The sequence below is a fragment of the Diuraphis noxia genome, unplaced genomic scaffold (genome assembly GCF_037042655.1).
Source record: "Diuraphis noxia isolate RWA-SAM2 unplaced genomic scaffold, SU_Dnox_SAM2 contig0003, whole genome shotgun sequence".
NCBI lineage: Eukaryota > Metazoa > Arthropoda > Insecta > Hemiptera > Aphididae > Diuraphis > Diuraphis noxia.
The window spans coordinates 15,895,005-15,967,093 of NW_028301713.1; the positions used below are offsets into that span (position 1 = coordinate 15,895,005).

The following is a 72,089-nucleotide window of genomic DNA, read 5'->3' on the forward strand; positions in this document are numbered from 1 at the left end:
AGTACTGAGTATTGTATGTTTACATTTAATTAAATTTCACTTATAACATATTAGACTAAAAATAACATTTTTAAATACAATTTCAAAATATGCGCTTATTGTTACTATTATATGTAATCATACAAATATTTAACAATTAGAAAAATACCATAGGTAATAGGTATCTGTATTCTGTAAGAGTGCAATTAAGTTTTGACTTCCTAGTTCAACTAATATCTAATAATTATTAATTATTATTTACCTCTACAACACCTATGCCAATTCTTGTGCCTAAATTGTTTTGTCTCCATGTATCGTGCCAATGCTGGACAGTTCTATACTTAGGGTTTAATGATGCGTTAGCTATTGCAATTTCATTACCCTCAAGTTCCAATTTGCTTTCATGGTACATAATAGCTTCTGTAATACCTATAAAAACATATAAATATTCAAATTTATAATATGTTTGTAATAATAGGTAGATATTCAATCCAAATAAATAAACAAATAATAAAATGAAAAATTACCATATCCATCACTGAAATAACATTCAAATAATTGTCTTGTGTCTTCAGAACTTCTGAGATTGCCTAACGCTTCTGCTGTATTTATGGTGTGGGAATGTTGGAAAAATATATGAATTTCTGCCACTAATCCTTCCTAAACAAATGAATAATGCATAACATAATACACTGTGCTAATATTTAAAGTTGGCATTATAGAGTATACAATATATAATAATGAAATGTTTTAAAAAAAAATAGAAATAAGTATACCTTATTTAGGTACCTACTCAAAAGTAAAGTAATATAATAAAAGAAACATTTGGTTGAAATTATTTTTACAAACATTTCATTTTTAGATATTTTAATGAAAAAATTTAGACACTTTAGGTACACCAGTTTAAAATTGATAGTAAGGTTATATAATAAATATCCAATGATGTAAGTATGTATTACATAATATACAATGTATTTGAGAGTAGAACAAATAATTAATCAACAGGCACGTAATGCACTAAGTAACTTTAATATGCTATTGTACATATTTTTAAACTGTGTAATAATATCACAATCTATATTCTTACCTTAACATATTTATCCTTCTTGATAGTATCAGTAGTTGTTTTTTTAACTTTAATACTTACTTTAGCAGGACAACTCATATTTTTAGATTTTTTTAGATTTTTGTCTTTATCAACTTTTTTGAAACTGCTGTGATGGCATACATAATCCTTTCTGAAATACAAATTTACAATACTTTTAAGTATTATATTATATACATATATGTATATTATATATTTATTATTTATATATACATTGCACATTTACACCCTCCATTATTAATTCTTTAAAATGTACTTACCTGCATACAAAACGTTCACTAATTTTATTGGAATTTCTTACGATCCAATTTGTACAAGTCAGCGGATGAAAATTCATTTAGCCATTTGTCACATTGTTCAAAATTTAGTATATTTGAACGAAGTGTATAGTTATTTCCACTAGAAATATCCAAAATTTTGTTAACAAACGACGTTGGTAAATTTGACAAATTTAAACAGGAAGACGTTTCCATAATAAAAATTCTAATAATTTAATCTTATATAATAATTGTATCATAATATTATAATATCTAAAATCCAAATCTATATTATAGGTAGTATAGTAGTATAATATAATATATCATAAATTATGGAAAGATAATGTTTCCATTATCTATGTAACATATTCTTTTCTATTTTTAGATTTGATGTTTTAGTAGTTGATACTGGAATTAAATAATTAATACTTGATACTTAATCACAGAATATATGAAATCATAATTGACAATCATAACTGATAATAATTTTGTTATAATTTTGTAATCATATATTCACAATAAGAAGCAAACATTGTTCTTAACCGATCATAAATCACTAGACATTCTTTTAAGTTTAAATAATTTAATTATTAATCATTTAGGTAGGTAGGTAGGTAGGTAGGTTAGGTGTTTTACAAAGTCAAGATCTGTTCTTTCGTTAGGGTTAGGTTAGGTTAGGTTTCGTTACATTATTATATTAATTTAATAATTTATATATTATTACTTATACTTGATAAATGATAATATTAATTATGGATAACATTTTGACTATCAATTCATTATTAATTCATAATAAGAAGCAAACAGTGAACATTTAAAGTTCATAGTACACAAACATTTAAAAAATACTTTTTATTACTTTATACAGATGGTCAGTGTTTTTATTTATGTTTAAATATTAAGGTTATATTATTTAATGTATATAATTTTAACAATTCATAATAATATTGTGAACAATGGATTAAAGTAAAAGGTTACCTATCAAATTTTATAATATAATACATGAAACAAGGTACTAAAACCTTTTTCTTAACCCTCAATAACTAAACACTCTTTTAAGTTTAAATAATTTAATTATTATAATCATTTAGGTAGGTAGGTAGGTGGGTTAGGTGTCTTACAAAACCAAGATCTGTTCTTTAGCTTACATTATTATATTATTACTATTACATATTATGTATTAAATTAAATAGTAAATTACATTATAATTCATACATGGATAACTTGTTGGATATCACTGTGTATCATGGGACTAAATAAAGGTGTTATTAGTAAGTATGTACTATGCATGAATCCAAGATGAATTAAATATTAATTGTTGTATAATATTAATACTTTTTTGTGTACCACATACTGAGAGTTGGTAGGTACTCTATAGGATCTAGAATTTCAAAATAAGAGGTTAATAATAATATTTGCTTCCTAAAACACTAAGTACCTAGTATAATTTTACTACTCAGTACTATAGATATTATTACACAAATATAAATTATTATTATTGTGTAAAATGACCAAGTGCAGCTAAAAAAGTAAAATGTATCATATTATATATTATATTATTATATATTATTGATAATAGTTTTGTTATCAAAATATCAGAGGCGAAAGGCGCGGTAAAAAAAAATATTTTGAACTGGCCAATGAAATTGTTTTATTTTATACCTAGTGCCGAGACCATGTACACTTTGGTAATATGCTGCCGGGATGGGCCATACCTTGCAATTATTGAAATAAAAGTGTAATGTTTTAACATAAAAGAAAAAAATTGAGAAAAATCTTCTCAGTTTTTACAGCTCAATTAAATGTATTAAATTTAACATGTTACCCAGTGGGATATAATATACTGATTACCAAATCCAAAGTGTTATATGATATGCATAATATATTTTTTTCTTTTTTCAATTGTTTTTTCATAAAATAAATCTGTCTTGATAAAATGTGTTGACAGGATTTAACAAAATCAGGTCATAAAATATATTTTATAATTATTAATAATTACATTTTTTTAGATAATGCTGGTACGTATTATTTATTTATTTTATTTTGTGAAATGTATGTTGTTTGTTTTATGATTTTTATTCTTAAAAAATGTTACATTATAAGAAGTGTATAAGTAGGTATCCATTACAAGATCCAAGGAACTAACATTATTAACATCTAAGTGAGCATCGGGCTTCCATCAAACGCAACTAAAAACAAATTTTGCTGGAGTGGGTTGGACTAATAGTATAATTTGAAAAATATTTTAGTGTAATATACTATTAGATATTTCTTATATAGTTATATGGTTTAATAATTAATATTAAATATTAAACGTGTAGATGTAAGTGATCTGAATCATAAATACATTATTCCAAAGAATATAACAGAATAATAAAATAATTTTGAAAAATTCCAAAACCCTATTTAATCTGTGTCTTATTTTTTTAAATTTAATTCGAGTGCTTAAATGTCAGCGTAAATATTTGATTTTAAATAATTTATCTAATAATTAAACGACTATAAATGACTAACCTATAGGTTAGTTTTCTTTTTAATCGTATCGAATGATTCACATTTTTTTTTTAAAAGAATTTTCAAATTTTCCTAAGTCGATCTCTGACGGCTGTAGTATTAAGTGAACATCAGTTTGTTATTTTTCTTCTCAGCTTAACGGTACATTAAGGACCATTGATGCCTTCAATAGGTCTCTCCATCTCTCTATATTGTAAGTCGACTCATATGTCACATTCTGACTTTCAAATCCTTGGCAACTACATCGATCCACCGGGTCCTGGATCTTCTTAAGGATCTTTTTTTGTCCATTTTCTCCACGAGTACTTATTTTATTAGTTGACCATCCGCTCTCCAAGTGTGTCCAAACAATTCTAGTCTTTTATTTCTGATGAAGCAATCGAATTTTGAGAGACGTCAGTCACCGTGTCGGATTCTCGATCAACGTAACCCACCTCAGTCGCTTTTGAGAGCCGACCGTTCCCGGTTCCGACTCACGGCAGCAGTCCCTATTGACAGCTAGACTCTGCCTGTGATCGACCCCGTTCCCTCAACTGTTAATCTCTCGAACTATATTTTAACTTACTTTGTAAATAGGACGGTGCCTTTGGCCCGTTGTGGAATTACGCCGAACGCTACAGTTCACCTTCCGGCCTGCCTATCGGTCCTAGTGTACTCACCACACATTGTACTTAAATGAAAACGTCTACAGAGATAAACAAATGAAATGATTACCAGAAAGTCAATATTATCGTTTCAAAATACGATACAGGCTTAAGAGCAACTGTTTCAAAGTATAAACGAAAATGTATTACATTTTTAGAGGAGTTTACAATTTGAGCGAAGGGCATAATGTGTATATTTATACCTACAAAGTTTTCCGTTATGAAAATAATAGGTGGTGATACATACAATCTTAAGAAACCTAACATAGTTAACATTAATGTGTCAGAGTGAATATTCTCGAGTCCAGAAATGTGTAGTTATACCTAAATATTGCAAGTGGCAGGAGTACACAAGGATTAAATGATAGGTACTTCTTTACAGTGGGTACGATTAAAAAACCACCAAGATTGGCATCATGGTCAGCCATGGGGGTGTTCATGTTTTATATAAATTATGAAAATATTTCCAATGAACGTATTATGACTATTTTCAAAATATATTATGAGAATTAATTACTAAACCTGTTATAATACCTAAATATAAAATTCCGTCAAAATAAATAAAAATAAAAATACATTATATTGACAATCATTTTAATGATTTCATTTATCGTGCCCACGGCCCTTACAATAAGTAATTAAGTTACATTTTAAATTACTGTTCAGTAATAGTATTTAATTTCTATAATAGAATATGAATACAATTTAAGTTATATTATTTAATGTCAGTCGTCAGTGTAAAATTAAATTTTTAATAATTTCTTTATCCTTTAAACTGCCTAACATGTCTTATATCAATTTTCGTCATACTCATACCACACCTCACGGTCCTCGGGCCAAATTTTCCATCTATTCCCAGGGGCGCCGGAACAATGGGGGCAGTGGGGGCAATTGCCCCCACAAGATAAATACTGTGGGGGCAAGGCCCCCACGACTTCATGGCCTAATTATATTTACATTTAGCCTACAGTAGTACAATACCTAAATATTATTCTATAATTTTGTTCAGCAAGTAATATATTATATCTATTAGTAATTTAAAATACTAAGAATACACATTGCACCGAGCACAGATAGGAAAAAAAAATCCAAGAAATGCTGCTATGGCATGCGCGTCGCACTTCTATAATTATATTGTAAAACTAATGTAAACATGTTCAATCACATGCAATTCTTATCGCCGCAGTCTCAGCGACAATAATCGCGTTGCGTGTGTGAGAGAAGTTCTATAACATTGGAAAAACAGACGTGATAAAAATCGCCAGTTTTGACTCTGTTGCGTCGCGCCGTATTATTATAAATTTTTATTTGTGTAATTTTGTTCATTACTTCTGCAAGAGACTAGAATAATTGTGAAAAAAAAGTAAGATTTATTTTCAAATTTCAAATATACGTGTCATAATAATTATTAGGTAAATAACTACATTTTATTTGCTATTACATTTTTAGACTCATTTGATTAGGATGAAGCGTCATCGAGTCTCTACAAGTACAATAACACATTTTTTTTAAAAATGTTCAAAAACAGTTGAAGAAAATGGTATGCAATTATTATTTATTTTTATTTAACACATTCGAGACGGACCGTCAAAATCTAAAAGTTACGTTTGAGACGAGTCACGCGTCTCGCGCGTTATGTCTACTATTGAATTCTAAAAATCGATATAAAATTGCTCCACGTGGAGCATTACTGGAAATTGATTCGTAGCGCCTATTGGCTGTTAATAATACATGAATTTATTTGAATTTGAATTAATAATTTGTTATTTTCTTGGACATTCTCGTATCGGCTTGATGGAGTTTGCTTCTATAGACGACAGTAATAATAATTTTATTTATATGATAGTATGTACATTGTACATTATGTTTTTATTATTATCTAGTGTATACATACACTACATTAATTTTACCATTACGATATTATACAGAGCGTGCCAAGTAAACGATTTACGCATTATATTTTAGTAAGGATTATGATTTTTTTTATAAATTTGTTTTTATATTTAAGTTTTTTAGTAATAACTAAATTAAATCGTCTCGAATGTGTTAATGTGTTATATGTGTTAATATAATGTTAATGTAAATGTTTATATGTGTTAATGTGTTATATTGTATTAATATTTAGTATATAACAACTTTAGATTGTGATGAAGAAATTAACGTAGACGACCCTGGTATAAACAAACAATCACAAGCATTAGAAATCATCCCCATTAATGCATCTACACTACCCGTAACAGAAATAAAAACCTCTAAAGATAATATTTATTTAACAATTTATTCCCAAAAACGATTTTGTATTCCCTAAAACAAATGGAAGATCATGTCAGTTGAAATGGTTTAATTCGTTTAGTTGGCTACATTATGTGAAAGAAAAAAAAATGTTGTTTTATGTTATCCGTGTACTTTGGCCAGTCAAACTAAAATAACAAAAATAAAAATTCATGGGCAAGAATTGTTGATACTGGGTTTCAAAATTGGAAGAAGGGCACTGAGCGGTTTTCTATACACGAAAAAAGTGAAAACCATAGAGCATCAATAGAATATTTAAATTTTCGTAACAACTCTCGTCCTGTTATATCTTTAATTACTGAACAGTCTTTAAATGAACAAAAAGAAGCTCGTACAGTATTTAAAATTGTTATTAGCTCTATTCGTTACTTAGCTCGTAGTGGTCAAGCTATTCGTGGTGGTACATGGGACTCTGGAAACTTAATTTATTTATTACAAGAGCGTTCACTTGAAAATCCTGCACTAAAAATTTGGCTTGAAAAACGAAACAATTGGTTAAGTGGGGATATTCAAAACGAGTTACTTGAAACTATGGCGCATTTTGTTTTACGGAAGATTAAAAATTCAGTTCTAAAAAGTCCATTTATGGCCATAATGGCTGATGGCACTACAGATATTTCTGGTCAAGAACAGTTTAGCATTTGTTTTCGTTTCTTAAATACAATTTCTTTAAATATAAACGAAATTTTTGTGGGTATGTATAATCCTCCAAGTGGAAATGCTGAAACATTATTTTCTTGCATCACTGATTTATTGACACGTATATGTCTTAGTTTTGAAAATGTTAGAGGACTTTGTTTTGACGGAGCGGCAACTATGTCTGGTCATAGAAGTGGAGTACAAAAGCGAATTTCTGATGTACAACCTAAATCTATATTTATTCATTGTTCAAATCATTCATTGGACTTAGCATTGAGTGATACTATTAAAACTGTAGATTTTGCTAATGATGCTCTAAATTTAATCAGATTTGTAAGCAATACAATCTTAGATTCATCAAAACGCAAAAACATATTTTCTGGTATTGTTCTTTCGACTTACTTAGATGAAGAAAATGACTATAAAACTGAAAATATACCAGGCATTATTCCTTTTTGTCCTACAAGATGGACAGTCCGAGTAAAAGCAGTTAATAGATTTATAGAAAATTATGAAAGAGTTCTTTTAACAGTACAAGAAATTTTAAAAGATTCAAATTCAATTAGTAAAGATAGACGTGCAGCTCTCCGCGGATATGAGACGAAACTTTGGAAGTTTGAAACTGTTTTTGCTCTGGAATCTTTGTCTTTAATTTTAGGTCCATGTGAGCAGTTGGCTAAAGCTCTGCAAAATATATCATACACTGCTATTGGAGCCAAACATTCATCAGAATTGTTAATAAAAACTCTTACATCGTTACGTAATGATGATGTTTTCAATGATACTTGGAATAAAACCAAACAATTAGCCGTACATCTTAACCTTACAATGCCGAAAAATCCTAGAGTTTGTAAGCCCCCTGCCAAGCTTGAATATTCAACTACACGCACACCTCCAGCCAACATCGACAAAAAAGTTGCTTTTAAAAAAAAAAAAAAAATTTTTTGCTTTAATTGATTGTTTGTTGAACGAATTAAATGAAAGATTCACTCAGTCTGGGTTAGACAAAGTAGTATCAATGGAAACTATTTTGATGCGTTCAATCAATAGAGATAAAATTGAAATAAGTGAAATAAAAAAACTTCTCGGTATTCACGTAACTGATTTTAATGTAGATCAATTAGCTGCTCAATTAATAATGCTTCCTAATATTTTAAATTCTGATAATCCCTCAGCAACAATAAAAGATATTGTTGAAATATTTAAAATGTTGCCAGAAACTTCTCGTCAATTGATGAACCAAGTTGAACGGCTTATTATACTGTTATACACAATACCTGCAGCATTAGCCACACCAGAAAGGTAATTTAGTGGGCTCAGGCGTTTAAAAACCTATACACGTTCAACTATGAGTCAAAAGCGGTTGACTCATTTGTTACTACTACACTTAAACCAAACTATTTTGTATGAGATTTCCTTGGATGATATCCTAAAAGAGTTCATTAGCCGTACAGCAGAGAGAAAAAGTGTATCTGGTAAAATGTAAATTATTCATTAAAATTTGAACTGTATATTATATTTATTAATATTGTATAATAAAATATAGTTATGGGATTTTTGATTAAAGATTGTACAACAAAAAAACTGTGTATGTGAAAAAGTTAATTATAACTGTAATTTGTATTGTTAATAAATTTTTATACCTACATGATTTGAATTTGTTTAATAAATATTTGTAAGAAAAAAATTTAATTATACCTTTTTTCCCAGCATAGGTGCTGTAAAAATTGGGGAGGGGTGGAGAGTAAGCACCAAAAATTAAACACCACTATTTTTGCTCCTATGCCCTCTAGAATAAAGCTTGAAATATTTTGCCCCCACAGCAAAAAAATCGTTCCAAAGCCCCTGTCTATTCCTATTAGGCTATGTTTTATAATAAACCAGCCTAATGTCCCGTGTAAAGAATAATAAACAAGTATTTTTGGTGTTACCGTATGGCTACGGTTGCGTTGACCAGGCTTAGGCAAGCGAGCCAGCGCAGTGATTACTGCAAATGTTGACTAGTAGGAAAATTTAGTCCTAGACAGAGTTGCCAACCAGTGGCTTAGCCAGGGGGTTTTGGGTGTTATAACCCTCCCCTTCATCCGTATTTATATAAAAAATATAATGTTTATAATATAGGAATAGGTACAATCATTTGGTCGTGGTAAAATGTATTCTGTTATGCCGTATTCACACACCACTACGGTTTAAAATAAACTTTATCTTAAATAGTGCATACAGTGTCGTATTACTGCACTCGTGCAGATAATATTTACACTACGCCATCATATTGTTTAATTTACGTTATCGACTGCACTGATGATAATAATCATTATCATATTTAAAAACTAAACGTATATTTTAATTTATTTAAACAATTTATGAGTACATTTCAGGAAGTGTGAAAACATCCACAAGTTAAATTTTATTACAAACCCCCCCCCCCCCCCCCCAAAAAAAATCTTGGCTACGCAACTGTTGCCAACTATCCAGTTAAAAAAAATCGGGACTGTTTTCCAACATAAGAACATTTTTTTCAGGTTTTAATATATTATAAAGGCAATCATTTCTGGCATAACATATTATAATATAAGATATAAGTGCATAATAATATAATATTTTAGACGGAATTTTTAATAATAAAAAAAGTATTATAAATTTTAAATTATTCATTTTTCTATTGTATTTTTTCTGGATCTCCATGGCATTCAAAAAAGCTGCATCATCATACACTAAGTTCACAAAATCAGTACAGGAACTATTTGTGGAAGGCAATAAATTTAGTATTATCATTAATTCGTTTTTTATTAAGCCCATTAAACAACGATTTCTAACATTTGTCTATTTTAGTTTCATCATCGAAAAAACCCTCTCTACATGAGAATTAGATGATAGAATACTTATTCCTAGTCTGATCAATTTCCCGGAAATTTGATTTTCCCCCGGGTGTGGCTGGGGTAACGTTACAAGAGGGCATTATATAAAATAATATAAGTAATAAAATACATACCTACCTAAAAGCCTTTCTAATATTTTAATATTTTTAGAGTGGGCAACGATTGGGTTTAAGGAAGGCAATGCTCCCTCTGCCGGCTGTTGGTGACACTAAAAGTAACCCCTCTTTACCACGACCCACTACTGCTACCCTACCAGTCTGCAATTTTTTTCCGTTTATTCGGACTTTTTTTTGGACATTTTTTTCCTCGGACTTTTTTAATATCTAGATATTAGGAAAAAAAGTCCCAAAAAAAATTATTTAAAAATAATATTATTTATTAAATTAGTATACATAATTATTAATAATTATACATTAACTATCATCATAATTTTAAAAATACTTATATATTAAATTGACATAATTATATAAATTTAATTACATTGCTTGTGTTCGCGCCGGGAACGTATCAATAATAGTCCGTGCGCCCGGTCACTATGTTACTTCGTACGCTACACACCGACCGACCTATGTATATTAATATTATGTGTATGTATAACACTCAACAGAAGGTGGACAGGGTCACCGAGCAAATCCTGTGAGTGCTAGTGTGAAGGTGGTGTGTGTAGGTGTGTATGTATGTGTGTGGATACTTAGACTAATAATAAAATGGTAACACGATTGTTGGTAAAAATCAGTTGCTGTATTGTACACAAATTTCATAATTCATAAATAATATAAAAAATCACAGCAACCAAAGGTTATAAAATTATAGTAATATGGCCCTCTTGGCCCAACAGAATAATATGAAATCTACGGCCCTACTGGCCCAACATATAAAAATATAATAAATATAAAGGTTGCGGGCCTTCTGGCCCGGCCGAATATAATATATATAAAAATAATATAGTTAGCTATCTGAGCAGTAATTCGTGTAATACGACCTACTGGCTCAATAGTATAAATTTATAATGCGATAATAACTTATAAGTGGCCCTCCTGGTCCAACAAAGTATAATAAGTGCTGCTACATGAGCTGGTACAATTTATAAATATAATAATTATATGGCCTTTATGGCACGATAGTAATTTAGGTATAAAACAAAAAATATAATACCAATAATAATAAAATACTCACAGATCTGACGGTACTCGGCTGGCCAGCTGCTACCTATCCTAGTTGGAGCAATGATAATAACACACACTATATCGATAGTAATAATAATAATAATAATAATAATAATAATAATAAAATAATATGCATTGGCGATATGCGCCTTACAACAAATAAATAAGTAAAACAAAAAAAAGAGGGTGGTGATTAGCGCCGCACAAAATAATATAAATTTGACGATTTGCACCCGTACTCAAATACAACAAATAAGTGGCGATTCGCGCCCACAATAAATATTAATAATTGTGGCAATATGTGCCTACAAAATCTTAAAATTATTATAATATTAATTATACGACACCGCTATGCATCGGTTGTGCGAGAGATACGACTCGTTTGGTTGGGCGGCCGTGCTAACTAATACCGTTCCAGCGAGACGGCGGCAATCGATATCGGTTCGCGGATAATCTGCATAATATTATATAAGTATTTAATTCACAATACACAGCTGATACAATTAAACAAAAATAAAACAATAAAACAAAGATATTAAAATGTGTGTGTGTGAGTGTGCGACGGTGTGGACGGACTTTATGACGCTACCGCCATCGCGAATAGCTTGAGAAAAATTATCAAAAAAATATTTATTATTATTACTAGCTGAACTCTTGCACTTCGTAGTCGTTAAAAATCCTATCTTATATTTCTCAAACTGTGTGTTAAATTCCTTACCTGTTATTATGCAAGCAATACATTTTTATACATATAGATACATAACAGTTAAATGTTAAAATATACTAAGTAATAATTTTACAACGATATTCAATTTAGTTTACCATTATGTAATTTTATTCGATTTATCGAGAAAAGTCTGGCAATTCGATTATTCAATTGAATGGAATTTATTAAGGTGCATTTGGAAACACAATATTTTTTGTTCTACATGGTGTGTACACGTATACATTTTTCTGACACGTAAGTTAATAAATAAAATTTAAAAAAAAATTTCATCGTAAATCTTAAAATTTCAGTTTGAGCACTTAGAGCACCTTCCGTATTTGGCATTTGTAGTAACGATCCAGCATGGTGATGAATTTTAACTTGCACTTTGAATGTTAACATGTAATTGTCGCACACTATATTCGTAGCCCCGAATGATGTCATTTGGAAACATGAATTGTATTTGTGGATGTTTGCTAAGAAATGTTTCGATTTGCTCGTGCCGCCTGATAGCAACGTTGATAATGGCTCGGGTGGTTGATGTAATTCTGGTAATTTTACATTTCCACCAGCACAGCATATACCTGGTACCTCATTCTTAAATTTGAATGATCTACAATATATGCATAATTGATCCATTTTCCAATAATTACATTTGGATTAATGCTGTAATTATAAATAACATTGTAATGGAATGCATTGAGATTCAAATCTGTGTGAGTGATTCGTCCGTATTGAGCATGAAGTTGTCTGTCGGTTTCCAATTTTACATCTCGTTGATAAGTTGTTTCAGATGAACGGAATCGAGCTTGAAGTTCTCTGGCGGATTCCAATATTACATGTCTTTGCCCGATTGCTTCTGAAGCTCGTGTTGCCATTTTCTTTCGTGCTTGAGGCGTACAACTACTGATCGATCTTTTTTGGGAGGCGTAATTTAAGAGGCAAAATATTATACAGACTATGAAGTGCACAGTTAGCAATAATAAATTCAGGGATATATGCTATAATCGCAACTATTTATAAATAAACAAAAATTTCCATCCTAAATCTCAAAATGTCTGTTTGAGCCTATCACTTTTTAACTTATTCTACCTTCTGCTTACAGGTCTAATATATCTCTGTACCAAATTTCATCGCGATCGGTTCAGTCGTTTTGGAATTCATAAAGGAGTAACAAACAGACAGAAATCCGTTTATATAATAGTATTCGATTTCTAAAAATCAGTAACCAATAGTAACTATATGTCATACAATAAGTTTACCATATGTTTCCATTTTATATAAGAACAACTCATCCTCTTTGGATCTGCAACCTATAGAACCATAACAACTAAAAATATTTAGTATATTTTTTGGCCAAAAGATGGCGGCACTACTGTGATTGATTTTTTATGAAATTTATACTTTTTTTTTATTGACAAAAGTGGTACTAAAATCATTAGCAGAGTGTCGGGTTTCAGCTAAATTGGTTCAGTAGTTTCTCGGTTAGCGCGGTCTAAGACCTTACAATTTTATATAATAGTATAGATATAGATAACCAGACCATTATTGATACTACTCCCAACTTCTTTTTCGTAAACAGTGTGATATATTTTGTAATATCAGTTCTACTGGTTCGTTATCTGCAGATCATTGACATAATATTTGAAGACGGTATTCCAAAGTATATTCATTCCTTTTAGATGTTAGCCCGATATTATTAAATTCAATTTTTGCGATATCGACACATATTTCCTATCGCATTTTATCAATTAGCTTCCATATCGTAGGATGGTTATGCCCCACCAAATGTTTGAATCTATTATTCCAGCTCTCGCAAATATCTTTGTTCGATGTTTCCCATTTAATGTCGATTCGTGCACGTTCCATATCTCTGGAGAATATAACGCTTTAATTCGACGTAGTTTTTTAAGTTCTCCCGAACCAACTTTTTTGTACGTACACGTGACGTATGAACAATCAAAGTACTCCAGTAACTCATTAGCTTCTGGCGGAACAACAGTTTTTTAATAGTTCATACCTTCATAAATTAAATAAATATGTAATACTTTTGGATCAGGAAAAAAATTAAGTTCAGCACATTTCTAGTATAAAATACTAAACATTTTTATGTAAGTACTTTTTGTTTTTCTTTACAATAAACAGCGGTCACAAATACGTCTCTTTTTTTTACTCTTATAACATATAGTTTTAAAAAATGTTCAGGACTTAAAGAAAAGTTTCCATCACAAAACCAATTATTTTCATCAGTGATATATCGTAAACCATCATCCAAAGAAAAAATAATTACTCGTTCATCAGAATCAGGTCCACTATCGTACAATAAAAAGCGTTCATTTTTATATAATGTCCGATCTCCAGTTATACTTAGCTCTGATAGAGTTTAAAGTTTTTTTGGATACATTCGAACTTTACAATTACGCAACGTTCTTTTTACGGTGTTTGCTTTTGGCATGATTTTCAGAGCTTCTTTTGGCAAATTATTGACTACTTCCGCAAAAACTTGATAAGGTGTATTTGTTGACATTATAAATAAGTTTTTCATATTTTCTTCTTTTGCAATGTATAGGTAACATTACTAACCCCCGCAGAGAACTGGCGCTAGATTCGGCCAGTGGACCCTTTTCGTGTCGCCGACTTTAATCAGTAATCTTGTTTAAAACGGCCTTAAGGTCTTTGTCAGTGCGTATCTTAAGTGGATAGTAAGGAGATTATGTGATCTATTTATATATGTATATATCACTATATAAATGATACTACCCCCTAACTCCAAGAAATGATATATGCGGTCTTTACTCCTAGTGGAGTGGGACCTAGTTGGAAACTGGATGACGCAAACGGACGGCATCGTGGGAAATTTGTGATCGCTTAAACCACGCAATTTTTTTAAACTTTATTATGAATCGAATCGATGACTGTGTGAGTCACAATCAACTGCGTGAGTAGGTAACTACTACGTCACTCCGGTCTCACTTATAATTTAAGTATTTAACCCTAATAAGTTCAAAAAAAAAAAATAATAAGATTTTCAAACATATATTGGGGGGGGGGGGGGGGGTTATCACCCTCTGGTAGAGTCCGGGGTATCATGATATTGTATTGAGCATCGTGTGTTTTCGTAAAATTTATCAAAATCGAGAAATTTAGTAGTATCCATACCTATAAATTGTATTTTATTCTATAATCTAAAAGTACCAAATACATTTTTAAATATCATTTGTTGGTTTATGATTGTTAAAAATGTCAATATTGTAATTTCTAAAATAATAACAATCAGTGTGTTGAACCTAATACACTCAATCACAAAATGTAATATAAATTTATGTTTCAGCATCCCGTCAAGTTAAACCAGTTACATACTTCTGTGAACAGATGGTTACCAGTGAAGATTTCAAATCTTTTTTTAGAAAAATATTAAATCCTTAAAACTTATTTAACGATTAACTTAATATATTATTATAAATATAAATTAAAACAATTAAGAAATATTTAAACTTGATTCTTGTTATATTGTTAAGTTTTTGTAAACTCCCAATGGATGTATTTTAAGTTATGTCTAAAATTAATTTACACGTTTAGGTATAGCATTAATATTTTGAATTTTAATAATTACAATACAATGGATTTTTTTTGATCCACAATGTTTTACAACAAAATATATACATTTTAACGAGGGAGAAAAACTGTTTTATTTTTTCCTAATAATTATCATTTATGTCCAGGTCTTAACCTATATCTATATTAATCTTTAAAATATTTCTTAAATTAAATAATTTAAAATAAAATTTATAAAATTCAATCTATCAATTTATATAATAAAAACAAATTTTACATTTAAAATGTTTAATAAAGTACAACTATTTTATAATTTTCAAATTCTATAACGATTAATGAATATATTGGGTTTTAAAATAATGTATATTATTTATTTAAATTTTTAAGTTATACTTCTAATGTCAATTATATCTTGAAAAGTGAATTTATTTTAAAGTCCATCATAATTGTTTTTGTCCCAATTTAAGTATAACACAATGCGTACTTCCAATTTTTGTACTACAAATTTCTAAAAGCTACAACTATATATACATATATATATATTATATTATATTTATAAATAAAAAATGTCGCTGGGACTTAACCCGAAAAATATGTTCTGCACTCAACTGTGTATATTTATATATAATATACAGTTTTTATTGGTTATTAGTCTCTATTTCTTCAAACTTTCTAGTTTCTAATCTACATGATTATATCTATACTCAATATACAGTATTGCACATCCAACCTAACCAACTTTAATTTTGGTTGAGGCATGGACCAAAAAATAGAGCATGATGAACTGATGTATATATGTCAATGAGTTCCACTCGTGTTTCACCAAAGAGCTGTTGGAACTAGGATGCACGCCGATGATAAATGATTATTGTATTATTATATTATTATAATAATAATATTATATGATAGTATAATATTATACACCCATTTTCAGTCGATATTTTAGCTTCTATGACATCATTTAAAAATTTCACATATAACAGTGTTCCATTACATAATGCTATGGTGGAATAGTATTTCTTTAAATCATAATAGGTGCTGTATTATGTGAGATAAACTGATACTGTCAATTAATTAATAATTCTATGGGGTAGTGTATTGCATCGTCGAGATAACATACAGTTTCAATCGATTTATATGTTTCCTCTTCCTCAAAAATGAGTGTAATATATTTTGATTAACTTCATCTGCTCTATTATTTTGAGTGGAAAATATGGCTCTTTCACATAACCATTTGTAATAGTTTATATCATTTGTCTATACATCAGAAAATACTTGCATTTAAAGATGCAATTTGAGCGATCTAGAACAAATGGACGTGTTGACAATATTGGACTAAAAAAAGAAAAATTTTAAATTAGTTTATAAAATTAATAAGTTATTTATATCTATTAAAATACGTCAACCTCGAATATAAAATACTTAAATGTAATTATATTATATTTTATATATATAAAAATAGAAAATGTAAATATATTATATTTTATATATATAAAAATAGAAAATGTAAAAATTAAAAATATATCTAAAACAAATTATATTAGTTAGTTATACTAATGAGTTATAATAAATTATTCCGTACCTTTTCATACCTTAAACATTGTTCTTGTCGTTTAGCTTTTCACTCATCATCACACACACTTTAACTCTCAAATGCTTGAATCTATACTCTTAAATATTCAGTCCACTCTCCTCCTCCTACAGGGTTATTGACAGGTCATCCGTGGCGTGAATAATCACACACGACGCGCTATGTGTAGGCCACCGACAGCGCACGCACACGCGTACACGCATCACCTACCTAATCAATAAAAATAAATGTAAAAGGAAGTTTTAAATAGCAATAAATGTTTCGAATAAAGTTCAAATTCAAATAACGTTTAAACGCATAAGTTGAATAAAGTTTAAATTCTTTATAACGTTAAACAGTCACTCGATCATAACGTTTAATATCCATATAACGGTAAACGGTATTATTTTTTTTGATTTAAGCCCTGGTTTAAACACATTAATTTAAAAGTTTAATAAATATAAACTTCGAAGTGGCATGTTCTACTGGCGTGGCATTGTGGGGTTGTAAATATAATCTCGAGTGAAGTATTAGATAAATCGGTAAAAAAAAGTTGATTTACTAATTTTGGTATAATTGTGTTGTGATCTAACAACAAATTTTTGGTCAGTGGTCAATCCATGGTCTTAAAATGTGTGAATGATAATAAATGTAATATACGATCAAAGGGCATACTTATTAAAAAATCAGTCTCATCTCTCCTCATGACAATATTATTTGCCCATCACTGCCACAGTGTTACTGTGAAAGGCTAATGTGAAGGCTGACGGTCACCGGTGAATACGATGTGAGAATCCGGAGCTTTTTAGGGCTCCGTAAAACACCAACGACAAAAGCGGAACACTCTTGCCGTGACCTATGAGCCGCACCGCGTGATGACTCGAGGGCCAAGTCGGTGGAGCTCATAGGCTTTGTACACGCAACGGCAAATGAATGCCGAGGATTTATTTATTTAAGGGGAGAAAAAGATAATATTAAAGAATAATAAGAATAATGATTTTGGTTATTAAGACAATATAATAGGTTGGCATAACATGTGGTTAATACTTGACATTATTATAATATAACAAAATGTTCATCATAATAAAATAATAAGCAAATACAGAATATAATAATTTAAGGTGGCACATGGCAATTACAGAATATAATAATTTGTTTGTCGCATGCTTTCCCGGCCCACGGGAGGCAACACACCATATCACTCATGGCGTGTCCTCGCAGGGTTACCGGGAAAACGTGCCGGGCTTGTTAAATCCGAAAGTAGGGGGAATTAGATTTTGTTAGGGACCCGCGTCTTGCGACGCATCCCTGGCGCACAGGTTATACGAACATGAATTTCGCATAACCTGTGACCTACGTGCTGGTAAAGGGGGGGACAGGGGGAATAAAAACATATTACGACTTTTGACGTGGCTGCATGGTTGTTGTGGCTGGAGCAGTTGTGGCCGCCGCCCGGGCCCTCGTGGGTGGTTTTAGCCCATCATCGTGGTATGTTGCAGGTGTGGAAAATGATGATAGCAATCTGCATATGTTTCACCGAGTTGATTGGTGTGCCAAAAATTGTTGACCGCGTAGTTTGTGTGTCGTCGTCGTTGGAACGGGTGTAGAGACGTCGGTCGAAAAAGAATACCGGTCAGGTACAGCGTAGTTGAAGAAGAAAAAAAAGAAAAATGATTTTGTTTTGTCGGAGACCCGGCGACGGCGGTGGCCTGGTGCCGGCGGCGGAGCTTTTCGATGTTGGTGGGGCAGGTCAGTGTCGTCATATTGTGGGAATACATCATATTCGGGGAGATTTCAGAATCGTTCCGCCGGTGCGGTGCCGCCGGACGCGACGAAAGCGCCGACAGCAACGACGGCCGTGTGTGGCGACGTGTGGACACCGTACACTGCGGGTTTGTGGGGGGGGGGGGCAGGGGACAATTATTACATAATACTGCGGTCATTTCTGCATTAGGGCGCGATAGTCATAATAATATATAAATAAGGTATGCTCATTAGTGAAACTATGGGTACAAGTATGTTTGTTGTAATAATCATATCAGTGCAAAAAAAATGCTGTGACGTTACAACGAGTATAAACATAAATAGCGTAAATTTGCGAATTTTTGACAAATTGAAAAAATGCGGACATCGCCTATTTATATTGAGTAATGAAATTTACAGATTGGTTTTGGAAAATTATGAGATCTGTGATACGAATTTGATGTTAATTTGGTTGACATATACTGTCCTATAAAGCATATAATTATATTTAAAAAATAAAGATAAAGTGATTATTATAGGCATGAATATGTATAATGATATATCACGCGTTATCAGTAATCTGGTATATATGGAACAAACATCACTGTAAACTGCAGATATGCTAAATTATAAACATTCTTTATACCTAGTACATACCTATTAATTTTATTTATTCGCAAGCAAATCAATAACTAATCAACTAAATATTTTGTCTACGTTTTATTATGTATTACCTATTATATCAGTGTTAATACAAGACGTCATGACGTACCTATACTTTGATTTTATGAAAACAAGTAAGTATACATATTATTTTTAATATTTATTTGTTAAATACTAATTTGTTGTATTAAAAAAACAATTTTAAAAGGGGATTTTTTATGCAAAACGAGTTTTTATAAATATTTATTCATGAAGTGACGCGTGGGTCACTGTAATGGGTGTGTTAAATTAATAACAATAGTTAAAATAATCTCTTAGTGTCAGTAGTGATAATATCCCCACACAAGCATTTGGTTTCCAGTTACTAATATCTGTGTGCCTGTGTTATTTATTATATTTTACTAAAAAATACTAAAATTCTGCTTATATATATTTTTATATTAATTATCTATTATATTATTTTTAGTAATAAAGAACATACAAATTGAATTATTATAACAAAATAAGTTCTCTATTAATATAGGATTTTCAGTATGATATGATGAAGATAAAAATATCAATGCAAAATTAATTATGTGGATTGCTTTGGTACAGGCCATATTCTTATTACTCGTATGTTGTTTGATCCACCTATTAATAAATCAAAGAAGGGAGGAAGAGAAACTGAAAGAGCTGATGAACTTAAACAAAGCAACATACATTCATGGTACCGAGACAATTTGAGATAGAAATTCATGATTTAAATATTTTCAAGTTGTGAAATTTGAATATTATTAATTTTCTGCATTTTTTTTTTTATCTTTAGAAACTAAAAGTAACTATTAATTTTGAAAATAATTGTATGAATAATTGTTTATATTTATTATTATAATTGGGTATTTATTTTTTTTATTTTTTTTTTTAAGAAAATATTATAGTATATATATATATATATATGGAACTTTTATGTATACACATATACAGGGTGATTCACCAAGCCTGCTCACTCTTTTTTTTCTTTAATAATGAAGTTATTCAAAAGCTGATGTTATCTGATATTTGGAATCTTTAAATATACTCAATGATCATATTTTAAAATTTTTATTTTTATACCACTTAAGTAGTATCCTGTGGTGATACAAAATTTTGTTTTTCAAATGAGAGCCCCACTTTTTTACTGTAAATTATTCAGCAGATATTTTTTTAAGGAATATTTATGTCTCGAAATCAAAATTTAAACGAGTAGTTTACACTTATCATAACGGATAGTCCTATTAATCTTTCTTGTCTGGTTTTGTTTCTTAAAAAAAGTTTTAGATTGTTTTACTCTCTTACTACTTTTACCTTTACGTTAAATAAGTCATTTCCAAGTGACAATATCGAAACATGGACAGTAATAGCGTGAGCATTACTTCTCTGATTTTTAGTGATACCACTTGGGTGACGTCGGTACTTAAATTTATAAATTGCATTATAATATATTTTATTTTTTACAAATCATTCATTAAAAGCCAAAGGATACAATGGCTAGGACACATAATGAGAAGGCGAGAGAATGAAATAGTTAGAGTGACATTGGAATGGAAGCCAATAGGTAAAAGACCAAGAGGTAGACCGAGAAAAAGATGGATAGACGTGGTAGAAGATGATTTAAAAATCCTTGGAGTCGAGAATTGGAGGGAGACAGTTCAAGATAGAGACAGGTGGCGAAGTGTAGTAATGGCGGCAAAAACTCTTAGAGAGTAGAAATGCCTTTAGAAGAAGAAGAAGAAGACAAATCATTCATAAATTTACACGAATATAATATATATGTGTAAATAGGACCTATATTATAGGTACACAATACACATAAACAAATATAAATACTATAATATTATTATATTATATTGTGTTTGTAACAAACACGTACTAGATATTAAAATAAATACCTATTATATTATAATATAATATAATACATTAATTAATTAATAGCAATATAAAACAACTTTGCTGATAATATGATAAAAAAAAACGAAAACAATAATATAAACTTTTAAGGAGAATAAATTTCCTAGGATGAATTTTTCTCACTATGTTTTTATTACAATAAATTATTATACACAGATATACAAAAATATTTAAAATCAAAAAAAAAAAAATAGATTTTAAGTATTATAAGTAAATGGACATTTTTTATTACGTTAACTTTTGTAGTTTGTATACCAATACGAAAAAAGATGCCTACTAAACATCTTTACTTTACCAAATTTGTGAGAATTATAAATTTATATTAATATTTTGATTTTCTATTTTTAGAATTGCAGGACCTAGTATTAAGTTTTCAAGATTTTTGATCAAGCAAAACATTATAGCTAGATGGATAAATATGTTATTATAGTTTCAAGAAGGTCTCATAACATAAAATTGTTATAGGTTAGAATATTTTTAAATGTTTTAAATATGAAACTCAACGACTGAAAAACAATATAGTATTACAATATCAACTGTTTAAATAATAGGTATTGCAAATTAAATATGCCACTCTGTGTCCGTTGTTACATTAAGTACAGATGTACAATCGACATTGTAGACGTGGCCTAGGAGAAGGAATTGAAAAAAATTGATTTTTATCAAAACGTTGAATATCCACTAAATAATTAAAAGTTTCATACATATGTTTATGTTAGTATTTCTATACAATACATTGAATACATGGTCTCGATAATAATATTACTCTTTAGATACTAAATTCAAAGTTCCTCTTAAATAGTATGAAATCCAATGATCAATTTTTGAATCGCGCTATCCACTTAGTAATTCTAACATTTCAAAGTTAGAATATTGACGGTTTGATATCAAAAATAAGATGAAATAAAAATAGTATAACATTGTAAATTAAAATATAATATAATACCGATATGTTTCACATTAGTTTTCTGAATTGTTACTGGCGTATGTTATTAAGCCGTGGTCGCTGCGTGACGATAAGTTAGCCCTCAAACGAAGTGTATATTCCGCTATCTTGTGTGGTTTTCACTTTAACTCTTTACGCATCGTTGAGTGCGGTTTCGCCGTCCTGAATCCGACCATTAAGTTCGTGCGTTTTATGCCGTCTTAAATAACACACCCTCGTCATCAACATTATTCTCATCACGCGGGTCATCGTCCATAATCAACAACTCAATTCTCCAGGCCCCGGTCATACCATTTGCATTGTCACGGTGTCGCGAGTCATTTGTATTATTATTTGTGTGAAATATTAAGCTCGTGATAGTGACATATTGGTTGATTATTTTTACCTTGCCTGATCCTCTTATTCACTACGGAACCCGCACAGCGTGTCCAATCTCCCGATTATTATTAAAGAGACTGGTACGTGTTACAATTTTATTTCTTCTTATTTTCATCAGCGCAGGCTATACTTTTATATATTGACTATTAATAATATGGTAAAGTTTAAAAGTTTTATTATACGTTTCTTGTAACTGTTTAAGAACTAACTATCTTTTGCAATAATATTAATTATTCTGGATAATTATTTTTGCTACACACCATCCCCAGCACTTTCAATATTATAGATGGTTCAAATGCACATCTAATTTTATGAAATTCTTTTGTTGAGTAAGTGGTGTCACTATGTCGTTTGTATGCCATTGACGTGCCTGTGGGTTGTGTTGCACGAAGAGGGTTCAGTGAAGACGTTGTTTAGGAGTTTGTACAATTTATTAATGAACCTAGTGTAAATATAACAATAGCTATGTGAATTTTCAACTTGCTATGAAGCACGTTTGAATAAATACGAAAAATATATTCGAGATACTAAATATATGGTACCTCGAATAATATTTTTGAATTACAACTATAACTAAAATTGTTATTCTTGATTGTCTAATATGTAATTTCATCCGTATTTGAACTTAAAATAACTACAAAATGAAACGGTGTTTTTACGGTTCTTAGATTTCTTTTGCAGCATAATTAATTACTTACATCGAAACTTGTTTTGAATTTCCAATTCTTAGCTATACAATTTAATCGTTTTATACATTTTTAATAAATAAAGAATTTGTAAATTTTCAATTAAATATATTCTGTCAAAATTTGAACTTTAAATATGGTTATAAATAAAAAATAAAAAACGTTCATATGTATTTTTAATAGTTTTCCAACTACTATTATGGAGAATTTCTCATTAAATGTTCATGTTTCTTGACCCATTAAATAATATATTATTGACATTAATAGAATAAAATACTAAATAAACAAAAAACTTCAAATGTCTATAAATAACTTAAAAATTGTTGAAATATTTTAATAATTTTACCAAGTATAGGAATTAATAACATAAACATATGGTGTAAATTTCAGGTTTCTAAAGTTGTTCGTTTTTGAATAACATTAAAATAAGAATATCGGTTCACGAGAAGTTGAGTGAATATCCAATGTTGTAATTCTAATGGTCATAAATTGATAAACATTTAATTTGACTTTTCGGTAGATATTTTTTATTTGATAAAGTAGGTACACAAACTCATGAAGAATCTTGTAATTAATTTTCAAATCTTAGATTTAAAAAGATAAATTTCTAATTCAAAATAAATTGCGAATGTTAGTGATTTTTACCTATTTTGTCAAAATTCGAAATTTAAATACTTATTGAAAAAAAAAATTACTATGCATTTTTAATATTTTTGAACTGTCATAAATAAAAAAAAAACTCGAAATTACAACTTAATTTTAGATTCTGAGCGGAACGATGAATGTATTGATTTTACCATGATGTGTGTTTTTTTTTTTTGTCTGTCATCACGTTTTGGGGCAGTGAAAATGCTTAGATTTTTTACTTCAGTACCTCGTTCGATCAGAAAGTGAATCTAGTTGGTACTTTGGAGGGTCAAAATGAAACGATTCTTAATACTTTTTTAAATAATCGATAAATAAAAACTAAAAATTAAGGGAAAAACGGGAAATTTTACGCACACTCATTTTTCGACAAAATCGATTTCGGTTTTTGATGTAATTTTGAAACAAATGGCCATAAATACATGACATTTTCACCGAATGTTTATATAAGTATATTCTATCCACCATGCAATTTTCAAAAATTTTCGACTTATGTTGAACTATTCATAGGCATTTGAAATTTTCGATCATTATTAGTTTTTTTAAAATTAATATTGATAAAAAATTATTTGTTTGGTAGAAAAGCTTGAAAATTTAATACAAGGCTCTTAACATATTGTTACAATAGCAGTTGAAAAATAAAAGAAATTTATAGTCACAATTTTTTTTTATAAGCATTCAATGTTTGAATTTTGACAAAATACGTAAAAATCATGAAAATTCACAAATTATTTTAAGCTAGAAATTCATAAAAATTTTTTTTTTAAATCTAAGATTTCAAACTTTAATACAAAATTCCTTACAAGTTTTTCAATCTTTATCACTAATAAAAATTCCACCGGAAATTCAAATTAAATTTTTATGAGCATTTGAAATTTAAATTTTTACAACATTGGATTTTCACTTTTAGTGATTTCCTTATTTTGGTGTAACTCTAAAACAAATGATCGCAGATACATGAAATTTTCACTGAATGTGAAATTCAAAAATTTTCAACTTTTTTAGTTTTTTTTTCTATAAATATCGATAAAAATTTATTTGTTCGTTAGAAAGGCTTGAAAAATTAATACAAGGCTTCTAACATATTGTAACAATAGCAGTTAAAAAATATTAAAAATTCGTAGGCACGATTTTTTTTTTATAAGCATTTAAAGTTGAAATTTTGACTAAATGCGTAAAAATTACGGCAATGTTCAAATTATCTTAGATAGAAATTCATAAAAGTTTTTCTTTTTAATTCTAAGATTTGAAAAGTTGTTTAGCATATTGTGGTTGGTAACGATTTGTTACCAAACATATATTTAATTCAGAACGAAAAAGTATAAACACAGGTACCTGAACAAAAATATTAACAACCGAAAAAAAAATTAGATTAAAGGTACTATAAGTAAAAGAACATTTTTGTTTTACGTTAAGTTTTGTAGTTTGTATAGCAATACAAAAAAAGATACCTACTGCAAATCATTACTTCGCCAAATTTGTGAGAATTATAAATTTATTTTTAATATTTTGATTTTATATTATAAGAATTGCAAGATCTTGATATAGATATAGAAAAAAATTGTTTTCGAAAAAACTGATTTTTATCAAAACGTTGAATATCCACTAAATACTTTAAATTTTCATAAATATGTTTATGTTAGTAATTCTAACATTTAAAAGTTAGAATATTGACGGTTTGATATCAAAAAGAAATATAAAAATAGTATAACATCGTAGATTAACATATCATATAATACCGATATGTTTCATTAGTTTTTTGATTTTATTATAAGAATTGCGGAAACTTGTGTTGTGTTTTTCAGTTTTTGACCCAACAAAAAAATTCGAAAATATTATGTTATTATAATTTCAAGTATTAATCATAGGGGAAGTGTTGGTATTTATTCTATTATTTTTCATCGAAAACTATTATAAGCGATAAAATAGTTTTAATTTTTTTTATTTTGAAGTAAATCGTATTACCTATATTAGTTTTTACTAGCTTCAAACAAAAGTTACTACAGCTCTAAAAATAATCGAATAAAATGCATATTAAGATTGAATGTAGATTTGAGTAAGTACCTATAATACTATGAAACGTGTAAATTAATATTTTTATTTTTAAGATTTTGAATACACTGTACTACAATAAATAACATACGGATTATGGGAACACTTTGCAAAAAAAAACTTTGATTTTCAATTTCAAATACAAAATTGCAGATTTTTGTGGTATTAACGAATTTTGTAAAATATTTCAAATTCAATATCATAAATAAATATTAAAAATAAAATCGTCACATTTTCTTAATTTTCTGATTTTCTATTGGAAGAACCGAGGAACCTCGTATTAAGTTTTCAAGGTTTACGATAAAGCAAAAAATTATAGATGGACAATTATGTTATTCTAATTTCAAGAAGTACACATAATAAAAAAAGGAGGGTAAGTCGTGGATGTCGCTCTGCTGAACAGTAGGTTACAAGTGGGTTAGTAATGGATGGAATTAAATTTGAATCCAATGATATTATATCACTGTATACGAAAAACGATTATGAGCGAAGACGGTTTATCTGACTAGAATATATTATAGATTAATAAAAATTTTCAAATCTTAGATTTAAAAAGGAAATTTTTTATGAATTTCTAGTTTAAAATAATTTGCGAATTTTCGTGATTTTCGTGATTTTGTTGTCAAAATTCCAACTTTGAATACTTGTAAAAAAAAAAATCTGTGCTAATATATTTCTTTTGTTTTTCAACTGCTATTGTAAAAAAAAATAGGAGCCATGTATTAAATTTTCAAATGTTAGATATAAAAGGAAAATTTTTTATGAATTTCTAACTTAAAATAATTTGTGAATTTTCATGATATTTACGTATTTTGTCAAAATTCAAACATTGAATGCTTATAAAAAAAAATTGTGACTATATATTTCTTTTATTTTGCAACTGCTATTGTAAAAATATGTTAGAAGCCTTGTATTAAATTTTCAAATCTTAGATATAAAAGTAAAATAATTTATGAATTTCTAGTTTAAACTAATTTACGAATTTTCATGATTTTTACGTATGTTGTCAAGTAAGTAGAACGAAAAAGTATAAACACAGGTACCTGAACAAAAATATTAACAACCGAAAAAAAAATTAGATTAAAGGTACTATAAGTAAAAGAACATTTTTGTTTTACGTTAAGTTTTGTAGTTTGTATAGCAATACAAAAAAAGATACCTACTGCAAATCATTACTTCGCCAAATTTGTGAAAATTATAAATTTATTTTTAATATTTTGATTTTATATTATAAGAATTGCAAGATCTTGTATTATGTTTTCACAACTTTTGATCAAGTAATACGCAATATAGATGGATAATTATGTCATTACAATTATTTCAAGAAGATCTCATAATAAAAATTTAGTATAGGTTTGAATATTTTAAAATGTTTTAAAGAATAAAATCAACAATTGAAAACAATATAGTAATACAATATCAACTGTTTAAACAATAGGTATTGCAAATTAAATATGCCACTATGTGTCCGTTGTTACCTTTAACAGAATATGTACAATCGACATTGTAGACGTGGCCTAGGAGAACATAAGGCATAGAAAAAAATTGTTTTCGAAAAAACTGATTTTTATCAAAACGTTGAATATCCACTAAATACTTTAAATTTTCATAAATATGTTTATGTTAGTATTTCTATACAATACATTGAATACACGGTCTCGATAATATTACTCTATTGAGACTTAATTCAAATTTCCTCTTAAATTTTATGAATTCCAATAATCAATTTTTGAATCACGCTGTGACTTCAAATTTCTTAGTTTTTTAAAAATTAATATTGATAAAAAATTATTTGTTTGGTAGAAAAGCTTGAAAATTTAATACAAGGCTTCTAACACATTTTAACAATAGCAGCTGAAAAATAAAATAAATTCATTGTCTCAATTTTTTTTTTACAAGGATTCAAAGTTTGAATTTTGACAACATACGTAAAAATCATGAAAATTCGTAAATTAGTTTAAACTAGAAATTCATAAATTATTTTACTTTTATATCTAAGATTTGAAAATTTAATACAAGGCTTCTAACATATTTTTACAATAGCAGTTGCAAAATAAAAGAAATATATAGTCACAATTTTTTTTTATAAGCATTCAATGTTTGAATTTTGACAAAATACGTAAATATCATGAAAATTCACAAATTATTTTAAGTTAGAAATTCATAAAAAATTTTCCTTTTATATCTAACATTTGAAAATTTAATACATGGCTCCTATTTTTTTTTACAATAGCAGTTGAAAAACAAAAGAAATATATTAGCACAGATTTTTTTTTTTACAAGTATTCAAAGTTGGAATTTTGACAACAAAATCACGAAAATCACGAAAATTCGCAAATTATTTTAAACTAGAAATTCATAAAAAATTTCCTTTTTAAATCTAAGATTTGAAAATTTTTATTAATCTATAATATATTCTAGTCAGATAAACCGTCTTCGCTCAGAATCGTTTTTCGTATACAGTGATATAATATCATTGGATTCAAATTTAATTCCATCCATTACTAACCCACTTGTAACCTACTGTTCAGCAGAGCGACATCCACGACTTACCCTCCTTTTTTTATTATGTGTACTTCTTGAAATTAGAATAACATAATTGTCCATCTATAATTTTTTGCTTTATCGTAAACCTTGAAAACTTAATACGAGGTTCCTCGGTTCTTCCAATAGAAAATCAGAAAATTAAGAAAATGTGACGATTTTATTTTTAATATTTATTTATGATATTGAATTTGAAATATTTTACAAAATTCGTTAATACCACAAAAATCTGCAATTTTGTATTTGAAATTGAAAATCAAAGTTTTTTTTTGCAAAGTGTTCCCATAATCCGTATGTTATTTATTGTAGTACAGTGTATTCAAAATCTTAAAAATAAAAATATTAATTTACACGTTTCATAGTATTATAGGTACTTACTCAAATCTACATTCAATCTTAATATGCATTTTATTCGATTATTTTTAGAGCTGTAGTAACTTTTGTTTGAAGCTAGTAAAAACTAATATAGGTAATACGATTTACTTCAAAATAAAAAAAAATTAAAACTATTTTATCGCTTATAATAGTTTTCGATGAAAAATAATAGAATAAATACCAACACTTCCCCTATGATTAATACTTGAAATTATAATAACATAATATTTTCGAATTTTTTTGTTGGGTCAAAAACTGAAAAACACAACACAAGTTTCCGCAATTCTTATAATAAAATCAAAAAACTAATGAAACATATCGGTATTATATGATATGTTAATCTACGATGTTATACTATTTTTATATTTCTTTTTGATATCAAACCGTCAATATTCTAACTTTTAAATGTTAGAATTACTAATTGGACAGCGTGATTCAAAAATTGATTATTGGAATTCATACAATTTAAGAGGAAATTTGAATTTAATCTCAAAAGAGTTATATTATCGAGACCGTGTATTCAATGTATTGTATAGAAATACTAACATAAACATATTTATGAAAATTTAAAGTATTTAGTGGATATTCAACGTTTTGATAAAAATCAGTTTTTTCGAAAACAATTTTTTTCTATATCTATATCAAGATCTTGCAATTCTTATAATATAAAATCAAAATATTAAAAATAAATTTATAATTCTCACAAATTTGGCGAAGTAATGATTTGCAGTAGGTATCTTTTTTTGTATTGCTATACAAACTACAAAACTTAACGTAAAACAAAAATGTTCTTTTACTTATAGTACCTTTAATCTAATTTTTTTTTCGGTTGTTAATATTTTTGTTCAGGTACCTGTGTTTATACTTTTTCGTTCTGAATTAAATATATGTTTGGTAACAAATCGTTACCAACCACAATATGCTAAACAACTTTTCAAATCTTAGAATTAAAAAGAAAAACTTTTATGAATTTCTATCTAAGATAATTTGAACATTGCCGTAATTTTTACGCATTTAGTCAAAATTTCAACTTTAAATGCTTATAAAAAAAAAATCGTGCCTACGAATTTTTAATATTTTTTAACTGCTATTGTTACAATATGTTAGAAGCCTTGTATTAATTTTTCAAGCCTTTCTAACGAACAAATAAATTTTTATCGATATTTATAGAAAAAAAAACTAAAAAAGTTGAAAATTTTTGAATTTCACATTCAGTGAAAATTTCATGTATCTGCGATCATTTGTTTTAGAGTTACACCAAAATAAGGAAATCACTAAAAGTGAAAATCCAATGTTGTAAAAATTTAAATTTCAAATGCTCATAAAAATTTAATTTGAATTTCCGGTGGAATTTTTATTAGTGATAAAGATTGAAAAACTTGTAAGGAATTTTGTATTAAAGTTTGAAATCTTAGATTTAAAAAAAAAATTTTTATGAATTTCTAGCTTAAAATAATTTGTGAATTTTCATGATTTTTACGTATTTTGTCAAAATTCAAACATTGAATGCTTATAAAAAAAAATTGTGACTATAAATTTCTTTTATTTTTCAACTGCTATTGTAACAATATGTTAAGAGCCTTGTATTAAATTTTCAAGCTTTTCTACCAAACAAATAATTTTTTATCAATATTAATTTTAAAAAAACTAATAATGATCGAAAATTTCAAATGCCTATGAATAGTTCAACATAAGTCGAAAATTTTTGAAAATTGCATGGTGGATAGAATATACTTATATAAACATTCGGTGAAAATGTCATGTATTTATGGCCATTTGTTTCAAAATTACATCAAAAACCGAAATCGATTTTGTCGAAAAATGAGTGTGCGTAAAATTTCCCGTTTTTCCCTTAATTTTTAGTTTTTATTTATCGATTATTTAAAAAAGTATTAAGAATCGTTTCATTTTGACCCTCCAAAGTACCAACTAGATTCACTTTCTGATCGAACGAGGTACTGAAGTAAAAAATCTAAGCATTTTCACTGCCCCAAAACGTGATGACAGACAAAAAAAAAAAACACACATCATGGTAAAATCAATACATTCATCGTTCCGCTCAGAATCTAAAATTAAGTTGTAATTTCGAGTTTTTTTTTTATTTATGACAGTTCAAAAATATTAAAAATGCATAGTAATTTTTTTTTTCAATAAGTATTTAAATTTCGAATTTTGACAAAATAGGTAAAAATCACTAACATTCGCAATTTATTTTGAATTAGAAATTTATCTTTTTAAATCTAAGATTTGAAAATTAATTACAAGATTCTTCATGAGTTTGTGTACCTACATAAATCAATACATTCATCGCTCTGCTCAGTATCTAAAATATGTCACTCTGCTATAAAGTAGATTACAAGTGGATTACTGTAATGGATGGTATTAAAATGGAATTCAATGATATAATATCATAGTATACGAAAAACGATTCTGAGTGGAAACAGTCAGTCATCTAGGATATGTTATACCATGTTGATTATATTGTTGTTATTTCCAAGATAAAATAAATGAAGATACTTATAAAATAAATTCCAAATCAATGAAATCAGATTCATTATGTACCTAACAACCCACCTCAGGCAGTCATTCGAAGTAGGTATATACATTTTATTATAAGGCGTGAACATTATTATAAGTCAGTAACGACATTAACCATTAATATTACTAGCAATATTATATGATAACCAACAATAGTTAGATAGTTTTTACCCACAAAAATAATTATTTAACCATGAGAGAGGATGCCACAAAGAACTAAATGAACGATTGCGATGTCGGAATGTCCCAACCATTCAATAAGGAGAATAATTTTAGTCCAAAATTATGTAATTTTAAGTACAAGATATTATACATTACCAGTCTTGTTAAGTATTCGAATACAAGTATTAAAATAATTTTTGAAGAATTTTTTGGTATTCTAAATACAATATTTATTAAGCATTCAGAATACTTTTTAAAGTATTTTAACATAATATAAATACTTGTATTTAAATACCACATGGTTCGTTTTATGAATTATTTTTGACAACAATTTGACATTAATAAAAATAATATTAAATCGGCTTAATCTGTAAGTGTTAACAAAAATATAATTTCATATTTAACAATATCACGAGCATGGACACTCAATTTTGGTTTATGTATTGGATTTTTTTTTAATAATTCATATTAGTGGTTAATACCACTTTTTATTTATTTATTTTTTTGTAATTTAATTGTATCAATAAGAATAAGATACCTGAACATGCTTTTGCGTCTAATTTTTTTTTTTCAAATTGTTAAAATCTATGGTAAGTAGTAACATAATATAAGTACCAATACATAAAAGATGCATGTTATACAGTATGTAGTTTAAATAAAAATACTTGTATTTGTTGTGAGTATTCGTAAAATACAATTTTATAATAGTATTTTCAATACTATTTTATTTGATTACTATTATTAGTATTTTAATACTTTTTCAAAAGTATTTTTTGCAAGACTGTATATTACGATATAAAATTAAAGGCAGCCGTGTAAAACCGATAAAAGGTGTATCTCAATAGTCTCAACTCTCAAACTGCACGCCACTGTTAGTCGTTGTGAGAAGTTGTAACATGTATTGTATTCTAGGAAAAATACACCTCATTTACACAGATGTTAAAAAATAAATATAGTATTAACCAACGAATAAAGAAAAATATGATTACTTTTTATGACAAACAAAAAATGAATTATTTATTGTGAACATTATTTCGTTTATCATGGGGGGGGGGGGGAGTATGGACTAGGTGAAAGTCGCTTATAAAAGACATCGAGCAACATTTTTTTTTATTTTAATCATTGTTAAACGTTCACAATTATTTTATTATATTAAATCAAAATGCACAGTTTAATAACGATCACAGTTATAGTTATTGCAATTTCAGTTACTATACCACCTACTTCAGGCGATGTGGCGAGCGGACGAAGTATGGATTATTTTTTGATACAATATAATGATTTTATTTTGATTATTTTGTATTGTTTTTATGTTTATCCGCATTGAATTGCAAATTTTCTAGAAATAATTTATAAACTGAAGTCAAACATAACTATATTATAATAACCTTAAATAAAAATAAAATGTATGCCATAATTATATTTTATTTGTATAGAATATAATTAAATTGTAAAAATTGTATATTTACCGATTTTTTTTAAAAACAGACATTTCATTGATTTTAGAGGAAACATAAAAATCTTCTGTTCATCACATTCATATTATAAACTAATTCCGGTACATTATGCAGATGAATATTGTTATACTATAGTTGTCTAAAGGTAGAATAACGTATATAAAATTATCTAACTGATATGGTTGAAATTTATAGTTTTTTATTATGTAATAATTATTAAATAGTAGTAATTTGTAGTTAGTAAATAATATAATATTGGCTAATACAAATGTATTATATTACTTTTAGTTTTTTGTTTACGTAAGTTTTGTAATTATTAATTCATTTGTATGATATTCTACATGATTAAAACAATCAAAAGGTTGATATATTATGTGCTTTTTGTATTCTTAAATTATAGTTTAATATCGGATTCTTAACGTAATAATATAAACAACCAGTACCGGATCTATCGGCGCTTATCATAGAGGGGCGCAAATTTCAAATTTTAAACTCATCATTTTTATGATTTGGTGACTTTTAGGGGCGTTAATATTATGTTGTACCCCGGGTTGCATAATTTGTAGATCCGGTACAGTAAACAACCACTTTTAATATTTAACAAGTCTTTTGTTCTTCAAACTAGATTTAGTTGCCCTATGCAATTGATTCATTATAAAGATTGATGACTCATTAAATAAACTGAATGTTTATGTTACTCGAGCATATTGTTATTTGGAAAATTTTAAAATTTTATAGGTTTTTTAAAGAATTTTTGCGAATTTAAGGGTAAGATTATTTAATTAACAAACTAATAAGTGATTTATTTATATTACGTTATTTTTAAAAATATATATAACACATATTAATAATCATTGTCTATTGTTTAATTGATTTTAAAGATAAATTATTTTGGTCATTAAATTTACTAACTATCTGGAAATATATTTATCGTTAGAAATATATATATACATTTTACTAACTACATTTAGAATTGAATTTCTTTTGTTGCGAGTTCTTTCGTGGCCAAAACATGTCTATGTTATAATAGTTATCTTGATATGTATTTACGAAATATTGAATATGTATACTAATAAAACCTAACCTTATGTTATGAATCTGCTTAACCAAATAATATTATACCTATCCAAACGAAATTCCTACCGCGTCACTGTAACAACTTATAAAAAAAAGCAATATTGTACGTATCTTTTACTATTATAGTATATTAATATAGTTTATAGTTTATTATAAAAATATTACAATATAATAAATATTATAATTTATAGTTTATTGAAAAAAATAATGCTATAAATATAGCAGAATATATTACATTTGCACAGTGTTTAATATGTATTATATATTAGTATAATACTAAAATAATAAAATTTCAGATAATAAAACAGATTACAATATACTTGAATTCAAAAGTATGTACCTATTTGAAACTGACTAATAAATATAATATATCTGTGATATCTTTTATAATAAAATATATTTATCTAGTCAATATACTCAAATTAAATATCACTATCTGAATGTATTAAACTTTTCTGATGGAAAAGTTATTATAAATGTTCAAAGACTCTAGAAGTTAATTAAAAAATGTTAATTGAGCACTTAAATATGTGGGTGATGAAATGAGAAAACTCCAATTGCTTTGGTATCATAAGCTTGTATTTGCTGGTTTTTTTTTCCAATGAGTATCCTCCCTAACCTCAAGAACCACTGCTAACTTAAATTATATGTCAATTGTCAAATCTACTTATTGTGCATACTTGTGTAGGTTGTAGATTATTTTGAGTAGTCGGGGAATACCGAATTCTATATACAATGTTATATTATAGTTGGTCTACAGTTTGTACAAATAACGGGTAGGGGGCCGGTCGTCGTCGGTACGATATAGTGTCGCCACTTTCAAATTTTAATATCAAACATCGACAGTATTATGTACTTTTTTTGTACAATTTATTAAATGATTATACATTGATACAAATATAAAATACATAAAACGTAGGTAGGACTAGGTACTAGGTAGTATACTATTTTATTCCTCTTTTACGTAATACTTAATACACCTTCCATTCTAATTTATTATTTATACACATTTTATCATACCTTTTGTTATCCAATAGATAATGATGAATACTTATACTTGCTTACAGTCTCTTCCGTATTTGAAATTATATCACTGATATTTGATATACCATTTAATTTATTGACGTGAATTATGTGATTATATTTTTAATGCCAAAAGTCCGAAATGTAAATTTATCATTTTCTTTATAAATCTATATCAAATATTTTGGTAAGAATAAAAGTATTTTTATAATATTTATATATTTTTGTATACAGTATTATACACCACGGCGTGGTTTAATTAATAAATTGGTAATAATATGGATGAAAAGGATATTTGATGTAAAATAAAATTATTTTATCCTTTTTGTACTATACTGTTAGCATTTTTTGTTAGTAATGTTGTTTTTATTATTTTACATAAGACTATAGAAATATAGAATCATTATTTACTGAATGTTTTACTTAGTATTTAATAGTAATTCAACATTTACATTTTTTGTTTTTGCTGGTTTTACATTTTCTTTTAGATCATTGTATAATTCCCAATTTATGTGTGTATCCCATTTTAGGTGTTGATCAAATGTAATTTAATAGTTTCCGATTTATTTATTGCATTTATCGAACAGTTATTAGATTTACAATCTATATCATGGATTTTAATTGTATTTGAATTGGGTTGGGTTCTTTTGTCTAGAGTGAAATTAATATAGTTTGATTTAGTGTAATTTATTCTTAAATTATGTTTAAGAAACCATGCATTTATCAAGTGCAGGTCTGTTTCTGCTTTTAGATGAGCTTCGTCCCAATTGTCTCCTGATATAAGAATGGCTGTATTGTCTGCATAAGAGAATAGTTTACCGTGAATATTTAAATGTCCTAGCGAAGAGACATATAATATAATATAAAGAATAGGTGATAATACTGTCCCTTGAGGAACTCCCGTTGTGATTGTAATTTAATCACTAAGTGTGTTATTAATTCTTACTTGTTGTTTTTTGTTGTCTAAATAAGATTCTAATAATTTCAGTGGCTTATTAACTATACCTAGGTATAGATTGAAGTAGGTTCAACAATTATCATAGTTCTATAAATAATAGTAAAATAAATTTAAAAGAATATTACAAACATTATTAAAGACCAGATAGACTTAAACTATATTGGTGGCGTTTCAATGAGGAATTGGATAAACAACTACTACATTTTTTCATTACAGTATATTTTTATTATTTTATTATATTTTATAATAAAATATAATTATTAATTATACATTAAACAACTTCCAGCCCTGTGGTTTCCTCATATGATGTTCATTAATACACAAACAAAAATAATAAATAATAATATATTATGTATTTAAATTTTATTTATATTATAAATGCATTTAGCCATAGTATTTACATTAGTAGTATAGGGGGCACTTGAGCACACTTTTCCTAAAAATATCAGTAAAAGATCACAAGATTGATTTTAATCAGAAAATCATCACAAACAGTAAACTTTATCAGAAACGCTCGCTTAATCAGAAATAGAACACAAAATGAAATAAAACATAAAAAGATTAGTAAACTGTAATTAAACATAAAAAGATCAGTAAACTGTAATTAATCATAAAAAGATCAGTAAACTGTAATTAAACATAAAAAGATCAATAAACTGTAATTAAACATAAAAATATCGGTAAACTGTAATTAATCATAAAAAGATCAGTAAACTGCAATTATACATAAATGATCAGTAAACTGTAATTAAACATAAAAAGATCAGTAAACTGCAATTATACATAAATGATCAGTAAACTGTAATTAAACATAAAAAGATCAGTAAACTGTAATTAAACATAAAAAGATCAGTAAAATAACTTTATTCATAAAAAGATCAGTAAACTGTAATTAAACATAAAAAGATCAGTAAAATAACTTTATTCATAAAAAGATCAGTAAACTGTAATTAAACATAAAAAGATCAGTAAAATTGATTAAATCACAAATAGATCACAAAAATGAAATAAAATCCTCAAATGAAAAATCTTTAAAAAGAAATTGAATATGTTATTTAAAAAAAAATAAAAATTATAATAAACAATGGAATCTATAAAACATCTTAATAAATTACAAGAAAATGAAATGCAAAATGAAATAGAAAAATCAATTTTAAATAATAAAATATTTGTTAAGTTTTGTAAATATGAATACTATATTACTAATAATAAAAATATTAAAATCATGAAATATAATCTTAATGCTATTCCTATTAAAGGAAATATTATAATTGTCGATCATGGACACAATATTTCTGGAAATGGAAACCCTTATGCTTCTAAAATGCTAGAAACACCAACTTGGCTCGAAATTTGTAAGATAGCTAATGATTTAATAATTACAACAGGTACTTTTTTATTCAAATATCTTCATGATATTTGTGTTTTTCAAGATTTAGGAAATTTTAAAATTTGTTGTCTTGGCATGGGATGTACAGATTCAGATCACAAATTGCTTAGAATATAACTAAATAATCGTCATTTTTTTAATAGAAATATTTCTATTAAAAATATCTTAATATATTATATTTAAATAAATTTTTTATAATTGTCAATAAATTCTAAACATAAATGTCCACATATAGGAGGATCATTATAGTTTTGAAACTTGTCATTGTTATACCACAGATTATCATCACCTAAATAATTTAAAATTTCAGGAGGAGGAGTACTCGAAAATGAATCAAAATATATTTTATAATTTTTAATTTTTTTCCATGTAACCCAATGAGAACCATTTTGAGTAGAATTATTTAAATTAAATATCCCTCATTCATTTAACCAAGGTTTTTCAGGTAATTCATTTATCATGAAACAACCTCTAAAATTTTTTATATTATTTCCAAATTTTATTATATCAAAATTACTTAACGGTTCGATATTTATATTTTTTACTTTACTCCAAAAAGTTGTATAACAATCTGAATAATTTTTAATGTTTTTTCTAAATATCGAAATTAATCATTTTTTCGATTTTTTTTTTTATTTGTCTTCAATCCAGAACCTTTATTTTTTTCCATTTCTTTATTGTGTCGAATTATTTCCTCTTCTATTTTGTTCTTATGTTTACTATCTTTATAACTATCATACAATGCAATTAAAGCTGGAGTAGCTACTGCTGCAGCTTCTAGAAAAGGTAAAATTAATGGGAAAAATCCACCTTTAATTTGCTTCGGTGTAATCTCCAACCATACTCCAGAATTTTTTTTCTTGGCATTTTTTAATTTATCTATTTGATTTTGATCTAAATAATATTTATTTTCTCCTTTATATATTTTATCACTAGCAATATGAATTGTTGCATTAGAATTTTTGTTATGAGCTTCAGTCAACTTTTTTTTATGGTTTTCAGTTAATTTAAAATGCATTTTATTATACAAAATATTTATTTAAAAAATATTAAATTTTATTCAAATATTAAATTCATTCCTAAATATCTTTTTGTTTTCATTACATTTGCAGTTGTCAAAGCAGCAATTTTTTCATTCAAAGAACTATCAGAAGCATAAAATCTTTCCATTGCTTTTTGTTGTAAATTTTTATCAGCGATATGTCTTGTTTTAGTATCTTTATGATCTTTATAAAAATAATCATGTTCTCTTGCATATTCGTCTAACTTGTTAATCGGGGGAATATTTTCATCTAAATTTGTAAATGGTCCTAGATAATTATATCCAGGCCAATGTATCGGAGGTAATTTTGAACAATTTAAAAAATCATTAAAAAACCCTGAACCTTTTATAATATTCTTTGGTAAATGTGAAATATACGACATTAAATATTCTACACCTTTAACGGGAATATCAATTATCTTTTCTATTTTTTTAATACAAAAATTAAGAATTTCAAGTTTTTCATCATGATAAGTGTTTTTTCCCGGTCTTTCTGCAGATGATATAACATGTAGTCTGTCAATTAATTGTTTAATATTATATTCTAACTTATTTGTTGTTTCTTTTGGTAAATTTAACAAAGATTGTAGTAAATATTCAACACCTTTTTTGGGAGCATCAATCAGTGTTTCCATGTTTCGTTTAAACAAATGAACAATACCAAGTTTTTCATTATGAAAACCATAATTTCTCGCTATTTCTTCAGCTAATTTAAAATATAGTCTGTCAATTATTTTTATTATATTATCGATATAAATAAATTCAATAGGATTATTTGTATATTTTATTAAACCTTCTCCTATGGGTAACTTTGTGATTCTTTCAGTGTTGGTGATTTATCATTTTTTGATGTTTTTGGTTTATTTTCTTTAGTTTTTGTTGTTGTTGTTAGTTTAATTTTTTCCCAAATAGGTTTAATCATTTCATTATATTTAGCACTTACACTTGATTTAGGTTTTCCTGTGTTAATATCATTATTTTGGTATATTGAATCTGTTTCAATTAATATTTTTTCATAATTTTCAAAATCTTCTTTTGTATAAAATTCTGGTTTTGCAACATCTGTATGAGTTAATAATCTCCACATACCTGGGGTTAGTATATGTATTTTTCCATTTAAAATTATATCATCAAAGTCAAGTCAAATATTATAGGGTATTTTCCGATCATGAATTCATCAGTTTTACTTATATGATATATTCCAAATGGATTAACACCTTTAGCTTCATTTGGTAAAGTTGGTAAATATTTTTGCGCATTTTCACCTAATATTATTATATTTTTAGGCATAGGAGATTTATTTGTTGTTATTCGTGTAGAACTTTTAGATGTTTTCATATTATCTTGATCTTCTGTTAGTCGTAATAATTCTGGATTACGAGGTTTATAAAGAGTAGGTATTATCATCTTTTGAATATCATTATCGGTTTTAATAGCAACCTCTTTAACATCATTAACAGATGATTCAACATTTGATAAGGCTTTTAATATTGGTTCATAATGTTTTACTTTTTCTTCTGATGTATATTTATCGTTTAAAACTGTTTTTCTATAGTTATTTTGTAAATTTTTTTTAAGATTAATTATTTTTTGGATATTTTTTGGTGTATATTCAACGTGTCCCTGAATAGGGGACGCGTTATTGTTGTCACTTTCATCTTCATCTTTTTTTATAAAATTTAAATTTTTTCGGATTGTTCTAAATCTGATTTTTTGAAAGTTTTTTGTAAATTTTGTCTAAGATGAATTAATTGTTTCATTTTTTCTGTTTCGTTTTCTAAGTTATTTCTGACCTTGGAATTGTTTTGGTCTTCAAATGTTATATATTTTTTTTAAATTCATTTTGAATTTGTTTGATATCCATTTATTACATAAAAAATAATTTTCATCGTTCATCAATACTTAAAATATCATTACCTTTATTGTCATAGATAAAATTTTTTATTATGTCTATTGTTATGAAACCATATGTTTTTATTTTTTTTTTTATCATATGTTTTACAATAAGTTCTAAAAATGTCTTTAAATTTGTCTAATGGTATAATTTTGCTAATAAAATCGGACCATATTTTTTCAATATAATAATTTGACTGATTAAAAACAATTATAACAGTTAAATTATTTTTTATTGTTTTTATATCTACTGAAGTATAACTTTGTGTTAAATAAATAACACTAATATTCTTTGATCTCGATCTTATAAAATATTCCATTATTAACTTTTGATCTTCTAAAAGAAAATCATCAATAACCACTACACTATTAGGTTCACAATCATCAACAGATATTATATCACCATCAGAAAAATGAATGTTTATAGAAGATATTCCATCAAATATTTTTTTTAATTTTTTATAAACTGGCTGATCAATATTTTTTGTAAAAATATATAGATTTTTATATGGAATCCAATAACTTATAATTATATTATACAACAAAGTTGTTTTACCACAGCCAGATCCTACTACCACTAAAACTCGTGAAGGTATTTCAAATAAAGATTTTTCTTTACTATCATCTTCAATATATTTTTTTACCATTAATTTATCCATTTATATAAAAAAAAATATATTTATTTGCTATTATAAATAATAATGTATAATATTTTTAAAAAATACGATCAATATATTGAAAGATCTCAATATAAAACTTTTTTACCTTTGAATAATTCACAACTTAATACACCTAATAAAACTACAATTTTTAGAATAGATAATATGGATGATTTTCTGAGCATTAAAGATGCAAAGTTTTATATTTATGGTAGATATTTGCAAAAAGATGGAAAAGATTATCCTAAAGAATCAAAAATACAACTAATTGATAATTTTCCTGCATTTTTATTTACTAGAATTGAAGTTAAAAAACATGGTACAGTCTTGGATGAAATCGAAAATCCAGGAGTTGCTAGTACAATTAAAGGTGTGTTAGATTTTTCTGTGGATCCAAACGGACCAATTATAAACTTAGGATTTTCAAGCAAATATCAAGGTGGAGGTCGTTTTAATGTTATGGGTAAATTATCACAATTCGGATTAGGATGGTTTAAAGACCAAATATATCCTGTTTTCCAAGGTGATATGGAAATAATTTTTACGAAAAATACAGATGATGATGCATTGTTAAAAAAAGTTGTTATAGGAACAGAAGATGGAAAAATTATTATTGATGAATTTACATTTAGAATTTCAATTTTAGAATTCAATCCTATGTATAAAGTATTATTGTTAAATGATTTAAAAACAATTTCTCAAGAAAAAAAATATATTTTTAATTTTAAATCATGGCAATGTATTGAAGAAAGAAATATATCAGGGAAAACTATAAAACTCGGTTTAACAACTCAATATCAATGTCTTAATAGTCCTTTGTTTGCCGGTGTGGTATTTCAAACAAACAAGTTAAATACTCAAGAACATGATCCTTGTGAATTTGATCATTGTAATGTGAAAAATTTTAGGTTTGAAATAAATGGAAGACGTTATCCTGAAGAAACTCAAGATCTAGATTTTAAGAATGAAAAATATTGTGAGGCTTATGATAGTTTGATGGATTATAAAAAAAACTTTTCATAAAACTCATCAATAACATCCTTTGATGTATAATGATCCAATCGATTTTAAAACATTTAGAACAATATATCTTGTAAACATGACTAGACAACCAACAAATATTTCTGCAACTAAACAAAATATTATTTTACATGTGAATTTCAATGAAGATTTACCTAAAAGTACAATTTGTATTTATCGTCAGAAATGATGAATTTTTATTTGATATTGAAAAAGGAACAATTGAAGAATCTATTACTGATTAAATTAGATAATAGATTTACACTTCTTTTAAGAGAATTATTTTCATGTCTTTCTGACAACAATAATAGTACTCCACCTCTTTCTGGAATAAATTTTTGTGTTTTCAATAGAAATATTTCTATTGAAAAATAATTTTAATATTTATTTTGTTTTTCTTCAATTAGATCAAGATAAACAATAAAATCATCACCAAAATTAACAATATCACCATTTTGATCAAGAATATATATATTTATCTTTTGAATTGTTCTTACATTTACTTGTCTGTACATTATTGGATTACATCTTATAAAAAGATTATTTAAATCATAATAAAAAACAAACAAATGTTTCTCTTCGATAACTTTTTCATCAATAGATGAAACAGACTTTTCAATAAATTATGTTGCAATGTACTTCTAATAATTGTTTATTTATATTATTATCTAATTTTTCAGAATCTCCTACATGTTTATATAAAAAATTATTATCAATCCCTAAACTTAATTTTAAATTTTCGTCTATCAAACAAGTATTTTTTGAAGTTAATTTAATAAAATTATTATCATTTGGTAATTTGATATTTGAAGGTAATAAACTATTCAATTGATCAATTGAAGTTACCTTCAATTTCAGTTTTATATATTTTATCAATTTTTTTTGTTTGGCTAAATATAACACCGTTTATATTTTTTTAAAAACATTATGTATAAAAAATTGGTTTGTTTGATCCTGTTATTTTATATTCAATATCAGGAGCTAGTTTCCATGAATCAGGCCATACCCTATTTATAAGGATTAAATATCCCATATAATCAAAACCTAAACAATTTGATAAATATTCATCAAAACTTAGACCGATTGAGGCTGTAATATTTAAAAAATCATCAATTAATTCAAGACTTATTTTAGGAAAATCATAACAATTCATTAAATTTTCAATTTCATTTATTGTGTATATTCCTATTGGAATTTCAATCTTCAGTATTTCACCATTTCTAACTAATCTAATTGTACATTCTTGATCTATATTTATATATTTTTCTTCAGAACTAGGACAATACATTAAAGTATTACCAACTAATGAAAAATCAACTTCTGTATTTTCAAATCCTAAATTTTTTTTTTAATTTTTCATCTAATTTATAATATCAAGGAGATTCAATTTGAATTTTTTTATTATTATAAGATAAAAATACCCGTTCAATTAATTTATTTAAATATGAAATGCTATATATACCTTTTTTTTATATATATTTCTCTATGTTTAATTTCTATTTTACAATCTGATTCAATATTAATCAAATTTAAACTTTTTAAATACATTGATTCGAGACCTATTTTAAATTTATTATTATCATTGAATTCTGGTTGTGGTAAATGAATATAACCATTTTTTTTACTTTTATAAATACCATTTATAAAAGTTTATATATTTTTTTTTTCTAATTTATTCAAAATCAATCAAATGCATTGATTTTCCTTTGTTTAATTTTTTCATTCCTTTATAAATAAGATTAAATTTTGTTTACGAATTTTTATATAATGATATATTTTCATCTGTCATTTCATCATTACCTATCTAAATAACTATTTGGTAAAAATACTCTAATTTTATTATCTAATACAACAGTTATTGTTTTACCATGCTCTGTATCAAAATATTCGAAAAAAGTCACCTCATATTTTTTTCCTTGTTCTAATGTATCTAATTTTACAAAATCATATTGAGTGTTGCCGCATTTATTTAAAGATGCTTTAAAATTTTCCATTTCTATTATTTATTATAATAAAAAATAAAAATTTTTAAACATCGAAACATTAAAACATACATTTAAGCATAACAACATAACTACGTAAATCAATTAATTATGTTCACGTCAACGTTTAGTGTTTTTACGTTGTCGTTGTTGATTTTCACGTTCACGTTCACATTCACGTTGTTCTATTATCTTTTTTGTCACATTGCGGTATTAAAGCATATTCTTAAGTTTCTTAAGTTTCTTGATTTCTTGTTCATATTCTTCACACTGTTTTTTACGTAGTTCGATTTGAGATAATACCAGGTTAAATATATTATATTCATTATAATCACTATCACTATCACTATCATATTTACCATTTTCACGTAGACATTGTTTATTTTCATGTTTACATTCGATGATCAAATTAGTAGAACTATCACTATAACTTTCAACTTTTTCATTTCCCATTTCTATTATTTATTATAATAAAAATAAAAATTTTTAAACATCGAAACATTAAAACATACATTTAAGCATAACAACATAACTACGTTGAATAATTACGTATAACTGTATAAGTATAAGCTGAATAATTACGTATAATAATAATAATAATATATAATATATCAACGTTTGTGTAGCTAGACTGATTATTTTTTTTTAACATCCGGTATTGAATATCTTATCATATATACATATATATATATTATGAGGTTTTTATTTATCGAATTATTTAAATAGTGTTTAAATATCAATTATACATGTCCAAGTGTTGTAGCCTGGTCAGTTAATGCGTTTGTTTTAAATGTGTTCTTAGTAAGATCGTAATTAGTGGGGAATGTGTGGCGCCGCATATTCTCCTGCTAATTTAATCATGCTTTGAAGACGTTTACAGTAAATTGGATAGGTGTAGGCGCCCACCTATCTAGTTCTACTGAAAAACTGTAGTTGACGATCAACAACACTTGGATAATTTCTCCCTCCCACGATAGCTTTACAGATATCTGTAAAAGAGTTCCGGCCTCCTTTTTTCATAACGGGTATCTGTAAAGCTGGGAATGATTTTACCGATTTTTTGCATTTTTTATTTCAATTGAAAATATTTGTTATTATTATTATTATTAAATATTTTAAAGTCTGATAATTCATTTAATAATTGATATTATCAAGTCGGAACAGCACAGATATTATTTATATACTTATCTACACTACATACTAAAAGTTTACCCCTCACTTCATATTTTTGATTTAAGTATAACTCCGGTAATATTTATGTTAGAAAGTTCATTTTTGCTTTAAACATTTTTAATTTTAATTCTCTTTAAGTCCCCCTCGAAGTCTGATAGTCTAAAATTATTTCCACAGATTTTTGGAAAAATCAAAAAAAAAAATTTATACAAAATAATATTCCTGAGAAATACAAGAAAGAAAGATGTGGGGTATTTGGAATACCCCACTAATGTTCTCCTCACTGGTCCCTGGAGTCTACAAATAACGACTTCTCATTGTATTGTGCTACAACGATGGTGGAAGTAGTCTGTGCTGTACAGACGTTTGAAAAAAAAAAAAAAAAATTTTTGCAATATAAAATGAGCGATGAATTATCACAAACTATATATTTTCTTAAATGTAAAAAAAGAACAAGAAATTTAAATCCTATTAAAATGCAAACAGTTAATGGTCGATGGAGAATTTCAACAAAATGTTTGGATTGTAAAACAAATAAAAGTAAATTTACAACATCATCTGAAATTGAACAACCCGTCACCAATAAATCTATAAATCAAAATATTTCAAATAATGCAGACAAATTTTTATTAGCTAAAGAACTTCATAAACCAGTCAGATTAAGATTTCCTAAAAGAAGGATTATCACTAAAGGTATTGATGATTTATGGGCTGCTGATTTAGTTATAATGAGAAATTATTCAAATGAAAATAAAGGTTATTGTTATATAATTACTGTTATAGATACTTTTTCAAAATTTGTATGGGCATTACCACTCAAAAATAAAGATGGTATTAGTGTTTCAAAAACATTTGAAGAAATAATAAAACAAGCTAAATCACAAAAACATCAACCACCAAAAAAACTACATGTTGATAAAGGCTTGGAGTTTGTAAATAAACATTTTAAACAAACTTTGGAAAAATATAATATTCATATGTATCATACTCAAAACGAAGAAAAATCTGCAATTATTGAGCGATTTAATAGAACATTAAACAAAAAAATGAGAAATGAAAAAAAAAATGCAAAAATCTAAAAAATGGTTTAACATTTTACAATCTTTAATAGATGAATATAATTTTGATGATATACATAGATCTATTGGTATGAAACCTTGTGAAGTAAATAAATCTAACGAAGACCTTGTTCTACGCAAATTATTTTATACAAAAAATAAACCTAAATTAAAAATAAAATTTAGCGTGGGTGATAGAGTCAGAATAAAAGCTTATAAAAAAACATTTGGTAATAAATACAGTAATAATTGGACAAGAGAAATTTTTATAGTTAATGAAATTTTAAACACAAATCCTATAACCTATAAAATTATAGATTTAAACAATGAAGCGGTTGAAGGGAGTTTTTATAACGAAGAGATGCAAAAAACAAAATTTTAATTGTTATTTCAAAATTCTATAAAATGTTTTTTTTGTATCTAAAATCGTGGCCGGAATGTCCGGCCATGATTTTATTATCATTATCATTGAGAATTTTATTTATTTACATTTATTTATGATTTTAATAATCATAAATAAAAACATAAACAATTTCGTTTAATTGTAACCGTATGGTATTGTATCATAATCTGGTAATATTATTCTTTTATCATAACCAAACGAGAATTTTCTTGTAACTTTTTTATTAACTATAGTTTTAGTAAGTGTATCACGTGTTATTTGATTATATTCTAGTTCTATATTATTATCTTTATTTTTTTGTTCAATTAATTTTATCATTGATTCACCGTTAAGTTTTAACAAATTTTGATAATTCAAAGTAAAACCCTTTATAACCGTTTTAAATTTATTATTGTTTGTTTTATAATAATAACTTTTAGGACCTGTCGATGCTCAATCTGTTATATATACATTTTCACCTAATTCATCAGTCCATTCTCCCAACATTGTTCCTGTTTTAACTTTATTATAACCATTATCAATATAGAAAATAGAATTTGTATCAAAATAAAATACTGCTCTACCTAATTTATCTAACATTTCATATAATCTTAATCTCGCACTAGAGGTTGTAAATAAAGCTATTAAAATATTTGTATTATGAAAATTTTCAACGTAATAATCTTTATAATTATAACACATTTGTATCATATTGTCGTTTAATAATTTTATATTTATATTTTCTAATCTATCGTCTAATAATATCTTATAGAATTGTTGTGGGTCTGTAACAAACTCAGTTTTTTTCATATTTTTTCTTTGTCCAAATTTTCCCCATAAACTATTTAAACACAGTTTTGCTACAGCTCGTCTACCAGGATTATCACCTAACTTATCTTTATCTAATAAAATACCCATTTTATCGAAAATTGCTTTGATATACTCATCATTAGAACTATAATTATGTTTTGAACTTTCTAATTTTATTTTCATAAAATTATCAACATACTCTTTAAATAAATCTGTTGTTTTTTCTTCAAAATTCCATACTTCATAAATTTTTGTTATAATGTAACCTTTTTCCAAAGCTTTATTAACTTCGTCTGTTGTCCATGTTCCTATAAATTGCCTTTCATTTTGAGAATGATTACATTTTTGATTTTGATCTACAGAACATTTATAACATAATGGAAATAATAATTTTTCATTTTTTTCCATTTTTATTTTTACTGGAAGTACAGGGTGATTAAGATTTTTTGGAGGTAAAATTTTACATTTAATTAATCCAAACCAATTTTTATCATATACTTTTGGTTTCAATATTTTTTCAGGATGTCCAACAGGATAATAATCATAATAATTCACAGTTGGATATAAACTACACACATCAATATAACGCATTTTTGTATTTTTTACTCTTAATTTTGTAGCATTTGTTCTACCTCCAAAGAAAGCGTCTCTTGGATTAATAGGTTCAGCTATATCAGCTTTTTCCATTTTTTTGTATATATTACTATTTATCCAATCACATTCCCATTGTTCAACAAGATTATAAACTGCTTTTTTTATTGATGTACTTCTTTCAATTGTTTTTTCATACAAATCTTCCATTGTTGCATGATTTATATTATTTATAGTTTCTCTATCTTTATAACATTTAGTACAACCGTGCCAAAAACATCCATGATATTGATAAACTGTTTTTGATTTATTATCAAATCCGTCTACTTTAGCTCCTGCTATTTTTTTTTCACCGCCATTTAATGCATGTAAGATATTTTTATTATTAAAATGTTTTAACCACGTTATCGATTGTTTTGAATATTTTTCATTTTTTTCTTTATCAAAAACAGCTATAGTATCTTGTAACAAATATTTTGATTTATAAATAGACATACAAACACCTGCTATAGTCGTATATTGAAAAGGATCTATATTAGCTATTTCCAAAAACTGTTTTCTGAATTCTAAACCACTTCTTCGTAAAATATCTACATCTGATTTACAGTAAGACTCTAATTCTTCTTTAAAATTAAATATATAATTTTCCTTAATTTTACTATCATACCATTTTTCAAATTCTTGTTTATTCTCTGTTTTCATTGTCTTGTATCCGTAATATTCTTTATCAGGTAATACGCCTATATAATCTTTATTTTCCACTGTATTAAAGAAATGTGGGAAGTAACCTTTTTTCAACTCTTTAAGACCAAAAGTTTTGGGAAAACTACTAAGTGGAGCTTGAATAAAATTACTACTATCTTTTATTTTTTTATATTTAAATATTTAATTTCTAATAACATTAGTTTTGTACCACTATAAATTGTAAATGGTTTTAGAGTGTTATCAACCAAGTATTTTAATATAAATTGTGAATCGTATCCTTTTGCGTAATGAGCTATGAATGTATAACCCTTATATTTAGAGGATATTAAATGCTTACAAAATTCTTCGTTTGTATCAAACATAATTTTATTTCCATCAAAATCATGTGCAATTATTTTATTTGCGATATGAGTTCCTATTTCTTGTTGAGCTTCATAATCAAAAAACATATATTTTTCTGTGTAAGTACAATCTTGATATTTTTTACTACCTTTATAACATTTATAACAATCATCACGATCAATACATTTACCTCCTTTTGATATTCTAGGTTGCATATAACATTGGTGTTCATTTATTTTCACTTCTTGTTTACAATTTCTACATTCACTATATCCACATAAATGTTCCTTATTTCTTAATGCTATTCTATTACATTCAATACATTTGTAAACATATTCACATATATAATTATGATTATCTAAACATTCTGGATTAAAACAATATCTATTACATTTTTCACAATATATTCTATTTTTCATACTACTTAAATGTACAAATCTCGTACCAAAATATGTACATAATTTACATACATTGTATTCTTTAACACATTTATGTTTATCTTTATTTTTATATGGTTTATCACACTTTTCACAATAATAAGACGATCCGTAGAATCCTTTAGCTGATGTAATAACATCAAAATGATTACCATTTTTATACAAATAAATTTTAGTTTCTTTATCATCGCCCTTATAAATTAAAGTATTTAAATTTTCAGCACAAATAACATTTATTTGTATATCTAGTGCAAGTTCCACATTCTTAATATCATTCAATGTAAAACCTTCTTCGTTATATTCTGTTAACATATTACATAATTCTAATGCTAAATCTTTTTGAAATTTTCTACCCATCTTCAATTGTTTAATTGTATTGGAATCGAATTCATATCCTAAAATAGTATTTGTTTGAGTAGATAATGCAACAAAAATAGCTCTGGGACAACATAAATTATCATTGTTCTTAATCTGAATAATACTATTTTTCGTTTTTATATTTTCTGATAAATTTATTATTTTAGTTCGATTTGAACCTCTTGGTATTTTTACTAATTGAACTTGAAAAGTAGTTTCTGTAATATCAATTGTTTCAGCTGAAGTTAATATGTTACCAATTGTTTTTTTTAAGTTTGATAAAAAATTGTCAGATTTCATTTCAGTAGATATAGTATTATTTAAATTTGGATTCATTACTATAATATTTATTTGATCACCTTTTTCGTAATTTGAATTTTTTTGGACAAGGTTTAACATCTCCTCTAGAGCTTTATGTGTATAATCAATTTTGTATTTTGTATTACTTAGTTTAAGATCTTTTATTAAAGTTTCTCTAAAACAAATTTTATACTCAACTTCATGTATCTTAAATTTCTTTTGCACTTGTTTATTCAATTGAATTACATCTATCAACTCAAAAACCTCTGGTATTTTTTCTAATGAACTATTAAAATAATTTTCTTCGGTGAAAAATGTTTTTTCTAACTTCTGAAACGGATTATTTTTTAATGAACTATTATCAGTCTTGAAAATATCTCCTTTAAATTTACGAAAAGGTTGTTGCTTTCTTTTATTTATGATACTTGTTATTAAATTTTCTTTATTAAGTTTGTAAATTGATCTTATATCATAATCTCTTGCTAATGACTTAAGCTCAGAGATTTTTAAATCACAAATTGTATGACCTTTCCTAATTTTTGATATAAGATCGGTACTATATCCCTTAAGTTTATTCTCTTTTGCTATTGACTTAAGCTCAGAGACTTTCATATTTTCTAATATTCTTATAGAATTTATGTTTGCCATTGTTTATTATAATTTTTATTTTTTTTAAATAACATATTCAATTTTCTTTTGAAAGATTTTGCAATTGGAATCTTATTTCATTTTGTGATCTATTTGTGATTTAATCAATTTTACTGATCTTTTTATGATTAATTACAGTTTACTGATCTTTTTATGTTTTATTTCATTTTGTGTTCTATTTCTGATTAAGCGAGCGTTTCTGATAAAGTTTACTGTTTGTGATGATTTTCTGATTAAAATCAATCTTGTGATCTTTTACTGATATTTTTAGGAAAAGTGTGCTCAAGTGCCCCCTATACTAATTATATTTTATTCATAATATAAATGTATTTGGCCATAGTATTTACATTTCATTTATAATAAAGATATATCTACTACAACATTTAGTTTGTAGAGTCTACAATAATGACAAAAGTAAAAATAATAGAGCATTATAATATTGTTGGATTTAGATGGCCTTAATTTCAAAGATTTTTTTTAAGCGGTTTTATTCTTAAAAATGAGCTTTTAAGTTTCAACGATTCAGATTAAAAATTTGTTTACTTTTTAGTACAAAATTTCCATAACGCTAATTTAATAAAAATTATGTTGGTAATGGAGAATATTTGAGGTTATATCATGTTATCAAATTTATGTTTGTCTGTCGGAGAACGACCCTCATCTCGAGGTCGAACGGTGTCGGCATCGTTGAATTATTAGTATTTAGTTTTTATTGTTTTATTTATTGTAATTGTTATATGCAAGATTATTTATATTATTATTATCTTATGGACGCCCACATTTATTAGGATACCTATCTCCGATTGAATCTATATTATTACTTATTTATTATATTTTTTAGCACCCGACAAACGCGGGACTCAAATTTAATTACGGCGGGTTTTTTCCTTAGGTTATATAATAATTACTCAGTTAGGAGTATATTTATGGTCACCTTTTCCCTACATGAGTAAGTGGTAAAAGTGGTATCATCGATAGAACTTATTACGTGCTAAAATAATCGCTGTACCTACTTCAAGTATCTCGGCTTCGACGATTACAGCCTTCTGAATGGTTGGTCGTTAGTGTGGTTGGTGACAGCTATTAATATTATTGTGTGAGGAAAGATGTTAAAGATGTTAAAGAGGTTGATCCAGGATCAAACTGGAGAGAAATAGCAGAAAATAGAATAAATTGGAGGGAAATTTGTTTTGTGGGATGGTCTTAAAGGCCGGAACCCCCCCCCCCCCCCAAAAAAAAAAAAAAAAATTTAATTGCATCAATAGGTCGTCAGCAAAATGGTTAACGGGCTGGACTTCCGATTTCTCACACAATGAAATTCAGCCGTGAACACAAACATAATATCTACATAATATTTGAATTCATATAACAGTTGAATTGCACACAAAATTCTGAACGTTATCCAAATAACCTTATCATAATTGTCTTAATATTATACTGCAGATAAGCCTAAAAATGTAGTAATAAGTATGAGCTCAACCGTTTCTTTTCTAGCTATTTGTCAGTACTATAAAGTTATTTCTATCAGAAGAGTCAAGAGATTAAATGATTTATATAAGAATAATATCATTAATATAAATAAAAACAAACATATAACTAAAATACCTATCTAAAATATTCGAATGAGTATTTCTAAGAAGGTATATTACTTTATTAATATATATCTATAATAGGTATATGCTATGTAATATAGTCAATACTATTGTGATATTATTGTAGTGACTATAAGGTTTAAAGTTATAAACCACGTATTATTCGTAAAACGTAGTTACATTTTGTTACAAAATGGTAATAAAATCTTGTGAAAGTTTAATCTAAGCTAAGTGTAATGGATAGCAAAGATACATTATACCGCAATGAAAACATAACCAAATATAATATTGTAGTTGTGAATCGTAAAAGGTTATCGAATATTAATATGCTGTAAATTAAATATTATTTCTAACTCATAATGGTTATGTTAAAGATTAATTAATACATAACTCATTGGAGCTAGAAGGAGATGAAATAGATCTAGTGATATTACATCATAAATTTGTTTTGCTGGTCTCAAGTGCGACCTTTTTCCGTCCACCAGGGGGTAAAGTGCATAGAACCCCAAAGTGACGGGTGGTAAAGTGAAAATTCCAAAGAGCACCTAGTGGTCATACGGAAATCCCAAAAAGTGCTAAGCGTATTATGCTTGCTCAACCAGGCACTGAAATCTATACAATGGTCCTAATTTAACATACATTTTTGAAGGTTACATTTTATATTTTTTCACGATATCTCTAAAGATCCGTTCTGTGTTTCCAATTATGCCCTTCACTCTGATCATAATTTACTCATCGTCACTTAATTATTCAAGCTTCACTATAAACGATTCAATAGCAACCTATACATCACAGAAAATCCCCATAAAAAAACTAAAAAGACAATGGTGTCGTGACTTGATTATCTAAAAAAATGCATTACCACTATTCTTGCATAAAGTGTTGAAGAAAGAAGTTTATTAACCTAATTATAACTTAAGGTTGTTATACTAAAAAAAAATAATATTTCTTTCATTAAATTGTTTTCGTAGAATAGTATGGTTGTTGCATGTATATCTGCAATATCTTTCTATCTATTTATATATATTACATATAAATATCTTGTCAGCTAAATATTATTTCTAATTTTCTAATATTTTTAGAAACATTTAACCAAAATGAAAATAATCAATTTATAAGTACGTATTTTTTGTGTTTTTTTACATTGCATTACATACTTGTGTGAAATCTCGGACGAAAAGTCCGAGGACAAAAATTACATTTGAAAAAAATTCCAAGACACATTTTTATTGTCAGATTAAAAGTCCAAAAATATAAATTATTATTTATAAAAACAAAAATATTTTTAAATAATTATTTATTTATTTCCTTTTTAAATAGGTACTTATTTCTTTTGATAACTATTTCTTATGCCTATAAAATTACAATTGTCAAGTCCAAAAAGTCAAAATGTCTATACATAACATTATATTTTCTTATTATTAATAGAACCATCGATTGATAATAATTAAAAATAAATTTGTTTTTCTTAAGCAATGCCATACAGGAATTAAAAATTCTTCTATATTGTTAATTCATAATTAGTATTTTTTATTTATTTTTTTTTAAAATTATATTCGTCATCAACAATGAGGTTATAAGCCATCGTTACATTTTTTTGAATTTGCATTAATTGCTTATCAGTTGACGCAGTTCTGTTATATTGACAAAATTAAAAAGTCTTTGTTCGTCTCAGGAGTGGGTGCTAGCATCTCGTATAGTGTTTCCGGAAGTTACAGTTCGAAGAACCTTTCAATGAATTGTCAGTATATGCTTGACTGTAATTGTTCGGGACGGGTACGTAAAATAATAATATGTGCGCCCGGTTACCTAATGCTTCGTGCGCTGTATATGGTAAAGGTGTAAAGGTAGGTATGTGTGTGTAGCGACTCAAAGGAAGTGGACGGGGTCGTCGAGCAAAACCAGAGAGTGCTAGTGTGTTGTGGTGAGTGTAGGTGTGTATATTTGTTGGTGTGTGTGTGAGTGTGTGTCGGTCGATGGTGAAATACACAGTGGAGGCTCGCCATGTAATCCAGGCGTAAACATTCTCCCCCCTTGAAAATGGTGATTTTCAGTTATTTTCCAATTCTTTTTCGACTGGAAGGTAGCATAAGTTGATTACTGGTCTTTTGATCTCTGTTCCATTTGCTGTTCGTATGGTGACTACTCGGGTATGACCATCTTTGCCTGTATGTAAACATATTATGCGAGCCATTTTCCACTTGTATGGAGCCATATTATCTTCCTTTACAATCACGACCTCTCCAATTGCCAATGTTTTAGATGCAGTTGTCCATTTCCCCGTCACCTGAATCTGAGGGAGGTACTCTGAGGTCCACCTACTCCAAAATGTCTGCATGAGAGCTTGTACTAGTCTCCACCGTCTTAATCCGCTTATTTGCTGTGAAGTCAAATCTGGTTCTGGAGGCAATGTGATTGGACCCCCTATTAAAAAGTGAGTAGGAGTGAGAGGCTCCAAGTCTTTTGGGCTACTACTCAATGGTGAAAGAGTGCGTCAATTTAGACATGCTTCAATTTGACACAGTAGTGTCTGAAGCTCGCTCAGTGTTAAGTATGTATTCTTGACAATTCTTGTTAATTGGTGCTTTGCACTTTTTACACAGCTTTCCCAAATTCCTCCAAAGTGTGCAGTTGATGTCGAGTTTAAAATGCCAGTTGATGCCTTCATTTGCTGATTGTGACTCAATGTCCTTAGTGTATATTGCCAGTTCTCGTCTTGCTCCAACAAAGTTGGTGCCGTTATCACTCCAAATCTTATTAGGTTTTCCTCTCCTAGAACAAAATCGTCGTAGTATGGCAATAAATGCACTAGATGTCAAGTCCTCCACAGCCTCTATATGTACTGCCTTGGTGGAAAAGCAGACAAATATTGTTATCCAGGCCTTTTTACCTGGCCTCCCACGAAATCCACTACGAATTGTTAATGGGTCAGCGAAATCAACGCCTGTATTGCTGAAAGGACGGGTACAGGTGACTCTTTCTTTAGGCAACGGTGCCATGAGAGGATGTTGGAACTTCGGGTTTGCTCGAACACAGTCAATGCAACGCTTGACTACCGATCTTCCTGTAAGCCTTCCACGTAAAGGCCAATATTGATGTCTTAAGTCACCAACGAGAGCTGATTGGCCACAATGTAGTAGAATCAGATGACGGTTTGTAAAAATCAGACGAGTCACTCTATAGTCAGCTGGTAGAATAATTGGTGTCCTCTGATCCTCTGAGATCGCATCGTTCTCTAACCCGCCTCCCACGACTAATAACCCGTTCTTTAACAAGGGATTTAAAGACTTCAACTTACTGCGGTGGGGCACATTATTATGCTGTAGTAATGCAACTATTTTTTTACCTTCTTATTGCACCACTTGGAGTATAGTTCTTTGAGCTGCTTTGATATTTTGAACAGTGAGGTACTTCACTGTTGGCCTTCTTCCCTTTGAAGTAAAAATTCAATGAACTTTGCGATCCATCCAACTGCACGTATAAGTTTGAGCCAGCTAGAAAAGCTGTTGATCAAGTCTTTGATAGGGTTTTTTGTTATTAGTGCTAAACGCAATGGTCGCTGTTCAGGAAGTTCAGTTTCTAATACCGGTTGTATGGGATTTTGAATCCAGCAATCGTCTGCTTGAGACAGCCAAAAGGGATCATGTCACCAAATCTGTGATGTACCTATTTCTTGCGCTCTTATTCCACGAGATATTATTACAATGTTTATTTATAGTTTTGATAATTAACCATCGTCTACAATTTAAATTTAAATAATACGTAGAAAACAAAAAAATTATGTTAGAAATAAAAATGAACTAAACACACAAATAAGTTCATACAAAATAGTTGATAAATAAAATAATAGTTAATAAATTTAATATAAACGACTATTTAGTACACTAAGCTATATTATTTAAAAATTGTCCTAAATTAATCTCATTATTCAAATAGCTTACACATTCATTATGTAGTTTGTCTTGCAAACTATTTTTTTTTTTTGAACTTTTAGGCATTAAGGTATTATTTGTATTGTGTGTTCTTTCAATCCGCGTTGTCGCTTCATCTTGTTAGATACATTTAACTACTAACCAAAAATATGGGTTATTTACAAGCTTATTCAAATAGCTATTCCAACCTTCACAAACATTATTTATTCTGTTGCCATTGTTTAAAGTAATTTCATGCACATTCCAAAAGTGTGGAAAAAATATTGGGCTCCCAGACTTCACACTAACATAAGTTTCGTCAAAATAATTTATAAATGGTAATAATTGTACAGGTGTCATTGTATATAAATACAATATAAACCATTCTATCTATTACTTCAATAAAGGGTAAAAATGCTAAAGCGTTAATCATACCAGAACTTATTCTAAAATCTAAGTTTGGGAAATCTTGACTATTGTGGATAATACCAGTATTCCGCGTTTATAAATACCGTACCAGTTTTCCGTTTACCCGTTCGGACAGTTAAGAATAGAACGTATATGGGACTGTATCACCAGGCTACGGTTATCATATCTCTGTTTTAGTAACTGTATAACTACTTCGAAGTTCCCGTCACAGTACAGTATGTACTGGAGTGGAACGTACTAGAACAAGAGCAGGACCATCTAAGCAGGAACGCAGATAATAAAATTGTTGTGCGGCAGAGTATACTTTATCATTCAGCACTACTATTGCTTGTTTCCAGTTGTTAGTGAAGGTTCCTGGCAATTTATTTAGCATTGAGTGGTACATTTTGAATAGAAACGAACGAATTATCGTCGGGTCCGCAACTTTTGTTTTACGTGTAATTCAAACTATTGTTTGATTCAGATAAGTAAAATATATCAATTAGCGAAATACAGTCGTAATTAATATTCATATTTGGTTCGTATATTATTGGATTATTTTGTTCATATATATTTTTGATTGCAATGAATTCGTCATTGAGTTGTTAATTACTGCTATTTAATTTGAATTTTTCTCCTAGTGACCTAGTTTATTAGCTACGTCGAATGGTACCGTAACTATATCGCCATCATTAATTAGTATTTTAATTTGCTGTGAGAGCGTACCATTGAATTTTATAATTTTGCTCCATAACTCAATGGAGCTAGACTGAGATGAAATAGATCTAGGGATATTACATCATGAATTTGTTTTGCTAGTCTCATGTATATTTCTAGCTTTGGTTCTGATTTTTTTGAATGTTATTATTATTTTTTTAATTTTCTAAATGCCTTCATATTTTTTTTTCGCTATATTGCCGCATTCTGCGTTCAACCATGGAACGGTTGTTATTTTTCTTTTGTATTGTGTTTGACCTATTGCTGAGTGAGCGGAGAGAATTATAGCATTGGTAAATTTTGCCATAACGTCATTAATATTAGAAAGAAATTATTGTTATTATTACTTAATTTTAAAATGAAAGTCCAGCAATGAAATTGTTGAATACAGTTTTCTATAGTAACCAATTTATTATTATTATTATATATATTTTTCTAGACGATTTAAGTACGTATATTTTGTTTTGATTATTAATATTTTTTTTTGTTTGAGATTTAAATATTGTATTTTTATTTATTATTTCATAAATTAGCTCCAATGTCATTTTAATTTATAGATAAATAAATACTAAATACCATAGGTTAGGTTAGGTTTTAACTGTGTATTATTGCATATAAATCGGGGGAGCTAATGAACGTGCATCATCGCAGATGTTAGTTCTTCGATTAATTGTCGTTTGTGAGCAAGTGTTTTTTGATCAATCGGCTCGTATTAAAATCTAAGTTCTTTATGATTAGAGTTCCTACAATATTATATTATAAGTCAATTATTTTTCATATCGCCAGCATCGTAAGTTAAGTTTTCCATAACGTTTAAAGCGTTGAAAAGCGACCTTTTTCCGTCAACGGGGGGGGGGGGGGTGAAGTGCATAGAACCCCAAAGTGACGGGTGGTAAAGTGGAAATTCCAAAGAGCACCTAGTGGTCATATGGAAATCCTAAAAAGTGTTAAGCGTAGTATGCTTGCTCAACCATGCACTGAAATCTATACAATGGTCCTATTTTATCATACATTTTTTAAGGTTACATTAATTTATATTTTTTTACGGCATCTCTAAAGATCCGTTCTGTGTTTCCAATAATGCCCTTCAATCTGATCTTAATTTACTCATCGTCATTGAATTAGTCAAGCTTTACTATAAACGATTCAATAGCAACCTAATCCATAATCTAAATCCACTTGTCGTCCATCCATCACAGAAAATCCCCATAAAAAACTAAAAAGACAACGGTGTCGTGACCTGATTATCTAAAAAATGCATTACTACTATTCTTGCATAAAGTGTTGAAGAAATAAGTTTATTAACCTAATTATAACTTAAGGTTGTTATACCAAAATAAAATCATATTTCTTTCATTAAATTGTGTTCGTAAAATATTCTGGCAGTGGCGTACCTGTGAAACATTTTTGGGAGGGGCATAAATTAATTGCACAATTTTTCATGGTTATAAATTATAATATAATCTGAAACAAAATATGAATCATATACAAAATAAGTAATGATAACGTCCTCATGTTGATCACTTGATATCAATGATAAGTGATAACCACATTATGAAATAATGAATATATATTCTGACTATATATTACTCCTAATCCCAATTTAGTCGAATATTGAAATTTTATACATAGATAATATACTATCATTATTTTATAATACATTGATAAGTGATATCAAAAACTTTTTATTATTTACATTATTTAAGCTGGACAATGAAATTGCATTATGACATCAAACAACTTCTCGGGGGGGGGGGGGGGGGCAAATGCCCCTGTCCTCCCCACCACAGATACGCCACTGTATTATAGTTGTTGAATTATCTTTCCATCTACTTGCGCGATCGATGAACATGTTCACGATTTTGCGCGACAAAAAAATAGTAGGTACCTATGTGTGGTTCGTGCGGTTGGAAGGAAACTTATATCGGTTGTGGGTTACATGCGCTTCAACTATACCTTTAAAATGTGAAACATATTAAAATAAATGTCAACATTATTTTTAAAAATACTCGAAAATATGAACGTAGAAGTATAATAATTGTCATACTATATAATATTATGAATGTTCACATATCGTACGTAATTAATATTTTTTACTGTTTCACTATCAGTATAGGTAGATAAAACCTGCAATGACAAATATCACTAACATTTAAAATTTAATATAATTTATTTATCAATGATTAATTGTATGTTATGTATATTTTCTACAGCATTTGCTCGTGAGTATATTTTATGTTTATTGTCTTTTTGTATTTTCTCTTCTTTTGGAATGATATACACTGTTGGTAGTTTTTTCAGACTTGTTTTATCTTTATCACTGCATTTTACATGATCAAAATTACTAATAATATGCAAAAACCTTTGCATAAGTGTAATTAAAATCGACAATGACTAAAATATCTCATACTTTAATTTTTTTATAAAGTCATTAATAACTACAGAAATTTGAATGGTTATTTTAATTACCTACATGGCCAATTTGTAAATCTGATTTTGAGAAAAATGTATCTAAGTCAAATGGCTGATTTTTTTAAATATAAGTATTCTTGTTAAGTAAATTATGATCTAGTTTACGTTATATATGATACATTATAATTAAAAAAATATATAAATTGTAACTATTTAAAAATGTTCTTTTTTTTAAATATTGATTAGAACAAAAGTTATTTCATTTGTCAGATCCCCGTGGGGCATCGTGTAGACACAATATTAGAATAGGTATCTTAAAAACGTCAACCGTTGAATGATTGATTTCTGAATTATCCAACCTAATTCTCACTGTTTACTTCAACACATAAATAAAATTGTATACTAAGCATAATATTCTTTTTACTCCGAGCTAAACTTAAATATGAAACAAAAAAATGTTATCGAGATTTCATAAACCATACTGAAACGGCTCTTAAGACTAAACCTACTGATTTTTGGAAATTTGTTAAGAGCAATCGTGCTAATAGTTCTATTCCTAAGGAAATATCCTACAACGAACTCAATTCTATTAATGCACTTAAGGTCGCCAATATCTTTTGTGCCTACTTTTCTGCAGTTTATTCATCAAAGCCCGTAGACTTTTATGCCAATAAAATAGATATTTCTACCTTTGATATCTGCCTAATAATGCCACTTTTAGCGTAGAAGATGTGTTCCATAGCCTATCTGCATTGGAAAACGTATGGTCCACTGGTCCGGATGGCCTCTCAGGTCATTTTTTATTTGAATTAAGAACAATTATTACTTATCCTCTATGGCTTCTATTTAGGAGGTCGCTTGATGAAGGGATCTTTCCTTCAATGTTCAAATTCAGTTATGTAAGTCCTATTCTTAAATATGGAAGCTCTTCAAATGTTTCCAACTATCGAGCTATTTCCATCCAATCTCATATTTCAAAAATGTTTGAACATCTAGTCTTAAATGCCATTCAACCAACTGTAAACTCTATACTAGCTGAAGAACAGCATGGATTTCGCCCAAAACGGTTTACCATCACATGCAATCTTGTATTCAATAATTATGTCTTTCGACTCGGTCAATCACAATGTACTTATACATATACTCATATAATCGGGGTTTGGCGAACATCTCTTATCTTGGTTTAGATCCTTTCTTAGTAAGATGTATCAATGGGTTTAAGTCTTTGATGTTAAGTCTTCTTTGTTCCTAGCTCCTTCGGGTGTCCACCAAGGGATTTATCTATCGCCAATATTGTTTTCATTATTTATAAACAACCTCAATCATGTGCTACAAAATTGTCAATTTCTTTGTTTTGCTGATGACATCAAAATATATCTCCACATAACCACGCCAGATGACTGCAAAAAACTTTAATCCGATCTGGATCGGTTTTCAAATAGTTCAACTCTTTAGGTCTATCACTCAATCTCAATAAATGCAAAACTATGACCTTCACTAGATCCCGTTCTCTCCATACTTCATCAACAATGCAATTGTTACTCGTGTTATGGATTGTGTCATGGATCTTGGCTTTAAACTTAGCAGTAATATCGATTCAACTGCTCACATTGAGTACATATGTTGTAAAACTTTGAAAACTCTCGGTCTTGTCATGCGAATAATAATTAAGGACCTTCAGCTTGAATCGTCATTAAAAACGCTTTTCTGTGCGCTTGTGCGTCCCATTTTAGAATACGGGCCTGTAGTATGGGACCCTCATACTGCTGATAATGCAATACAAATTGAGCATGTTCAGTGCCGGTTCTTACGCTATGCTAGTTTCATACTTAAAATACCTTGTGCGCCACATAACTATACACCAATTGGCATTCATCTAGGTATGGCCTCCTTGGCCGAACGTCGCCGTATCGTAGGTATTAAATTCCTTGCAGGTCTTTTAAATAATAGTATAGATTCTCCAGTCCTTCTCCAAAATATCCTTTAAAATTTCATCTCATCCATCCCGCTCAAAGGCTCTCTTCTATAGTCCCGCACGCCATCACCAACTATATGGCTAATGAACCTTTAAGACACCTAACGACGCTTGCCAATGCAGACCCCACCTATCAACGATATAGACACCCATCGACGATTTGCTTGATTATTAATGCATATATATATATATATATATATATATATATATATATATATATATATATATAATATATATATATGTATAAGATTAATGTATTTTATAATATTGTATAGTTCTAAAGGTTTAATTTTAATATTTGCTCAATTATTTTTAATGTATATATATAAGATTATGTATTCTCTTGTAACGTGGTCGGGGGAACGACCAGTTAAATATAAGATATCCAATGAGAGTCGTAGGACTCTATAGATATAATTACCGTAGCCAGGGGTAGATTATAATTATATAATAATATAATAAATAAATAATATAATTATAACAGGCTTCGGCGCCTCCACCAATATGTAACGTGGTCGGGGGAACGACCAGTTAAATATAAGATATCCAGTGAGAGTCGTAGGACTCTATAGATATAATTACCGTAGCCAGGGGTATATATATATATATATATATATATATAACAGGATCTTAAATATATTTAAATAACTAGGATTCCGTTTCAGTTATCATTAAGTTTTATTATAGATTAAATACTTACAAATAATTATACTCACAAGCTATATAAATTATATTCTATCCAACTATCTGACTGTATCGTAGTTATACGGAGTTCGATGTTTGTTGGGTGTTGAGGTCTAAGGTACACAGTGAACTACCTTACTTCATACATGGTGTGTATTTACCATAGGTCTTACAGTTATGAGTGTGTGTTAATATTATTGTATTGGTCAGCAGTTTGTTTATCGTACATAATGTTAAGTGTGTAGAAGTGTAGTACACATATATATATATATATTTAGGTATCATGTAACATATTATAATTGTTACATTACTCCCTCCCTTAAAAAAAATGTAAAAAAAAATGACCGAACATGGTGAAGTTTTTCGTGATTTTCCATGTTTTTTTTTTTTACATTTTTATACATATAAACCTAATCTACATATGTATACATTATCAAATTTAATTGGTTTTATAATTTCTAATCTCTATAACTTTAATTAACTTTCTTATATTGTCAATTATGACCATTAACAATTTATTTAAATTGGATGCTTTTCAAAACTTTCTAGAACCATATTTCTTTTTAACCATGTGTAGACTATTTGTGTATTATAAGTATTTGCTTGCGAGTATTTCTACCCCGCCAGAGGCAAATTATACTTTTTATTTATACAAATAGTGTTGGTTTTACGTATTATAAATATGATTATGTTTTATTGTTATTATTATTTTTATAATTTAATAATATTCCTATTTAATAGCAATAATCAACAATATAAGTATTTCTGATGATATAAAAATATAGTACTCAAAAATGAACATTAAAAAAAAAAAAAAAAAAAAATTATAATTTAATACAATAACCTTAATCCATAAATAATTTAAATATTGTTGGTTCTTGTAGGTTGATTAACCCAGCTAAATTGGTGTTTTACATCTGCTATATCTGAAACTCGACTTTTATGTTAACATTATAAAGAGAAAAAAAAATTAATATATATATATATATAAATGTATAAGTATTACATAATTTAGTTAATTATAAACCGGTACCAAGTTGCACTGATTTTTACTATAATTTTTCGTCTATCAATTATCACGTAATATATTTAAGTTTCGACAATTTCTTCAACTGTTATATTGTTATCTTTTTGTATTTTATTCTTATCCACGTGATATACTACATTGACTTTATCCTTGGTTTTGCTATTAGTTTTTTTACCCCTATTTTTTACATATCTAATTATTTTATATGTTATTACCACTATTGTTATTATTATTAATGCTGTATTTCCGGTAGAGTGAATATTTGTTGTTTTTTCTTTAGCATTATCTCTTAAAAGATTTTCTATTTCTCTATTTAAAACTGAAAGTGATTTAGCATGAAGTTTTAAGTCATTGAATTTTCTGGGTATTTCAATCGTATCTACGTTATCGTGTGGTACATTTTGTTTCATGGATTATCTTATTTAAGTTTTTGGTAAAGTTAGGTAGATGGAAAGGAGGTAAGTAGTCTTTTGAAAAATGACTTTGGTTTTTATATTTTGAAATTATGAGAGTGTTTTTTGTAAATGCTTTGCAATTAGTTTTTAGGGATAATAGGCCTGTTTGATTAATAATCGTGTTTTCCGTTTCTTCTCCACAACTAATAACTATTTCCATCGGTTCGGGAGTGGCATATAACCATTGGTTATTATTTTTTAAGTGGTACCAAATATCGTGGACCATGTTGATCGTCTTAACCTCACAGTTGGATGGTATAATATTACCCTTTTTAAACATTTGGAATTCACAATTCGGCTTAATTGCGTTAGATAACGGGATGCTTACACTGCAAATCGTATTCATTCTAATATATTTACACTTGTCCACCTGATCTTGAGAAAAAAATGTATAGTATTGTTTATTATTTTCTACGACTAAATATTCTTCAGGGGATTGTATAAAAATAAATCTATTCTTATTGATGTTTACCGGTAAGCTAATGATACGATATAAATTAAAAATTTGATCTTTCTGTATTAAAAGTGTTTTTAATTGTTTTTCTTCCAAAATTCTAATTTTATTTTGGTATTCTTCACCCTCTTCCTCAGTCAAAACTCCAAATAGGGCTCGTTGTAATTTTCCAATCCCCCCGAAAAATGAGCTTCGTTTTGTTCTATAGTCCTTAGGGTTTACATTATATTTTTTATCGATATTTAAATATTGTTGTAGAACATCTCTTTCCTCATTAATTTTGTCTAATAGTACTGCGTTAGTTTTTTTAAAATTTATACATATAACATTAATGTCTGTTGATTTATTTTCAAATTTTTGGCAAATTAGTTTAAATCTATTAAAATATATATTTATGAACTCATAACTACTTTCGTAATTCGAAATATTATAAAACGTCAAAAAATTCCAATAAGAAATAGCTATGTGTAGTGGGGATATATTATCGAAATAAATACCTGGGTTGGTAGTGAATTGTTTATTCTCAAAAAAATTTTGATCTCCCTTAGTTAACTCAAATACCATAAATGTAATTATTATTAATTTCATGTTAATTGCTTTAACTTTTTCTGGTCGGTAAATCATGCTTAACCGTAACAAAGAATAGATAGGTAAGTAACTAAATAAAACCCTGAATAAATAGAGAAATATACTAGTATTTATGATAAGCTATCACCCAGTATCGAATTACGAGTATGATTATTTTATGTTGCTTGTATGGGTGTGTAGTTTGAAGACTTTGTTGTATGACCGTTTCTATACTATTCATTATTAAGACTGATTCTTGTCTATACTATTAAAATGCTTCAGTAATCGGTAGTATGTTTTTTTTGTTTATTTTTTTGTAAATATTGAGCCTACGTTTGTTAATTATTATTATTATTCTCATTAATTTACATATAACAGTTCATATTACTATATTAGTCATATTATTAAATATTAATTTGATATTTTATAGTCCTAAATCGTGACCTCTTTAGCATTATGATGTATTGTGAATTCTTGGATATTACATTTCAGTTGGCAAACAAAAAAAAAAAAAAAATATTAATATATCAAGTGCGATCTCATTACATTCTAAACAATTCTGTGGTTATATATTATATATCTAATATTAATTACTATATACCCAAAATATATATTTATACTAATATGCAATATATCACACTTAAAATATATATAATGCGTTTAACTGTTTTTCTTACCTATGTTATTTCTTTATTTTCTCGACTTTTAAATTTTTTTAATTGACTAACGTGTTTATAGTCATGAACTAACTGTCCATTCTTGGTTATTTCCACTATATATGTAACCTCTGATATTTGTCGTATAATTTTGAATGGCCCCCCGTATCTATATGCAAATTTCGATCCTTTATTTTCTATCTTAACTAAGACTTTTTCCCCTATTACAAATTTTATTTGTTTTTTATGTGAATCATAATGTTTTTTATTTTTTAGAAACTTTTCCTCCAGTAATTTTGGTAACTCGTCTCTTATGTTATTTAATTTTTCTAATTCGTTTAAAATGTCTGGTGCTGTATCTGTGCTAATAAGATTATAATCGAAAATTGATTTTGGGTGATAACCGTGCAATAGATAAAATGGAGACTGATTTGTTGTTTCATTGACCGATGTGTTGTATCCGAAGAGTACATATTTTAAATATTGATTCCAGTGATTTGTTTTTTCCTGTACAAAATGACTTATCATATCGATTAAAGTACCATTAAATTTTTCGGTTTGTCCCTGACTCTGGGGGCGGTAAGCTATGGAATTAGATTTTTGTATATTTAGTGCTTTTAACAGGTCTTTTACCAATTTATTTGTAAAGTGAAGCCCTCTATCTGAATGCACTTCCCCTATCGCCCCGAATTGTAGTATTACATCTATGAGAAAAGCTACCATTGATTTTGAGTCGGCATGTTTATATGCCTTCGCTATGGCATATTTCGTAGTTGCGCAGGTGCCTACTAGAATGTAATAATATCCATTACTCGGCGGATTGATTGGCCCTATATAGTCAATAATGAACCTCTCGAAGGGCCTTCCTGTCATTTTTGGTGATGTTAACATATGACCGTATGTAGCTCTTTTATCAGCCTTTCGTTTTTGGCAACTTAAACATGAAGTTACAAATATGCGGATATCTTTATACATGGTTGGCCAGAAATAACGTTCTATGATTTTTTTGTATGTTTTGTCTACTCCAAAATGGGACGCGAGTGGATGTTCGTGAAAGTTACATAAAATTTCGTTTTTACGACAATTGGGTAACGCTATTAACTGTACTGTGTTCCCTTTGGACGTATGATTGTACATAAGAATATTTTCTTGATTTAAAAAGTAATTTTTCGATTTTCTTATCCATACTTGGTCCGATATATCCGGGTTGTCTAATGCTTGTATTATTTTATTAAGTATTGGGTCATTACGTTGTTCTATCAGTAAATTAATAACTGTAACGTGGCAAATGGTTAGGTCATTATCCTTTTGCAGTTCTTTTTCATACGTGGGTGGATCGAATACCGGGTTTCTTGACATCGCGTCACACACTTGATTTAAAAGTCCTTTTCGATATTTTATTATGAAGTCAAAATCAATTATTTTACTTTTTAGTCGTTGAATTCGCACTGATAGAGTTTTAATGCTGTCTAGATATCTAAGCGGGGCGTGGTCTGTCCAAATTTCTACTTCGACACCATATATATATGTGCGGAATGTTTCTAACGTAAATACTATTGCTAGCAATTCTAGTTCTATTGCACTATATTTTTCTTCTGTTGTGGTTAACCGCCGGGATACGAAATAAACAGGGTGTAGTTGCTTATCTTCTTCTGTTTTTTGCAATAAAGTTCCTGCTATACCGATTTTGCTTGCATCTGTCCATATTATTATAGGTAACCCCGGGTTAAAGTCTTTTAGAAGGGGTGGACTGGTTAGTTTGTTTTTTAGATTTTCAAATGCATTTTGATGTAATATGGACCAATTTATGGGTGATTTTAGTAATTCATTAATTTGTCTCGGTAGTTCATGTTGTTCTGTCAACGCTAATCTATATGGTGGTAAGTTAACAGGTTCTGTTATTATTGTTGGTATAGGTACGTCTCCTACGTCTATTGTCCCTAAGTCCATGGAATGTTTGGCAAAGCAGTCTGAATATTTATTTAAAATTATTTTTAATTGTGTCTGTTGTGTTTGGGTTAGCTCTGGGTTTATATCAAATTTTAATTCGTCCGTGTTTTGTTTATCTATATATTGTGTACTGTTATATTTTAATATTTCATTATCGTTGTTCAGGTTACATTGTTTTAAGTTGTTTATATGATGAAATCTTGTTTTTTTGTGTCTATCTAGTAATTTTTCTTCTTTTTCATTCATTGGTATATAACGATATTCTCTAATATAGCTTCCGCACACCTCGCAAAACATTACCTCTCCCCCCTCGGTCCAGTAAGGATGGTTCGTATATTCATGAGATTTTAATGCTGATTCATATGTTGACAGATGTTCACAATCCTGGCAAAACTGAGTGTACCACATAATAGGTGTTTTGTTTACATCGTTATTTTTTATTTCTATGGGATTGTTTATGTTAATATTGTCTAATGAGTATTTTTTTTCATTAAGATTAGATAAATTTAATCGATTGTAGCATTCGTCTAAGTACCGATTTGTATGTTTTGTAATAATATTTACATCGGGTATAACTGTATACATGCATGTGTTATGTAAAGTGAGTGGTGATGACTCTTGATTTATTAATGCTGGAGTCCAATGATTATTTTCGTGAATTACTCCTATCGTCGGTCGGTTTTTTTTCCAGTATATTATAGCGGTGTTTAATACGTTATTATCTGTGTTTAGAGATTATTGTTAAATTTTTATTAAATTGGTCTGCTAAATATGCCAAGTCGTCTTCTGTCATATAATATCCCGATTTCGTATTTGGTATATTAATTTTTCTTAGTATTTCTATTGTGGATACCTCTAGCCCTTCTTCCCTCAAACATACACGTATTGCATGTGCACCACAATCACCGTCGGAAGGTACTTCTTCGATTTTGTTCAAGTGTGACGCATCAAATAAAATACTCTCCATCAGTGTGTGGTCAATGATGTCGGTAAAAACAAGTTCCATTCCATTAATATTAATTTTTTTGGTAGACTCATTGTTATTTAATATTGACTTATTTGTGTTGGTGGTTTTTAAATATAATTTAATATTGGCTTTTTGAATGGCTGTCATGAATAGATATTGTTATGCATGTATTGCGAAATATGAACCTCAGCATACCGGAAATAATGGGCCATTCTTTTCCGTCTTGTCCCGCGCATATTTTTGGTAATGCTATTCTTTTAATTTGTTGTTCTAAGCAAAATGTCCTCAGGTTTTGTAATGTCGCAAATATGTTATCGTACGTTGGTTTTTCGTAATAGTATTTTTTTGTAATGAAGTATAATAGTCATCGTTTTTCTGTTTTAATGAATGCGATTTCCCTTACACCTTTTTTTTGTAAAATTAAATTGTCGATGTTATTAAATTTTTTACGAAACTGTAAAGCGATACCGCGATTCATTGTTAGGCATTCGCTGACGCAATGAGCGATGGCGTCACTTTACTGATCACTGAACAAATCGCCATTTATTTCCTGATATTTATGGTTAAAGTTTTGTTCATTATTGTTAAGCAATACAAATTGTTGATACTCGTTTCGTATTTCGTGGGAAACGTATTGTGGTTTGGTTTCCTGTATATCCTTTTTTACTTCCTGAGTTTTTATTGGTAATTTAACTTCTTGATTTTCATATCTGAGTAGTATTATATTGTCTTTTAAATTCATGACTATTTGTGTTTTTACCATAAAATCTAAACCTAATAAGATTGGGGCGCATAAATTATCTACTACCACTGCCTGATGGTGTACTATGACTGATGCAATTTGTATTTTAATTATCGTAGAGCCTAAAATGTTTAATTTTGAATTATTGGCTGCTTCCAAGTATATATCGTTAATTGGTTTAATATTGTCATTAATGTATTTTTTTTATCTATAACTGTCACGCTAGCTCCTGTATCTAACAGTAGCAATGTCGGTTTATCGTTAATTTTTCCTAATATTTCAATTTTATATTTTATTTGTTCATTTATTTTATAGCAACTATATAATACTTGGTTTATTTTATTGGTTATAATACTATTGTTATTCCTGGTATTTTGAGGTATATCCTTTACAGACCCAGGTGCCTGCAGGAGTTTTAGTTTTTTTTGGCCATGACAGTTTCTTTTAATATGTCCAACTTTTCCACATCCATAACACGTCGGTATCTGCCTTGGAGTATTCCCGTGTTGATAGTTTTGATACCGATTTTGTTGTTGTGTAAATGTATTTGGTATACTTTGGCTAGTTTGATTGTATGTGAATCTAGGGTTTTGATGGTTCGGATTAAAATACGGTGGGAAATATTGACTTGGAAATTGTTGATTATAAAATTCGCCATTGTAATTAGTTCTATTTGTATAATTTGGTGTATAATTTTGTACTGATATTTCCCTTTTATCTATGGTTAATTGTTGAATGTGTTTTTTTAAAATGTTTATCTCTTCATTTAATCTATATATACTTGAATTTTGTTTTACATCAGTTTTTCTAACCATTTTTGCTAATTCGTATCTTTTTAAATTTTCTGATATATTTTAGTTGTGTTAGTGTTATCTAATATTTCTATTTTATTGTATATTTCATCTGGTAAGCACGCCAATATTTTCTCGCAAATTTTTTCCTCTATCATATTTGGATTAATTTTATAGCAAAGTTCCATCATATTTATTATAAATTCATTTAAAGTTTCATTCTCCATTAACTTTCTTTGGTTTAATTGTATTCTAAGTAGTTTATCATTCCCAATATTAGTAAATTTTTCTTTGATTTGTTTTTTTGTCTGGTCCCAGTTTATATTTGGTGTTTTGATTTTTATTAATTTAAAAAATTTTGATGCTGAATCTTTCAAATATAATGGTAATAACGTAATTTTTTCTGTTTCACCCCAGTTATTTATTATTGCGGCTAAATCAAAATTTTCTATAAAAGAATCAACGTCTTCTCCCATTTTCCCTGAAAAAATTTGTGGTTGATGGATAATTGGTTTAAATTCCATTTTTGATTCCGGTTCGGTTTTATTGTTATAATTATTATTTAATTTAGTCGGTTCTATGGAATTTGTTTGATTTATATTGAAGTTTTTACTATCTATTGTTTTGTCTAGAATAGATGTTGTATCATCGAGAATTAAATTATCTTGATCGTCTTTGTTCTCTAGATTTCCTAAGTTTTCAACTAGTTTATTGGTTAGTATCTGTAACGATTCGTTATTAACTTTAATATTTTCCCGTATGATATTACGTGCTAAATCTCTTAATTGTTCCTGAGTGTGGACGTCTGTTACTATGCCAAATTGTTCATGTAAAATCGTTTGCAGTCTATCTTTCTTTATGTAAGGTAGTTGTCCTAATTTACCGTTAAAAAATATGTCAAATTCGTCTTGTGATAAGGTAGATTCGAAAATATTTAATTTTTTGTTGTTTAAATTTTTTGTTACCCCTAAAATGTTCTACTCGAATTGCGTTACTAGCATTAAATAAAATCTGTACTTGTTCTAATGTCAAATTATTGAGGAATTCTATTAATTCTTCCCTATCAGCTTTCAATAAATTAAAGCTCTGAGAAACCAATTTAATATTTTCTGTATTTAAATTTATAGTTAGATTATTATCGTTATTTTTTAAATACCACATTCCCTTATTTATCTACCATTACTAATTATAAACATGCTATATCTAAATAGATTATCTAGTTCTTAATTTTGTATTTATTTATTTATTTATATTTTACACCGTTTGCTATATATTCTCCCTTATATCTAAATTTTTATCTTAAAGCTTAACATTTATGTTGAGTATAATTAATTAAAAGTCCGTTATTTAAAATTTTATTCTACTTATAACTAAAATTTTCCTTTCAAATCCGTTTATCTTTCTTAAAACTTAAAATTTCTCTTAAAACTTATAATCCGTATTCATCACCACAAAATCTGTTATTCAAACTTAATCTCACTTATTAAAAAAAAAAATTTTCTTTCACTTTTTA

At 27.8% G+C, this 72,089-nt stretch overlaps 1 protein-coding gene, 1 long non-coding RNA gene and 1 pseudogene across 2 annotated transcripts; 2 read left to right on the plus strand and 1 right to left on the minus strand.

Moving 5' to 3' along the window:
* The window catches only part of LOC149056799 (uncharacterized), a 5,990-nt pseudogene extending 4,433 nt beyond the window's left edge, over window positions 1-1,557 (minus strand).
* A 1,460-nt stretch (window positions 1,558-3,017) lies between these two features.
* Window positions 3,018-8,736, plus strand: LOC107172646 (zinc finger MYM-type protein 1-like). The gene is made up of 4 exons (XM_089223182.1): window positions 3,018-3,029; window positions 6,625-6,732; window positions 6,984-8,345; window positions 8,425-8,736. The coding sequence occupies exons 1-4, from the start codon at window positions 3,018-3,020 to the stop codon at window positions 8,734-8,736; spliced, it is 1,794 nt and encodes a 597-aa protein (XP_089079308.1).
* A 25,055-nt stretch (window positions 8,737-33,791) lies between these two features.
* Window positions 33,792-53,979, plus strand: LOC149056800 (uncharacterized). Its single transcript, XR_016190690.1, has 3 exons — window positions 33,792-34,189; window positions 34,795-34,830; window positions 53,943-53,979. It is a non-coding gene; the product is annotated as an uncharacterized LOC149056800 (long non-coding RNA).
* Window positions 53,980-72,089: the final 18,110 nt, after the last annotated feature.

Bases quoted from the DNA above. Each gene is read 5' to 3' on its own strand.
- LOC107172646 (XM_089223182.1), top strand. The intron at 6,733-6,983 runs GTAACAGAAATA...CAAAATTGGAAG, and splicing joins TTAATGCATCTACACTACCC to AAGGGCACTGAGCGGTTTTC. The intron at 8,346-8,424 runs GTTGCTTTTAAA...AGATTCACTCAG, and splicing joins CAGCCAACATCGACAAAAAA to TCTGGGTTAGACAAAGTAGT.